The sequence below is a fragment of the Callospermophilus lateralis genome, unplaced genomic scaffold, assembly GCF_048772815.1.
Source record: "Callospermophilus lateralis isolate mCalLat2 unplaced genomic scaffold, mCalLat2.hap1 Scaffold_592, whole genome shotgun sequence".
NCBI lineage: Eukaryota > Metazoa > Chordata > Mammalia > Rodentia > Sciuridae > Callospermophilus > Callospermophilus lateralis.
The window spans coordinates 606,559-678,647 of NW_027514558.1; the positions used below are offsets into that span (position 1 = coordinate 606,559).

General features: G+C 36.0%; 1 protein-coding gene and 1 non-coding gene across 2 annotated transcripts; one reads left to right on the forward strand and one right to left on the reverse strand.

Annotated features, from left to right (window-relative positions):
* Window positions 1–17,062: 17,062 nt before the first annotated feature.
* Window positions 17,063–57,221, reverse strand: LOC143388547 (transport and Golgi organization protein 1 homolog). Its single transcript, XM_077108350.1, has 29 exons — window positions 57,089–57,221; window positions 54,158–54,291; window positions 51,207–51,293; window positions 46,543–49,342; window positions 44,758–44,961; window positions 42,355–42,503; window positions 36,348–36,479; window positions 34,103–34,124; window positions 33,103–33,191; window positions 32,786–32,863; window positions 32,589–32,699; window positions 31,259–31,330; window positions 30,957–31,061; window positions 30,192–30,314; window positions 29,985–30,093; window positions 28,897–28,952; window positions 28,718–28,808; window positions 28,408–28,546; window positions 23,587–23,688; window positions 22,670–22,730; window positions 22,520–22,555; window positions 22,377–22,444; window positions 22,165–22,265; window positions 21,844–21,981; window positions 21,006–21,074; window positions 20,826–20,902; window positions 20,629–20,700; window positions 19,070–19,232; window positions 17,063–18,059 (listed from the first exon to the last, which is right to left on the reverse strand). Exons 1-29 carry the CDS (start codon window positions 57,219–57,221, stop codon window positions 17,746–17,748), a joined length of 5,835 nt encoding a protein of 1,944 aa, XP_076964465.1. The 3' UTR covers window positions 17,063–17,745.
* On the forward strand, window positions 39,215–39,321 carry LOC143388554 (U6 spliceosomal RNA). Its single transcript, XR_013090023.1, has one exon. It is a non-coding gene; the product is annotated as a U6 spliceosomal RNA (small nuclear RNA).
* Window positions 57,222–72,089: the final 14,868 nt, after the last annotated feature.

A 72,089-nucleotide genomic window follows, 5' to 3' on the forward strand; every position in this document is an offset into this window, starting at 1 on the left:
ATGATTTTACTCTTTATTTTGAAAGGTTGGAGCAGTTTCTCAACTACTAATCAGTTACCACCCAAAAGAAATTGTGCATGTGTTTTTATATTTTCACACAATTTTTATGTGTGTACAAATTGCAGATGTGCAGTACAAATTGCAAAATTTTTCTCTTGCTAGATTTTTAAGACCCATTTCATGTTTTGTGCCATCTACAAAATGTTATGACCAAATAATGATTTGACAATACCATTATTTTAAATTATGTTAAAATTATCCCAAAATATTAGAAAATATTATTTTATATATATCCTTTTTATTGCATTTTAAAATTACAAAGAAATGTGCACTTAAAAAAAGTGTGTGACAGACTTTGAATTGGTAGTATCAGACATCTGAATTTAATTACAAGTATGATAAATCTAAAACAAAGAAGACATATTAATCATATACATATGATAATGCTTAGTTTACATTTTAGATATCAGGTACATCTCTGTCCTAAAAGTATGGATAAAAATTTTGTACTTCTTATTCATGACATTTAATTCACCAAGCACCAAGGCAAAATGAACACTGACTCACCTCTTATTGAAGTAAATGCCTGTGACAAACATTTGTACAATATTATGTAAAAAGCCAAGCAAATGAAATTACTCAATAAGCAAACTCAAATCAGTGTTTTAAAAAAATATAATCTTTGGTAATTTTCCTCTTTTAATGTTCTGACCTAGACAATAATGTACTATTTTGGACAAAGACTGTCATGCCATTTTTAATTTTGGACTAGAAATTGTCCTTATGGTATGATATGAGATATAAACAATAGCAATTTTTAAAAAGCAAAAATAAAAAGTTGAAAGAAAAAAATGACTTCCCCTTCTGCTTGTGAGGACAGGGTCTTAAGAATCCCACTGACCTTCATATCCATGTCACTCCAGATTCATCTTCAGGCTGGTGGTTCTTTCATTGTCTGATTCTCCATGATCTCTATGGCTACAGAGAGACTATTGAATGTGAGGCCATCCTACTTGATACTCAGACCTTCATGTTTCTCAGCATTCTCTTGGAACAAAGAAGTTGCGGTCGGGGGGTGGGGGGCTTCAGATGCTCTCCCATTGTTTTTCTGTACCTGTTGCAGGTAGAGTGGTGCTTCATTGCTTGGTCTGTGTCAGTGCTGTGGGGTGCCCAGCAGAGGCAGAGGCCTTACTTGCACAATTCCCTTTCCTCTCCACAGTGGAAGTGGCTGTAACATTCTTGGCTAGGTCAGACGCTTTTACCCAGTTTTTAAAACATTCTTGAGTGAACTCGTCTGTGTTTAACAAACAGCCATTTGGGGGATCCATAGCTACCTTCATAAATTGTTTTCCACAGATGAAGCACAATGAAATAGAGCAACTTGAGTTTTTACCCAAGTACTACCTGTTAATAAATAGTTTCCATCAACAAAATGAACTTTTTGGTGTCCCCTATTACAGTAATGTGGTGAAATGATTCCAAACCTTCTAATTCATTGTCATTACTTTATCAGAGTTGTCTTTAGGTTTAGGCTTAGAATCTTCCTCTCACAGAAACTCCCACTGAATTGAGTAATTCCTTACAACTCTTTTTGACACCAGTGAGAGCATGCTTGCTCTGGTTGGTGCATAAGAGGTGGTTGGGGCAGATAAGTCAGAAAAAGACGTGCTTTCTGTGTTCAGTACAACTTGGGGCTCACCAGCTACCAATGGCTTCCTTTGTCTTGCAGTAAAAACTGAAAGTGGAATTAACCAAATGAACACAGTCCTGCTTCTCACTGCTATTTGAGTGTTAAAGACCTATCATATTGCTATCTGGGCTACTCAGTCTCTGTCCATTCCTGTGAATGTGCATTGCCCAGTGTACAAAGTTCAAATGTTACTCTTTTTTAATCACTCCCTTACTTGGAGTTCTTAGTGACAGCTCAATGACATTCCTGGGATGTTATTGAAAACTTGGTTTGGACAGCTGTAGCCATTTAGAGTTTTCCATATTTAAAAGTATAAGGCATAAATAGTGGCCTAACAAAAATGTCTATATTCTAATCCTGGGAACCTGTGACTGTTATGTTACATGGCAAAAGGAACTTTGCAGAAGCTTGAGATGGGGAGGTTCTCCTGCAGTTCCTTTTAAGGCTTTAGGGACAATTAAAATAAAGATGTTAAAATGGGACATGATGGTTAAAAGCATGGACTCTGTAGCCAAACTACTGTGTGATTATGGATAATTTGTTTTTCTATGCCTCACTTTTCACCTCTGAAAAATAGAACTAAACTATTGTTGTGAGGATTAGATGAGAGGATTAGGACAGTACGTGGCACATCACAAATACTCACAAGTGTTAGCTATTTCTTATTTACATAGCAATTCCATGTGGAAGAACATTTCTTCTGATCTCTGTTCTAGATCTGAGAGCAGATGATTTAGCTGGAATAGCACAGTTTACACTGGATTGTGTGTAGTGATTTCTTTCTTATCCTTGTTAGTCTTCAGATTTTATGAATGTACTTGACTTGTTCTCATATTACACTATGAAATTGGATATGTTAATTCTTAACTTATAAATCTTCCTTTTAATGCATTGGCTCAATTTACAACTATCATGGTTTTATCTTTGATGCAAAAACATGCAACCTTTTTCATCTTACCTGGGAGCTATAGATGGTATGGTATTATTTTAGTATTTGATCTTCTTTTATGTTTATTATTTCTTCACTCATTGATATAGATTCTCTAGCCATTTGTTTACTAAAGCATGATAACCTCTAGAACTGGAAATTCAGTCATTCATTCAATAAAATATTTCTTCAATAAAGATCTGTTTATTCCTTGTGCATACTACAAAAGGAAAAGTTCCCACACCTTTCAGGATGCTTATTGTGTAGTCAGCAAGACAGAGCCAAAAGCACATGATTATAATTAGAGATGTGCACCAATGTCATAGGTTGGCAAAAAGAAGGGCTGAGGGAGTTCAATAAATCTAGCCAGATTTAGGACTCACTGAGTATGTAGGAGTTGACCATGCAGAGAGAGAGCACATCATAGACCATTCTGAAACACCTTAAATAGGCACCTTTCTATGTAATCTATGATCTTAATTACAGTCAGCTTCCTTCATCATGGAGCACAATGTTTGACATTCTACCTTGAATTAAACAAGAAATTCAGACTTGCAATCACTGCCTCCATATTAAATTATTTGAAGCATAATGATTACATTAAACTTACTGTGTAATCTCAGGCAAAAAGATTGTTGGTAAGGAATGTAGCATCAGCCCTACCATTTCAACTGAAAGATCTAGATAATGACAGGTTATAAAATTGACTCACCCCAAAGTAACAACAAGTTTAATATCAACTTGGAAAAAAATAAACTTAACATCAAATAGACTTTGAAAGTTGTAAAGCAATCGTCTTTTGACTGTCAAAAAAAGGGTAGTAAAGAGGTAAGACATAAAAGAGGTAACATTCTTGGGGGTTTTGGGGGGTGGGGTAGGGTGGGTTCTTTTTTTTGTCTTTTTTGGAACTAGGCATCGAATCCAGGATTTTGCAAATGCAAGGCAGACACTTTGCCACTGAGCTACATCCCAACCCAACATCCAACATTCATAATATATAAAGAAAAATTTTAATTGTAATAACCAAAGCAGAATACATGAGAGGAACAGACAACATGAGCAAGTGTGCGCACGTGCGAACACACACACACACACACACACACACACACACACACATTTAAAAATACCCGTTAAACATATAAAAAGATACTCAACTTTATTTTTAATAAAAAACCTAAATTAAAGCTACTGTTGGTGAGTCTTAGGGGAAATAGGTACTTATTAATCACTGGTGGGAATAGAAAAATGGCAGAGTTCCTTTGGAGGGAAATTGAGCATTCTCTAACAACATATAAGTACATATTTTTGCCTTAGCAATCCCATTCCTGAGAATTTACTCTGAAGGTGCACCCGCAAAATGCGGGAAAAAGAGGGGGAAACACTTGCATATATACCAGATTCTCTGTTGAGGTGTTTTTTATAATGATAAAAAGTTAGAAATAATGTAGGCATATGAAGATTGACTGAATAAACTATGATACATAGGATGGTGTAGAAAATAATTCAGAAAATCTCCATGAACTAATGAGTGATATACAGAAATGCCTTTGATTTATGGGTGTTGATTTATATCCTGCTTCTTTGCTGAATTCATTTACTATTTCTGGAAAGATCTACCTCGCTCTTGGGATAGGCAGAATTAATATTATCAAAATGATCATACTACCAAAAGCACTATATAGATTTAATGCAATTCCAAACAAAATCTCAATGGCATTCCTCATAAAAATAGAAAAAGCAATCATGAAATTCATCTGGAAAAATAAGAGATCAAGAATAGCTAAAGAAATCCTTAGCAAGAAGAGTGAAGCAGGGAGTATTGCTATATGAGACCTTAAACTATACTACAGAGCAATAGTAACAAAAACAGCATGGTATTGGCACTAAAACAGACTGGTAGATCAATGGTACAGAATAGAGGACACAGAGACTAACCCACAAAATTACAATCAGCTTATTTTAGAAAAAGGTGCCAAAAACATGCACTGGAGAAAAGGTAGCATTTTCAACAAATGGTGCTGGGAAAACTGGAAATCCATATGCAACAAAATGAAATTAAACTCATAACTCTCACCATGCACAAAACTTAACTTAAAATGGATCAAGGACCTAGGAATTAAGCCAGAGACTCTGTGTCTAACAGAAGAAAAAGGTAGGCCCTAATCTTCATCATATGGGTTAGGCCCCAACTTCCTTAATAAGACTCCTATGGCACAAGAATTAAAACCAGGAATCAATAAATGGGATGGATTCAAACTAAAAAGATTTTTCTCAGCAAAAGAAACAATCTGTGAGGTGAACAGAGAGCCTACATCCTGGGACAAAATCTTTACCCCTCACACATCAGATAGAGCACTAATCTCTAGGGTATATAAAGAACTCAAAAAGCTAAGCACTGAAAAAACAAGTAACCCAATCAAAAAATGGGCCAAGGACTTGAACAAACACTTCTCAGAAGAGGATATACAATCAATCAACAAATATATGAAAAAATTTTCAACATCTCTAGCAATCAGAGAAATGCAAATCAAAACTAAGATACAACTCTAATCGGAATGGCAGCTATTATGAAGACAAACAACAATAAGTGTTGGCAAGAATGTGGGGAAAAAGGTACACTCATACATTGCTGGTGGGACTGCAAATTGGTGTAGCCAATCTGGAAAGCAGTATGGAGATTCTTTGGAAATCTGGGAATGGAACCACCATTTGACCGAGCTTTTGCTCTCCTTGGACTATACTCAAAGGACTTAAAAACAACATACTACAGGGACACAGCCACATCAATGTTTATAGCAGCACTATTCACAATAGCTAAACTGTGGAGCCAACCTACATGCCCTTAAGTGGATGAATGGATTTTTAAAAATGTGGCATTTATACACAATGAACTTTTTAAAAAGAGAATAAAATCATGGCATTTGCAGGTAAATGGATGGCATTGGAGAAGATAATGCTAAGTGAAGTTAGCCAATCCCCAAAAAACAAATGCCAAATGTTTTCTCTGATATAAGGAGGCTGACTCATAATAGGGTAGGGAGGAGGAACATGGGATGAATAGATGGATTCTAGATAGGGAAGAGGGGAGTGAGGGAAAGGGAGGAGGCAGGGGATTAGCCTCCTAATGAATGTGGAATGAATGTGATGGACATCATTATCCAAAGTACATGTCTGAAGACACAAATTGGCTGTCAACCTACTTTATATACAAACAGAGATATGAAAAATTGTGGTATATATGTGTAATAAAAATTGTAATGCAAAAAAAAAAAACAAGTACATGTATAACGTGAATTGGCGTGAATATGCTTTATACAAAGATATAAAAAATTGTGCTCTATATGTGTAATAAGAATTGTAATAGACTCCATTGTCCTGTATTTTAAAAAAATAAAATCAATAAAAGAAAAAGAAGGGAATGGGGAGTGGGTAGGGAAAAACTGTGGAATGAACCCAAACTAACTTTCCAATGCACATATGTGAATATACTATAATGAAACTCATCACTTTGAATATCTATAAGATACTAATTTTAAAAAATGTATATCAGTGACAAAGCCTCTGAGAAGGAAATGAGGAAAACTGCCCCATTTACAGTAACCTCAAAAAAAAAAATAAGATACTTGAGAATCAACGAAAGAAGTCAAAGATCTATACAATGAAAACTACAGAACCCTAAACAGAGAAATCAAAGAAGATCTTAGAATATGGAAAGATCTACACATTCCTTTCTTAAAAGGAGAAAGGGAGGAAGAGGGAGGGAGAGGGGAAAGGTGGGCAGGGTCACATCAGAATATGATAGCCCAAAGGGTGGGGGTTTGGCCTGCTGAGAACTTCTAACTGAAGGAGATTGGAATCCCGAAAGCAACCTAGGCAGCAAAGCCTCTGCCCTCCTCCTGCCCTCCTGTCCTTCATCCTTCTCTCCCAAAGCCTTCTCTCATAAAACCTAGAAAGCTCTCTCTCTCTCTCTCTCTCTCCCTCTCTCTCTCTCTCTCCTCTACCCTCTCTGCTATTCCCTTCCTGTCCCCTTACCCTCCCTTACCCCCTCCCTTAAAAACCCTCATTTCAGACAGGACCTGCCTTAGGTCCAGAAGGAAAGAAGGCTATACAGAGAGGCCAAGAAGAATCTGACCAGACAGGGCTTGCTAGGATCCTGGCAGCCTTTTACCATTAGCTCACACCCCCTTTCCAGTCATTTCTACATGGCCGTCCATTCTTCATGGAACATAAACATAAAAACAGGAGTTTTCCCTGGATCTGTAGGTCTTTATTTCTGAAGGCTTTTAGGTCAAATAAAGTTCTATTAAATAAATGTTATGATTTTTAAAATGTAAAGATATATACTAGTTCATAAATTAGAAGAAGCAATTTATATAGATAGACTCTTTCTGAAACTCATCTGAATTTTTATTGCAGTTCCTGGACCTTTTATACAGCTATAGAATTAAGATACTGTATTAGTGATAAGAGGATAAACAGTTTGGTAAGACAGAAAACTCAGAAAGTGATTGCCACATGATTTATGATTGAGGTGGGACTGCAGATCAGTGGTGGAAAATGTCAGTCTTTTTAATAAGTAGTGCTGAGACAATTGAGTATTTATGTGAAATTGAATGAAATTAAAGCTCCTACTATACACCATAGACAATAATTCTGTGTGACATATAGAATTAAGTGTGTGGGGCTGGGAATGTGGCTCAAGCATTAGCATGCTCGCCTGGCATGCGTGTGGCCCGGGTTCGATCCTCAGCGCCACATACAGACAAAGATGTTGTGTCCGCCAAATACTAAAAAATAAATATTAAAACTCTCTCTCTCTCTCCCAATCTCTCACTCTCTCTCACTCTTTCTTAAAAAAAAAAAAATTAAGTGTGAATGGCAAAACAATAAAATGCTTTCAAGATAATACCTTTATGATTTTGGAGTGGGGTAAGTTTTCTTAAATATAACATAAAAAGCACTGATTGTAAAGGAAGATATTAAGAAATTTGATATTACTAGCAGTAAGTATTTATCATAATCAGAAGACACCATGGCAGACAAAAGTCATTCTTAATATTCAAAACTAATACTTGGTGTTAGAAGTTAGCAACGGTTGCTATCTTTTGGAAGAGTGCATTGGATAGGGTGTGGGGAAGGACACTCCCAGGAGGCTGATCATATCTTTCCTAGATCTGATGCTAGTTATACAGGTGTATTCACTTTGTGAAAGTTCAGCAAACTGTGCTAACAATTTGTACATTTTAAAATGTATATGCTCTACTTCAACAAAAAGTCTTTATAAAAGAAAACTAAGAAGCTATTTGTAAAACATTTGTCCAGCAAAATAATGGAGACCTCCTACAGCTCAATAAGATAGACATCTCAATAAAAAATCGAGCAAAATATTTGAACACACTTCAGAAAGAGGAAATCATTTATTTGATTTATTTGAAAAGGTGCTCAACCTTATTAATCTTCAGAGGAATGCAAATTAAAATGATTGATCTCTTTATACCAAAATTGGCTAACATGAAGAATCTGAGAAAACAGTACCTAATGAGGAAGTGGAGCAATGAGAACACTACTGCACTTGGGCTAGGAATAAAAATTGGCACAACCACCTTGGGAAATGGATTGTCATTACATAGTAGGTATGGAGGTTGCTGCAGTCTCTGGCTGGGCACAAAATCACGAGCCACCACACAGCTTGTAGATTCAAACAGCAATTCTTTATTCCCGAACTCACACCGGCCGTCTACAAACACGTTCTGGGGGAATCCAGGTTCTCTGCCCAAATCCACCACTCCACTGGGCTTCTGTCTCCCAAATATACTGTCTGACCCTAAGAACTCAAGAGGAACTCAGGCAGCAGGATATGCCCTATTCTAAAGGGGGAACACTCTAATCTCCTATTATGCTAAACCGGGGACACCCTAAACACGGATCCACCCTGGTCCTTGAGCAAGGTCACCTTTCAGGAGTCCTTCCACTAGACAGCATGGGAGTAGCTGGCAAGGAAATTGTCATACCTACTTGGCTGATGGCTCCCAGCAGAGGTAACATGCCAGGTGACTTAGTGATTCCTCTGTTTCAGAAATGGGTGCTTATGGGCACCAGAAGATGTTCAGAAGAGTATTTATAATAGCCTTGTTAACTATATCCAAACACTTGGAGTAATTCAAATATCTATCAACACAAGAATTTGTACATAAACTGTAGCATATTTATACAGCCATGTACTACATAATAGAATGAACTTTTCTGCAGAAAAATTCATATATGATATACATACATGTGAATATGTATGTATATAAATATCAATGTATACATATTCACATTTTTCATAAAATTTCAGAGGTGTTTCTTAGCTCTCTGAAGTTCATCCCAGATGTCCAGGTACAAGCCCCCTCTTCTAAAAGTACCCTCATTTGTCAATCAAAGAAGATGCATAAAAAAGGTATTATGTATATATTTAATGATATCAGCCTGAGCCCATTTAGGTTTGTTAATGCAACAGTGGAATGCAGCCTCCAGGCCTTCCCATTCTTGCATTTGTCTGTATTGTCTTCATATTTGTTTAAATTAGAAAGTAATACATTTTTAACAGCATTGTTGAGGTATAATTTGTATATCATAACATTTCCCTTCTGTAAGAATAAAATTCATTGATTTTTGACACCTCTATAGAGTTTTGCATCTGTCACCACTATACAAGTTCAGAACATTCCCATCACCTCCCAAAATTTCCTCAAGCCACATTTGCCATCAATCAAATGTGTATTTTCAAATATAGTGTGTTGATTGCTTCATGTATTTCAAATAACTCATCATTAAAAATAGCATAACACATTGATGAATAGAAACTTGAAAAACATCAACCAAAATCTTTTGTTAAATGTATTTTGAGGTTCTGTATACATACTTGATTAAAATCAGCTTATTTGCATCTGTTCTCTACTGGTAGTTTCAAAAAAGGGAACATACTGAACAGTTGATTTCTTCCTTCATATGTTCTTGGTGGGTGAATGTTGTCATGTTGTTCTGGGTGGGTTTTAGTTTCAAAAATTTTACTTGGTTTTGGGGAAAATGTTCAGTTATACAAATGGCCCTTTTATATGGCAGTCTGTATATTACTACTTTCTTAGAATAAATCATACAAAATAGAATGAAGAATAGAAGTTAGACTATATAGTTAAATTAAAATATAAATATCAAATTGTAAATTATTCTTTATTAGGAGTAACTAAAGGAAAGAATGTATTGATCAACTCTGATATTAAATGTCTCAGACTTTAGAACAGAATAACAAGTATTTTAAAAGCTTTTCTTGTCTTTGTTCTACCACTTCATATTAAGATGCTGAGTATAATATAGAAGTACATATGGAATATAAATATTATGTGAGAATATTATACTATTATGTATAATTGGGCTTCCTCAAGTGATGTTTTTAACAAACTTTTATTGTACATACTATACACTATTATTATAGAAATTATTATTTCTGCTTAAAGGTGATTGTATGGTTGGGAAATGCAGATATATTATGTGTAAAATTAAATATTTTTCTAAAAAAGTATAAATCAGATGTTCATGAATTTTGGACATAAAAATACATAATGCCTAGCTAGTTCTTAAGAGGTAGGCTATATCTTCTGTTTGTCAATGTATTTACTCTGAAATATTGGTGGAGCTATCTTTTATTGAGGTTTCTCTGTTGCCAGGTACTTTATTACCAAGGTTGCCATCAGAACCAGGAATGACATTACTCACTATCAGGATTGAGAAAATTGGTCTGAAAGACCCTGGACAGTGCATTGATCCCTATATTACAGTTAGTGTAAAGGGTAAATAACTGGCAAATTGCATTATGTTTTTTCTCATATGGGACAAAGTTTTTGACAGGGGATGGTCTTGTATATGTGACAACTTACTTTAATGCATTCTATAATGAGGCAAAATCCTAGAAGAGATCATAACAGAACATAGTTCTGAAAGACTTACAAAATATATTTCCTACTTGCTTTTGAGTTTGTATAGATTTTTGCTCTTCAGATTCCAGCTAACGTGCGGACTAAACATACACATTGTCCTTAACAGCAGCTACAGCCTTCAGGATGTAGATTAACAATAGCACTCCTCACCTTCCATGGGTGTGTAGTTTTCTACACAAAGCCCCATGTCCTGTTTTCCCATCTCTCCTGCTTCAGCCCCTCTTCTTCCTGTGCTACTGAGGTATCTACATAGGTGAGTCCTACAGAGGCAGATGAAAATCAGGGGACAGGGAAGTAGGGTGCGTCCATAACATCCATGCCCTGAGAGCAATCCCGTGGGATGAAGATGTGATTAAGGAATAAATGATACCATTTTACAGAAATAACTATAGTTAGTACAAATGGCTTATTTTAATCTGTGGTTTTGCACCAAAGGAACAGATCGGTGCTGAAATTAAATGGAGGAACTTTTATCAATTGCAGAAATAAAGTCAGATCCATGGGTTCATTAGTGCTAATTAAAAGAAAAATATGACCACAAAGAAAAAGATTTATTTAAAGAACCTAATCCACAGCACTAATACTGGTACACTTTTAAATTCCGATGTTACTAGTTATCAAATATATAGTATACTGGAAAATATTTACATTGTTTGATAGACCATTTGTAAAACTGCATACTCATTCAGAAAGTATACTTAAAACACAAAAATATTTAATGATGTTGTAAATGTTAAGTTACCTTTGCATATGTTAAACTGAAATATTTTTATGTAAATATTTTTTAATTATTAAATGTACTAAATTGTTTTTGAGCTTTTTGAGACACATAAATGAATAACACATAAACACTGAGGAGTTATTAAATGAGTCCATGTTGAATTTGATTAAACTGAGATTTTAAAACCCAGAAAATTAAAACTATATATAATGTACCATCTGGTTGTTGTAAATTCAGGGTATGTTGTAAACAATATAACCAGAATTTAGATAATATATATGAAAAATTATTCATTAACCAAAGGGTTTTTGTTGGCTGTTCTCATCCATTTTTGGTTCTTAACAGGGAAATTATGATAAGGTTAGGTTTAAAGGCTTTTCTAAATAAGCCATATACTTGATCAAAGTTAGAAATTGGTGGTAGAGCTCCATTGTGGCAAATTATATACTCCAGATTTTTTTTTTTTTTTTGCATAGAAAAATATAGTGGACTATTCCCTAAGGAAAACATGTTTGTTCTTTTTACCACTTCACTATGAAGATCAAGTTTTGTCCACTTGGCCATGTAAAGGCTTCCTTGTCCCCTTCATGAGGTCTCCTATCCAGTCTATATTCATTTCTCTCCACATACCCTATGAACTTCAACAACTCTCACATACTTGCTCACACCAAATAGGAATCTCTTAGCCTGAGAATCTCCTCTCAGCTCTTTCCATGCCTCTTTAGGAACTGTAACCTTTGCAGTTTCTAGATTTTCCGTCTGTATATGTGAATGCTCATAAGCAGAAACTTATTTGTTTCTCCAGATCTGAATGGCATAGATTTAACTCCTGTGCAAGATACTCCTGTGGCTTCAAGAAAAGAAGATACACATGTTCATTTTAATGTGGACATTGAGCTCCAGAAGCATATTGAAAAATTAACCAAAGTTTTGTAATTATCAGTTACTGACTTCTTAAGGACTTCTTAAGGACAGTACTTATCTGGGTTTGTGTTGATAGTGTACTTAAAACAAGATCTTATGTCACATAGTTATGAATATTGACTTAAAGAAAGTCAAATCAACATTTTTTTTAATTATGAGAATTAGCAGTTGCATTATCTAGTTGTGTAATAATGTGGTTAAATATTATTTGACAGGGAAGTATTTCTCATAATACAGAGTTAAGGAAGCAGGTTCTCTAATAATTACCTTAAGTCCTTTTAGGAACCTAATGATTACTTTCTAACAGTTAAGGAATTATTATTTTTCTTTCAATAAGATGCTTTGGGTAAAAAGATACTATAACTGGCAGTTAGTTTGTAAGAATATGGAAAGGACAATCTGGGCATGGTGGTTTCAGGAGGGAGAGAAATAAAATATCAAAGGAACTCTTTTAAATTTCTATTCTAATATAGGTGCTTATTGAAACCATTTTTATAGGTACTGCTGATACTTAAGTAACTTCTGTTTTTCTTGTGGTATTTAATATTTTATATTCTTTGGTAGTTTATGATTCTACCTGTGTACATAACTTACATTCTTGCTATACAATTTTGTTGTACTTTGTAGAATTAAATGATATGGAGAAATGTCACTCAGACATGGTAGATGAGCTTGGAGTGACAGCCACAGTGAGTTATCAACAGTTGTGTCATCAGACTGTTTGACACATGTTACTTTGTAAAATCATAGGCTTCTGGTGACACATAAGAAATGTGTGGTCTCTGGCTTATGTGGTTTGTTTTAATTCCTTAGGTGCAGCTATCTTCTTTGAATTCAAACACTACAAGCCTAAAAAAAGGTTTACCAGCACCAAGTGTTTTGCTTTCATGGAGATGGATGAGATTAAACCTGGGCCAATTGTAATAGAACTGTAAGTGATATACATTTAGGATTCACACTGTACTAATGGTTACTAGTTCATGTTTCTTCTTAGTCCCTCTTATCTAGAATGTAACATTGGAGTAAATCAATCATCAAAGTATTTTAAACAATCATCTTTCTATTGTGGTTACAGATACAAGAAACCCACTGACTTTAAAAGAAAGAAATTGCAGTTATTGACCAAGAAACCACTTTATCTTCATCTACATCAAACTTTGCACAAGGAATGATTCTGACATGAGTAATGTGGAATTTCTGTGAATTTTACCACTCAGTACAAACCATCATAGCTCTGGGTAGCATATTCATCCTTCAGGAGGCAGGAAGTGAGCCGTACCTATAGGCCAGTGAGTCCTTTGCAAAGCTGTACCACAGAACTAAAGTCCAGCACCTCATTGTTATGACTCCTTTGGATACAAGGTTTATTGTAGATTTTGAAACATGTTTTTACTTTTCTATTAATTGTGCAATTAATAGTCTTTTTCCTAATTTACCACTGTTCCTACCCTGCTTCCTGGAACAATACTGCTGTGGTACGTATGCTCATCTTCAAACTTTAAAATACAGCAATAAGAATGTGCTAGAGTTTACACATTTGCTCACTTTTGCTCCAATATGGTCTTTTGATTTGAATTAACTTCAAACTTTTGAATTGAAGTGGATAGGATAGTACCAGATTGCTTTGAAAGGAAATTGGATCACTTATGGTCTGTCTTATAGGCTGTTCCTTAGAGCTGGCCTAAATTCACCCTCATCTGATAGTTCTACTTAGAAATAGTGTGCCTTGACCAGATCAATATCTTATATGGGAGTGCCCCCCCAGATTGTAGCTGTGATTTTTTTCCAGATGACCAGATTGTTTTTCTGAAAGTGAGCATATTTTTAGTCATGTTGATTAGTTGTTCTACATCACATTGCTATTGATTCTAGGGTTAACATTAATGATTCTAGGGTTAACATTAAAACCATCTCTCTCAGAATAATTACAAATTTTTGGGTGGGTTTAAATCATGTCATCTAAAAATAATTGAGTCAGATGCTAATGAGATACTGCAGGAACAACTGCTGTTTTTCTGACAACTGACTGTGAAACCTTAAAACCTGCATACCTTGTCTTTATAAAGTGATGAGTATGCAAAATCTGGAAAGATATTCTATTTTTTAATATAGGTAGATACAACTGCCATTTATTTCCTATTTAGATATATTGACATTCATATGAAAATATGCAGGTCATTAGCCTATTATAATTTCACCATTTACATTACTTTTAACTTAATGATGAGACATAAATAAAACTTTCATAGTACACAAGGTGGATATTTGATACACAGAACATAAAGATTTGTGAGGAGCTTTTTTGTGGGTTACATGTAGAACCCATGTATTTTAATATTCACTATTTTAAATGAACAATGCATGAAGGGAATGCAATACTTGGCCTATTTTTAAACTAGTGTAAACCCTAATCATACCATCTGTTTGCTTTTTAAAATGAATAACAGTAATTTTAGCCCTTGCACTTCAAGAGATCTAGTCTTTAATTTTTCAGTTGTCTGTTAGGTCAATTTTGTTTACTAGATGAATGTTAATAAAAGGATATGAGCCTGAAAGAATTCTCAACCAAATTTAGTCTTTTCTTTCATCTGGATTGGGTTAATTTCACAAGTGCAAAAATAGTTCAGTCTACAGTAGTTCTAGGAAATGAAGAATTTGCCTTAATAAAATGTTCACTCAACAGAAACTCTGAGTAGTCAAAATTTCCAGACTGTAAACTTCTCAAGAGAAGGGCCTCATCTTCTCCATGTCATGTAAACTTTCCAAGGTGCTTGGCAGCACTCTGTACCCTGTGGAGTACTCAGTACCTTTTTGTTTGATGTTACTGATGTTGAAGTTGCTCCCTTAAAATCTACTATTAAAATGTAGCAAAACTGATACATTGTTCTTTCTGTTTTTTCATAGACTATAAAACATGTATATCAAAGTGATAATTTAAAAAAAAACAAACCTTTTTTTTGGGGTTGTAGATGGACACAGTACCTTTATATTTATATGTGGTGCTGAGGATCAAACCCAGTGCCTCACACGCAACCCCAGCCCCTCAAAGTGATAATTTATATAAAGAAACATTTAGCATCCTTCACATAAGAATGCTTTTTTTTTTAACCTCTATTTATTTATGTGATGCTGAGGATTAAACCCAGGGCCTTGCCTGTGCTAGGCAAGTACTCTACCACTGAGCCACAACCCCAGCTGCCACCAAAGAATGGGGTTATATGAAAAAAAAGAGGATGCTTTGTATGAATGTCTTTCATCAGCATTAAACAAACTTAAATTGAACATTGTCATTAGCTTAGCTTTAATTCAGACCTGAATGACCAAACCTCCCCTGCCAAAAAAGGTGGTTTTATCTTGAAGCAATTAACACAAAACAATCTGTATCTCACAAATTAGTTGTTTAAATTTACTTTCTAGTGTGGGAGGGGATGAGTCACTGGACAATAATTACAACTATAGCAGTAATACTTTCAGGTTGAAACACTACTGCTTCACAAATGAAATGATTTTAGTAACTAAACTCAAACACAATTTGCTGGAGAGGACTTCTAAAACTTTTGAGATACAAAAGTATAATTGAATCAAGGGACAATATTCTCTCACAACCGGTATATGGGCAGCTACCTTGGGCTTTGCTACAGAAGTGGTACAATCAGATGGATATAAGGAGAGGAAATTATGGGTGGGCTCAGAACTGCTCAGATAAACTACGTAGAACACATTATAGCTTACTAATAGAATAAATACAAAAAAGGCTTTAGAGGGAAAACTACTGTTGCTTTGAATAAAAAAATAAATCTGCCTTTCCTTGAAAATCTATCTTCCTAGCTGACATCACCTTTATTTAAATGCTATTTTAAAATTAGAAGTTATAGTAACTTCAGCATTGCCATGTGTCCTGTAGAGGTTGAAAGATACATTCAAAATTGGTGTTTGTGACTTAAATTTTATTTTACATGGCTAAAAATGGCATAACGTATTATATGGTTTTTCTCTTACACACAGCTGCTGCTTCTGATATTAAATGGAAGCTATGTAGATTGAATTCTTCCTAACGGACTCAAATTCTTTTTGATTCTGAGTCATCTTCAGTAGTTTAGAGATTTTGTTTCACAGAGATTTTGTTTCACACTGAAGCTTTTGCCCCTATTTTGAGAATACTTAGGGGACATAAAAAGAACAATGATATGTTCTAGGTTCCAACAATCCTATTACTTTCTAGAACTTTAAAGAATGGAAGAATATGGTCTAGCAGTAAACAAAAGTACCAGGCTTTTATAATTTTATTTAAATCTTAAACCTCTTAAAATGTACTGTTAAAATTGCTGTAATTAAAATTACAGCTCTGGAGAGCTAGTTCTTAGGAACATTGTTTTAAAGACAGTAGTTACAGATTCAGGACTTGCTTTAATTGATTTTTAAATAAAATATATTTGAGTATCTAAAAAAAAAGAATTTAATTCAGCCCATAGTTGCTGATTAAGGACATTATAAGCCTTAGGGTTTCATTCATTCTTAGAGGATTATACTTTTCTAATTTTTTTATCATATTCCTTGAAAATCAGTGGCAAGGTATGGGAAAGAGAAGAGTGTGTGTGCACATTTTTTTTTAAAAGAAATTTCCTTATTTTTTATAGACACAACATACCACCCTATATTTTACTGTTTTAATGCAATACTGGCAAAAGCAGTAGAACTTCAGGTCAAACAACTCTTGCTACTAATGTAAACTCATTCTCAGAAAACCATTCTCACATGGACAGTGGTTAGAAAAAAGTACATGAATGTGCTACAAAAATAGAGCCACAAGACTTCTCACAAGTAAAAGAAATTCCTCTGTATAAGTCCACAGTTGACCAAGGTCCAGCCTCCTTAACAGTGAGCAACAGGAAATATGCTGCCAAGTCACCATCTTCAGTTCTGAGAGTGAGTTTACATGCTTCCCCAATGGCACAAAGTCTCATGACGATCCAATGAATCAACAGACACTTGGGAAATATTAATAAACAATTTTTTATGAACTATTACAACAAAGAACTTCAGCAAGAAGGAAAATGAAGTTTATGATCTTTGAGTAAACATTTTTAGCGTAACAGTCTCTGCGACCAGATATTTAAAGAGAAAAATCAAGCTTATAAAACACCATTTCTCTGTTATCAACTGGAATACACTAAAAATAGGATACTGGAAATACATGTTCTTAAAGCATTTCCACAGGAAATGTCCATAATTATGACATTCTAAACCATTTAGCAATTGTATATGCTACATTAACTAAAACAAAGGTATTCCTTATTGCATATTTTAAAGTTGGAAGGATACTCTAGTTTAAGTGGGGGATATTTAGGGGGAAAATATTTTGGCTCCAAATGTATACTGCACCAAGGCAGCTTCATTCTAAAAACATAAACCATTTAAAATAAACTTTTATATTTTGAAGCCAATAATCCTTCAACACAATGAATAGTTCATAGTCCACTTTCTGACTAAGTGTCAGAGGTTAATTTTATGGGCCCTGTTTTAAGGCCTGTGAACAGCCCTCACTACTCTGAGAATCGGGTGTAGGTGGAGGTTCATCTTTAAAGCCTGAAGACATTAAGTCTTTTGCAGCAGGTGGTGGCCCATAGTCTTGGGGACGATGAGTTGGAGGTGGTAATGGGGCACCAGGAATGAAGTACTCTCTTGGGCCAAATGAGCCTAAAGGTCTAAATGGTGCAGGTCCTGGAAAAAAATCACGAGGGTCAAAAGGCAAATCCCATTGTCCAGGTGGAACACCTGGTGCATATTCTCTGAAGCCTATTGGTGGACGGATACTAGGACCTGGAAAATAAAAAGGAAGTTATGTAAATACCCAGAAATTTCTGAACTTGGGTGATTTCAAGTATGTTAATATAGTCTTTAATTTCTCCCAAGCCTAGAACATCAACTGGTGAACATCCTGACTTGCCAGATGAGGCAAACTGAAATGGAACAAGTTTAGGTTATAGCCTGGCCAACCAGCCATGAAGCAACATATTAAGGATTTAAACATGGCTCTACCTAGCTCCAGGCTTATCTTTTATCTTTCCCTACTATATAATTGCAGAATTATTTCTATCTCACAAGAGCTCCATTTATATTTGGAAGTACTATATTACCATGACAAGATGATAGATTATGAAATAAGAACTTTACTACATCAAAGAAATTTTGATAAAAGGAAATCCCACTATTTATTACTGTATCCATTAAAAATTCATGAAGTATTTCAGCATGGACTTTACACATGCCATCAGAATCAAGGTGCATGCCCTCCTGGAAAAGGCCTTCCACAGCCACCTAATTAAATCAGCAACATTTATTAGGTCACTGTTAAATCCTCCTCTTTAACACTTCCCTCTGACTTTTCTCAAGGTAAGGAGGGTTTGACTTTTCCTTTTCTATATTCTATAACCTACTGCCTATGATTCCAGTATGGGTGATTACAAACTTTATGTTATAGGATTTTCATATCTGTGACAAAATTTTAAGTTATGGCATGTGTCTCATCCACCTTTTCATCTATTGCAGTGCATATCAACATATTTTCAACAAACATCTGCAGAAGTAATATTTCTGGCTTTTCTCTATATAGCCCCTTATCCTTGTCTATGAGATAGCTATTGCCTATCTCAGTATAAGATTATGTAGTGTCCCATATGTCCCAAAAAACTGGAGGAAAAGTTAAAATGTACTCAGCTGTATCCTTTCATTGTTAAGACCTGAGATAGCAACCAACTGTTTTAGCAAGCAATAGAAATGAAAGATGAATGTGATTTATAAGTCAATCACTACTGTTCAGATCATCATACCAAATGGTGGAGGAATTGGCCGAGGCCCAAAAGGCCCACCGAGCTGAAATGGCGGTCCATACCAAAAGGGAGGTGGTGGAGGCCGTCGCATCGGGGGTTCCATAGGGGGGCCCATGAAGGGTACCCCTGAGAAAGGAGGGGGCCCTTTCATAGCCATATTAACCTGCAATTTAAGATTTTAAAGAAGTTAAAAGTTTTAAAATTCCTATGTATTAAGACAAAGTACCAACACCGATAAAAGCTAAAACCAAAACAGGCACCTGTCCAGAGAACACCATCAGTGCAACAAAACTCTACCCACCCCTCCTGTGTATTCCCACTGACAGCTTACAGAAGTTAGAAGGATTCCACAAGAGGGAGCAGTTTGTTAGTGATTATATCTGCTCAGGAAAGGGAAAGGCAAGAGGACTGGCAGAGGTTATTAACAGAGGTGATTTCTGACCAGTATGTCATGCTGTATTCACTACAACCTATTTCAAAGGGAGTCCCCCTCCTCCCCATCACTTCCCTTTCATCACAATAGCTCATTACTTCCATATTAAGAATGAACAGAATAAAATGAAAAATACATTCTTTACCCATGTAATAATAGCTACTATTCAGAGTATCTTCAGTAAGTCTTTCATAATTATTCAACCTCTGAGATCTTTAAGTAGACTGTCTTGTAAGAGGGAACAAAAGCAAATGGATTATGATAATTTGTTGAAGGCCACACTGCATATTAAAGGGTCTCAATCCCAGGTTTGCCTGCAAGCCATGCTTTTCCCACCTCTACTCCTCTATAACAACGGGTCTTTGCTCTCTTTTAAATCTTCTACTACAAAGGGGTTTGGGGGTCTTATCTAAGCTGCCCTTAGATTGCTCCAGAGATGTATATTCCTGGAATATGTATACACTGGAACTTGAGAAGTATTTTCCAACACAATGCTATATACACAAATTAGGAAGACAAGGCTTTAATATTTACTTTCATTTACTGTACACCATTTGAGATATTGATTTATCATTTCCTATGAGTAGTGAGTTTGAAACTAAACAATTAAAAATTTATTTTATTATAGAGCTGCAGAAGACCTACCAGATATAATAGCAACACAGTTACAAGAAAATGCACTTATGTGAACAAATGAGACCATTGCTTGGGACTGGCTCAAGAGGTCATTTCAGATTATCATTGTTGCACTGAAACAGTATTTCACTTTCAGAAAATCTGATACCAATCTAATTCAAATCACTCAAAATAGGGTTTGCACAAATGGAGGAATTCTTAAATAGCATTCTTCCAAACAAAAATAAAAATGATGAATTATATAAATTATAATGAATTTACTTTGCCTTAGAACATTCAACACAAAACACCATATAAAGTTAGAGTGATAACTTTTCACCTTCTGTAGTTCATTATAGTTGTACACACTTAAGCCACATTTCCAAGGAGAAAAGTAAGCTCAATATTGCATGCAGTTTAAAGCAAACAAGATCAGTGTCATGCTCTGAATATCCTTCCCAGAAATGCACAGAATAAAACCCAATTCAGTTCTCAACCTCTAAGTACTTACTCCAACTGGATGCTCAGTTAAAGAAGTAATGGTAGAAACTGAGGGGGTCTCAGGTTCTTGGGGAACAGTTTGCTTTTTAAAAAACAAATGGGATGGTACAAATAGAACACAAAGAAGGATAAAGCAAAGAGCAAGTACTGTAGGAAAGCAACATGTTCCTGCACCACCACGTGATTCACAGTAACTACAGAACTTACCTTGCCCTCATCCGTCACCTTAGCTGGAGAAGAACTTTTGGAGCTGCTGTTCATGTGAGCTGGACCACATCCTGGGTCTGTTAGAGATCAAAGAATGGATTCAGACTTATTCTAACATGAAGAGAATAAAAATCCTGCATCCACAATTACAGATTCTTTGAAATTACTTGGTCTCTTTACCAGAGGCAACGGGTTTCCCAGATGCCTCAGAAGACCATTGAGTACGAGGTAAAGGTCCATCCATTGACCCTTGGGAAAAAAGATCAGAGCCCTTATATGTATTTTTCAGAAGAAATAAACCACTGGTGGACAGGTCAGGGTTCAACAATAACTAGAAAGCAACATTAAAATGGGTTGCTCAGGGGCTGGGGTTGTAGCTCAGTTGCAGAGTGTTTGCCTAGCATGTGTGAGGCACTGGGTTTGATTCTCAGCACCACACCATCTACAATTAAAAATATTTTAAAAAAATGGGTTGCCCAATACATAAATCACAATTTATGAAGAGACTTAAGTAAAATAAAGAACTGCCTTGGGTTGATAGAACAGCAAATTAATACGTACTGGTCCTAAACTTTAAGCTACAGACTTGAAGTATGTGTAAGTTGGCTTTTCTTTAGTCTGTATAACCTGACTTCCAATCTTACCAAGACTACAGTCCTATTTAGAATTGGAAATAAGACTAAGTATTTCATATTGGAAATATGTATGCTACATAAAGTTTAAGGCTACTTTTATAATATGTGGAAAAGGAACACCATAGAGATTTAATTTAAAGATAAAGGTTTACACTTCACAGTGTAAAATTTAAAAGAAAAAACAATACAGGGACCTCCAGGGAAAAAAAAAATGTTTTCTATTCTAGAACAGATTTTACAGAAAACATTCACTAAGATAAAGTAAGAAATTATCTTCTATATATTGTACAGGCCCAAATTCTATGTTTTCATTAGAATATTCAAAAGGGAAAAAAATCAAAACCTTGAAGCAGTTTACTATAAAGCAACATGTGAATGCTCACCAAATCCATTTCTAGGCATATCTCTTTGATTAAGAGTAGCAGAAGGAGGTCTCCCAGCTGGCTCTGCTGTCAGTGAAGGGGAACAGTCTCCACCACTCACGGGGGATGGACCAAAAGAGCCATTATGGCTCAGTGGACCTAAAGACAACAATGCCGTGTTACTACTTTAAGGCAGCCTTCTCCCTGACACCAACCCCCACACCTCCCGCTTTAGCAAATCATTCAGATTATTTCATAACCATTACACACAGAAATAAAAAGTAATTTACATACATTCTGCACCAAGAAATAAAATAGCTCCTTTTACAAAGTGCCCCCTACCTCTCCGAGGAGGATTTTGTAAATTTGGTCTCTCCGGCATTGGTTTTACAATCACAGGTTCATCTTGCCGCATTGCCATCTTTTGGGTCATTTCCAGTAGTCTTGAATATTGAGAAAGAATGGGCTGAATTATGAAACAGCAATCATAGATAATATCTAGCATAACCTTAAAACACTATAAAACATACAGTAAGATACCAAAAATCACATACTTCTGTCTCAAATTAGCAGCTTCCCTTTTCTCTTCAGCTATAGCTCTTTCTGCAGAACGAGCTTTGAGCTATTAAAGAGAAAATATTCAAATTCAGTTGCGGTAGGCTATGCAAAAATAAAGAAAAGGGGAAAAAAATCTTACCCAATTATCATGAGCTTTCTTCTCATGCATAGCAATCTGAAAAAGGCAACACATTAAAAAAATGTTTTTAGGGATTCATTATTATAGCCTATAATTGTCTGTATTAGATATCAAAGAATTCTGCAACTACAGGACAGTATTAATTACTACCTGGTTTTTAAATGAGCGCTCGGTTTTCTGTAATTCTTCTTCCATCTCTTCAATTCTCCGCCTAAGAATTACAACAATTGAATAAAATTTGAAACATTCTGATCATTTTCTCTTTATTCCATCAGCTATACTTTTAAAGACTTTTATCATACATAAGAAAAACATTTCTAAAGTTATATGAATCCAGTGTGTTCAAAACTAATACTACAGACCAGGTGCAATGCCACATGCCAGTAATCCCAATGATTGGGAAGCTGAGGCTGGAGGATCACAAGTTCGAGGTCAGTCTCAGCAATTAAGTGGGAACCTATGCAACTGAGACGCTGTCTCAAAGTGAAAAAAAGGTCTAAGGATGTAGCTTAGTAGTAAAGCACCAAAAATAAATAAATAAATAAATAAATAAAATAAAAACCTAATACTAATAACTTCTTTATCATTTAATTGCTAGAGATTCTGAATTGATAAATTATAATTTCCTTAACTGTTCATCAGTGTGTTCTCAAGTAATTCTGCTAGAAATATCTTCCTCCTTAAAACTTTTTCTTTTTTTCAAATTATATCCATAGAAGATTTCCAAGGTCTATCAAATGCCACACTTTTGTGGGTCTTGATATAACACACAGCAAACTGATTTCTTAAAGAATTACTACAACATACAAAACCCCCAGAACTGTTTGCATTGACCAAGTTCCCTATGGTCTTGCCCATTGGGTACAAGTAAATTTTTGTTAACATTTTTCATTTGTTAAGTTGAAATTTATCTTTTCTCCTGTGTGAATTGAATGTGTTCATATCCTCTCGTTATTTATACTTCCATGCTATTTTCTTCTATCTACATAATGTAAAAAAAAAAATTAAAAAGAAAGCTAACACTAATTCATGAGACATTAACACCCTCCTTTAGAAACTGAACTCACTTGTAATTTTTAACTTCCTGTACAGCGGAAACCACCTTTTCATCTGCAGCTGACAGCTGCTGCTCTTTTTCTAGTCTCTCACATTCTTCTTGACTCTGTTTCCTAAAAGAAAACCAGTTATCAAATCAAAAGTTTCTCTTTGTGAATATCACTTCCCACAATTCTATAAAATGCTTAGGCACATAAAATAGGAATTCAAACCTGCAATTTCATAAATCAAACTCTGGCAAATCACTTACATTTTCTAACTTATCCTCTTAATTCTCTACTTACCAGTAAATAAAATAAATGTGAAAACAACATGTGCCCCAAGGGCAAGTCTCCTGTGTGTAAGATAATAAAAACTCACTTTACTTCAATGTGGAAGATCAGGACTGATCAACCTAACATAATTAAACATATTAGGATAAAGCAGGGGATAATTCTTTTCTCGTTTCTGCCATGGGTAGGACACTAAGTATATCTTTGTCATGGAGGAACTCTTTTCTCAATCCAAGACTGGTACCATATAGTCAGTCAAAGAAAAAATCTTCTAGAATATATCTTTTAGCTATGCAATTAACCACAGAACATTTTTCACACTTTAGATATTTATTTCAAAAGAATTGTAAATTAAGCAAAAAGACAAATCTGAGTTTTGATAATGTCTATCAACCAGAAAAAGAAGCCAAAGTGACCCACTATCAGAGTATTATCTACTGACAAGTTTTAACTCTGATCATGAAACTCAAGATGTTCATCTACTGACACAAAGGTAGCCACATTTAATGATTTAAAAAATACTATTTTCTGCTATCTTTGTACTACTTTAGCCATATTTCCAATTCAAAAGATAATTAACTTGAAACTTAATTTTCCATAAATCAGAAGAACTACAGTAAAAAAGGATTACTGGTACCAAATAGAAAAAGGGGATAATATATTCTTATATAGCTTCTCATTTAATTCTTCAGCAAGTATTTTATGAGTGGCTATAATATACTAGTTACCTTGTAAGATGCTAAAGAATAAAAGAGCTCACTGTTTCAGGTATAAATGATGCCTAAAGGAATATAATAATTTTCCCCACTGGCTTAAGAAAGAATATGGAGAAAACTGAATCTTGAAGGACAGAGAGAATTTTGATTCCAATTATCAAAGAGTTAGTCTGAGAGCACTAAGAACAATCAAAACATCTAAGAATATAAAATTGTGTTTGAAGGGATCCAAGCTAAAAAGTCAGTGAAGATATATGTATGTGGCCAAGATCCATTAGAAAAAGGAATCTCAGAATTACAAGTAAGGCTGGCACTTTAAGATACTTTTCTCCTATTGAAGATAACACAAAGATATGAGTCTGAACCAAGCCTTCATTAAATTCCTGGGCTTAGAGAAAAAATGAGGCTACCAATAAAGGGACCCTTAATAAAAGCCCTAGCCTTTGAGTTTAGATTAGAAAGTACTGCACACTTAAGTGATGAACAGGCAAAAAAATCCAAAAGGAACAATACTGAAAAACATTGAAAAGACAAGTCATTTTTTAATTATCTTAATTGCTGACTAAGTTTAAAGTGACAATCTTACTCAAGTAACCTCAACACTTTTCTATAAGAAGATAACTTCGTCTTAGTCCTCAAATTTCATCTATAATTATCACAACAATGTTGGCCAATCAAAACTGACCAGGCACTCCATAAGACAAAATTCTGTGAGAAAAAATCCCACAGAAAAGGAAACCAGCTAATGGGGTTATCCGCACATGTTTTAAAATCACTGTGCTTTATATAGTCAAAAAAGTAAAGTCAAGATTATGAATTTCAGGGCTGGGAATATAGTTTAGTTGGTAGAGTGCTGCCTTGCATGCACAAGGCTCTGGGGTTCAAACCCCAGCACCACAAAAGAGGAAAAAAAAGATTATGAATTTTGTCAAAGGATTAGAAACTATAAAACAAAGAAATAGTTGGGTGTGGTGACCTACCTACAGTCGAAGATACTCAGGAGGCAGAGGCAGAATTATGAGATTAAAGACAGCTTGGAAAGCAGTAAGACCCTAGTCCCTTATGAGAAAGAGCAAGGAGTCTGGGGAGGTAGCTCAATAGTAGAGCACATGGCTCAAGGTCCTGGGTTTGAGCTGTAGTACTGAAATAGGACTGGGGTTGTGGCTCAGTGGTGAAGCACAGGCCCCACATGTGTGGGGCACTGGGATCAGTCCTCAACACCACATAAAATAAATAAAATATTGTGTCGGGCTGGGGATGTGGCTCAAGCGGTAGCGTGCTCGACTGGCATGCGTGCGGCCCCGGGTTCAATCCTCAGCACCCCATGCAAACAAAGATGTTGTGTCTGCCAAAAACTAAAAAATAAATATTAAAATTCTTTCTCTCTCTCTTAAAAAATCCTATAAACAATAAAATATTGTGTCCATCTACAACTAAAATAATATTTTAAACCCTGAATTTTTTAAAATCCTAAACTCAATGAATGATTTTAACAGCAGATTTGGGAAGTGAAATAAATCCTAGAGCTTTTAACATAGGTCAGAAGAAAATATCCAGAAGAAGTAAATCCAGAATGTAGGAGGCAGGGGAAATCAAATTCTAATATACATTATTATAATCAGAAGAGAGAATGAGGTAAAATCAACATTTAGAAAAAGACTCGAAAATTCAAGAAGTGTTTAATGGTCCCAAGCAACATAACTGCAAGAGGAAAAGTGGGTGGGGTGGGGAAAACTACACCTAGGCACTTCCCAATACAACTGTTAAAAAAAGAGAAAGGACTACAGAAACTAGAAGAGGGATAAGACCAAAAAACAATGATAATGGACTCCTTAAAAAAAAATTTAAAACAGATGGTAATTAATTGGATATTTTTAAATTGCTAAAACTAAGTAACAGTCAAAATTCAGTAGCCAAAAGAAAGATCCTTTAAAAATGGAAACTGGTTTTAACTCTAATCATGAAGTTCATGTCAACCTAATACAGATTATAAAGGTAGCAATATTTAGTGAATAAAATACTATTCTCTGTTTATCCTTGTATTACCTTTGATACACTAATCAAATCTATCATTAAAGGACAATGTTCAAATAGAATGAAAATAATTTCAAATAAGAAACCAACAGTGTAGAATGCAGAACTACAGAAACTTTAAATATGTGTATAAATTGAATGAATGTCTTGTGGAGTTCACAGTATATGAAGTACTAACATACAATGCCACAACAGTTATCTGATTCAGGAGCTACTTAAAGCCCATAAAAAAAAATAATAAACCTATTAATCTATGTCAGGTTTTTATTAAATCCAGAATATATACCATGGCCTTTAAATTATGAGAAGATGAATAAAATTATAATTATATAATTATAATTCCATTATAATTTATGATTACATCAAGCTTATACAGGGGATGAGGAAAATAATTAAAAATATTTAAACTATTAAAAAGATACAAGGAAGAAAAAAAGAACAGGTCATCAAATAGAAAGCAAATTCTTCATAAACCACACGCACATATTGACATGGACAGACTTATATTTTAGAAAGTCCACTCAAGCGGCTATAGAGAAAACTACTAAGAATTTGAAATAAGTTATATACAAATATAAAAAATGTAGAATGAAGACAGATGATCTAGGTTAGAAACAGAAAAGATGACACAGGCATGAACTAACATAGTACCTGGGGATCAGTAAAAAGAGTAAAAACCACAGATGATGACTGAATGAATTTTGGAGGAGTTGAGAAAAATAGTGCTACAATTTAACTGCATTACAAAAAAATTAATTGCCATTTAGGTCATTCAGATTACTAGTAGGGACAGAGAAAACAAGTGTTCTTTTAAAAAAAAAAAGTGATAAAATGAGAAATGTTTCTTTGAAACAGGCCAGGAATTTAGAACTGGCCTGAACAAAAATTTGAGATTCTAAAAAGGTCGATTGGAGATCACAGAATTTTAGAAAAGTTAATGGAAAGGTTTCAATATTTAATGCATTAATTAGGCAACAGAAGTCAAAATACCTAAAAATAGTTAGGTCTGTAAGAAGGTCTGTCTTTGCTTTACAAGATATATATATATATATATATATATATATATATATATATATATATATATATATATATGAGTAAAATCAGGTGCAAACAAATAAAATCTGACACAACCTATTTTTAGAGAATCCAAGTATTTTTGTGGATTAAAAACTTCAAATGAACTTTCAAAAAATAACTAGCTCCACACTAAGAAGATTAATATATAAATATATTCTACAAACAAGTACTTCTGTAATCATAACTCCTAAGGTCCTTGCCACTGTTCAATTTTGTGTGAACATCTGAGATATTCAAGTCCAAAACTTGTACCATCAATAAGTAAATATTATCCCTTTTTGAAGTTTTTATTCTACTAAAACATGTCATTCCAAATCACTCAGTATTTTTAAAGGTCCAGAGTTAGAGATACAAGTTCAAAACATTAGAATTACATAACTGATCACAATGAAAGGTAATTAAAATAAATAGGGAGATCATAGAAAGGGTCTAGAACTTTGAGAGGTATTTCCACATCAGTGACTGTTAATACCATTTTACCACTTCCTGCCTTCATATGAATTTGACAATTGATTACGATGTCCTCACAGCCTTAGTTTATGGTTCCAACTACCTCAGGACTCTTAAGACTGACAATGGAAAGAAAAATGCAACTTATAGGAAACAAACACAAAGGAAAAAAGACAAATCTCTACTTATTACAACTAGAAGAAATTGTAAATAATCTTAAGAAAACATAAAATTATCTATTAGTTCACACAGTGATAACAATAACAAACAATGAAAATCTTACTTTTGTAGTGCCATCTCATTTTTCTGGTAGAGTTCATTTAAAATCTCCACTTTCTGCCTTAGAGTTTTGCATTCCTCTTCCAGTCCAACTTTAGAAGACTGTAGTGAATTGCAGTCACCTTCTAATTTCTTTATTTGGTCTGTAAAGGATAAAACAGCTTATCTCTATATGTGTACAAGGACTTAAGAACTTGTTTGAGGGAGTAGTGCCAAGAAAAGTAAGAAGCATGAAAGCAAGAAGCCATTCTTTATCTTTCCAATAAAATTTTAAGTCTTTCCAACATGGCAATTTCTTCTCAAAAAGAACCCACCTTTTAGATTACATTTTGTGGGCATCGAGGCTCTTAGCATAAGTTGTAAAAGTTTTAGATCCTCTTCAACTACTGATATTGTAGTTTGTGTCTAAAAATTGCAGAAAAGAGAGGTATTCTTAAAAGTGAGGCACAGGAAGAATTCACAGGCACTATGGGACTCTTACAAAGAACTATACCCGAGAGACATCCATCATCTGCTTAATTTGATCTTTGATCTTCTCGTTCCGATCACCTAAAAAACAAAAGACTTTTGCTTTTTCTTTCCTTACTTTTAACTCTATATTCTCCTAACTTCCCCAAACTAAATAATGATTGTGTTCAAACACCAGAAGAAAAAAAAATCAATTAAATAACTAAACTGATTAGACTAATGACTTTTAAGAGAATTGCAAGCTTAGATTTAAAAAAAGAGAGAGAGAGAGGTGAATTTCAGGCTGGGGTTGTGGCTCAGTGGTAGAGTGCTCACCTAGCATGTGTGAGGCACTGAGTTTGATCCTCAGCATAAAAATAAATAAAAGTACTGTCTGTCTTAAAAACAAAACAAAAAAAGGTGAATTTCTAGTTTGCACAACTAAAATGTTATCTATGCTATTCTTGTAAGATAAAAGCTTTTCTTCTCTCTCAGATCTATCTTCACCTGGGCAAGTAAGTGTCTTATTTAGAAAGATTCAATCCTCTATTTTCTCCCTGAATCTACTACCAGGTGTGGTTTGAAATACTTGCTATGTAAGCAATATCCAACTTGGGAGAAAACATCTGGAAATATTTTCCTCATCAGTAAACACTGTTACACTCCCTCTCTCTAGCTTTCTGATAGTCTCTAGACTCTGTTCTCACAGCCTTAGTTTATGGTTCCAACTACCTCTGGACTCTTAAGACTGACTGTGGACCTTAAAACCACAGAGCCATAGAGATGATGAGTATCAAACTCAACTATCATCTGCATAAGAAATAAATTTCTCTTACTGTACAATGTTCAATACTCTAAGTATTGTACAGGATGTGACTATTGTAGCTGCAGTGTACTTACTAGTTTTCAATGGGATAGAAAAGGTCAGTGTTCTTCACATGCCTATTGCTACATTATACCCCAGCAACCCACCTCTGCCAATGCAACAGACATATCTATAGATCCAGTGATATGTGTCTACAACCCTGAAGCTTAAGAAGAAAATCAGCTAGCTGAAAAGTGGCATCTGTATAAATACTTAATTAAAGACAGGAAAGCAAAAAAAGGATTCAACCTCCCTGAGACTGATCTTACCTGCTACCTCTCCGTTGGTTAATTCATCTGACTCATCTTCTCTATTTTGATCCTCAGATTCAGATTCACATTGTAACCGATTCAACTGTGTGATATAATTAGTCAAAGTCTAGAAAAGAAGCAAAAGGTTGGAAGACTCTCGATTTTAATTCAGAAAATTTCAGGAGAAATCATGAGATGAAACATGTATTTGGAGTATAAACTTACATTAATAGTATCATCTTTGTGATTAAGAAATACAAGTAAATCTTTCTGGGACTTCTCAAATGATTTGATGTGTTCACTGAGCTCAGCGTGTGATGTACACCAGTCTTTGACTTCCTGCTGCAACTGAAAAGTCAAAACACATGAATTCCTGTGGGTTAGGGAGGGGTTTCTGCACTGGATACATCAGGACTACAAGACTTAGACAAAGAAATAGAGAACCATACTCCTCGGTGGCCTGCCTCAATTGAGGGGGTTGAGACCTTGGTTAAGGAAGAGGGCAGAGTGGCCCCAACTCTCACAGCTGCAGTAAGAACATCAGAGTTCTCAGGAAGTTGACCCTGTTTATTGCATTCCCCAGAAAATTGCTGCCAATTCAAATAATTTACCTCCAGCAGGAATGGCTGGGCACATATGACTGTCTCCTAAATTTAGACTCCTTATCATGTAATCTTCCCTTGGCCAGTGAATCAGTAACTACTCAAAAGAGGATCATAAAATACTTAATTTTCTGGTTTAAAAAGTTTCTTTGAGGCTATGCAAGTTAATAACTGATTGACATTTGATAAGAAAAGCAATAATCCAAAAATCCAAAACAGATGGAGAACATATATATGCACTCAATTTAGGGAGCATGTTTAAACTTTGCATATCTAGAAAAGGTCCTACATGAATATTCCTTACCTCAGAAACAGATCCAAGAAAGATACAAGATAATGATATTCACTTCTCTAGTTTACATTATGTATGACATCAAATTTTCTTTACCTGCTCTTTCGTCGTCTTAAGTATGGTATTTTCTTTCTGAAGCTGACAGCATTCCAACTTCACCTTCTCTTCACGAAGCTTAGCTTCATTAAAGACATTTTGAAGCTAATGCAAAACACTAGAGTTAGTGAATTAATTCCAAAGAAAAAACAAAGTTATACTTTCCCAAACCAGACATCATATAGTTCTCATTTTTTGCACATTTTAGCACACTTCAAATTTTTGGTCCGCAACAAAACTAAGATGTAGTATTAACATCCCATTATGCCAACTATCCCATTAGCAAGAGTTGGCAGCTTTACCTCTGAAAATTCAGAAGTATTCACTGAAATGACATCTTCAAGCTTCTCTATAGATTTCTTATTTTCAATTATCTGCCAGGAGAAAACAGAACACAAAATATGCATTAGGATTTCAGTAGAAATAGTGATATGTGTGTGTGTGTGTGTGTGTGTGTGTGTGTGTGTGTGCATGTGTGCGTGTGTGTGTATGTGTGTGTGTGTGTACACACATATATATACTAAAAAAGATAAACACAACAAAATATTTGTCAAGCCATCCCATTACATTTCAGTAATGCAGGGGATCCAGCTTTGAACTAAGCAAAAAATCAAGAACTGAAAGAGATGAGGGAAAATGAAGTCATAAATATTTCATGGCATCCACAACCTTACTGTTTATGAGATAACCAGAAAAAAAGGTCAAAGTATAGAAAATCATAATGCAATAATAAAATGTTTTAAAGCATAGAAAATTAATTAATTACTGTTTCAAATAAACCAGTTCAAATTAGTAATTTTTTTTCTAGTGATAGAGAAAAAAATTTCCCAAGATCATTTTTAAAATTTTCTTATCTGAAGTAAAAAAATGATAAAATTTAAGAGAGAATAGACTAATCTCACATACAGAAGAATTCCCAAAAATTTATAAAGATATTCGCTCCTTAAGAAAGTGGACATAACTCCCCAATCTTTGTTTGCAATGCCTGGGATTGAATCCTGGGCCTCATGCATGCTAGGCAAGTGCTCTACCATGAGCTGCATCCTGAGCTCGTAACTCTTCATACTTTAACTGTGGGCTGTGCATGGTAACTTCCAAAGAATATAATATGAAAAGGATTGGAAAGAATTTTTACAGTGAAGAAATCTGATAAATACTACCTCAGCTAGGTGATCAAGCTTACTTGGGGGTAGGATATTTCAGAACACACTCTCTACTATCTTTTGCAACTTTTATGTAATTACAGAAACTTATAGAAATTGAAAATGAAATATGTAAGTAAAATTTTTTTAAAGTACAGAAAATTGATTAATTCATTACTCTTTCAAGTAAAAAGTAAACAAATACTGTTCAATTGGACAATAGTTTTTTAGTTGATCTGCATGTTTCCAAGGGCAGAGCAAAGCAATATGAAAATTATCCAAGATTGAGAATAAAAATATTTCCTAGGCCCATAAAAATAATTTGTTGTATCAGTAGTTAAAAGTTCCACAAAATGGGCACAGATGTGGGTTCAACTTCCTTGACTCCTAATCTTACTTTAGTTAACAGCTGGACTAAGTTCAACTTAACCAATTTTACAAAATATTTAAAAAGCCAAATTAAAGCAACACTTAGCAGCAAAACTCTTACCAAGTCGTGATTCTTAGCATTCTGTTCTCTTTCAGATTCTAACATAACATGAAGACTTTTAGCTCTCTCATCCAGAAATTCTTTAGCTTTTTCAAGAAGCTTTATTTTATCCTGGGAAAAAAGGTGTCAAGATTACTCACTCATTACACTTACTTTTGAGTTTAGAATGTAATTCCCCCCAAAGAAGGGATTTTTACCTTATATTTAGTTGCTTCATCAGAAAGAATCATATTTTGTTTCATGGTTTCTTGGATCTGTGTCTCTGATTCCTTTATCTATGTAAATAAAGCATTCAGAATTAAGATACACAAATTATAGTGCTCTATACAAGTTACTTCCAGACAAGTGACCCTTTCCAGAAGAAAGCAGTACTTAATACATATGACTGCTTAGAATTTGGATGATTTGTAGGAAATAATGAAGTAAAAACTTTAAAATATGATTTTTAAATTAAAACAGGTAGAAATGATTCAAGCTAGAACCAAGGGAGAAAGAAACAAAAAAATAATTATACCTTCTCTTCATACTTTGAAAATTTCTGTATCAGTTCTTCATCCTCTTTCATGAAATTGATTATCTTTTGGGCAATTTGCTGTTCAGTGACTAAAAGGGGGAAATACACAAGATTATTACAATCACTAAATGAAATCCAATTACTCAATCTACTAAAAGCAAAGACATGTTATATGGTACTATGAGGAAATACTTCTTAGCATAACTATTATGCTTTTAAAGAGCAATCTATGCTTATTAGCAATTAGAGTATAAAATTATTAAAATTTAAGAAAAATATAAAAACAATGATATTTTGCTGGGCGCGGTGGTGCACACCTGTAATCCCAGTGGCTCAGGAGGCTGAGCTAGAAGGATCCCAAGTTCAAAGCCAGCCTCAGCAAGAGCGAAACACTAAGCAACTAAGTGAGACTTGGTCTCTAAATATAGGGGGTTTGGGATGTGGCTCAGTAGAGTGCCCCAGAGTTCAATCCCAGGTACCCTTCCCATCCAAAATGATATTTCAATTTAAGCTTATTTCACAGATGGGAAATACAGTAAAGTGTTGTAGCTTGATATTCCTCCCTTCTCAAAACACTTTCTTTTCAGAAAATGGAATCATTTAATTCTTTGCAAAGAAAAACAGAAATGAAAGCATACTGATTCACATTACCATTCTTTAAATTATCTATTCAATTACTTAATGCATGATTAAATCATTAGCATAGAAATACTCTTCAAATGTAATACATCTGCATTACATCAATATTCAAAGTTAATCTGCCCCAAATTAAAACTTATCATCTCCCTATCCACAATTTGTTCCTCCTCTTTATCTCCTATCTCAGTGTTGGAACCATCATCATCTACTCAGTTATCCATGCTAGCAACCTAGGAATAGTAAAATTTTCAGGAGGTAAAAAAAGTAATAGACATTAAAAGTCACTGTATCTACTTCTAACATACATAAAACACACATCAAACACCAATACAATACAAGTTTAAGAAACCTAAAAATTTACCTTGATATACTCTATCTTTTACCTAGAAGAGAGAAAAAAGATTAAATTTGATGTCAAACATCTGCTCAATAGAAACAGCATTCCTAAAACAACAGTCAGAATCATAACCAAGTGAGAATTTAATAACATTCTGGTTCAGAATAATAAATTTATAGGATTAAAAATAAGTAAAGGTTAACAAGCATTTTAAATTTAATTGGTAGTTATATTTCATAAATAGGCTCTGACATAAAAACACTAAGATATGTACCTTATTTCACAGTAAATATGTGTGTGTGTATGTGTGTGTGTGTGTGTGTACTCAAAATCATTTACTTGAGAATTCTAAATAACCAGGATAAAGTCTAGAAACAATGACTATTCAAAAGTAATTTGAGGAAACAATATTAAAGGCATAATCTTTGTACTAAGATATGCCACCTTCACTCACCAGAAAACATCTTAGAACTCCAATTTAAATTTGGCTATTGGCTGAATTTAGAAACTAATAGGCTACATCATCTTGTTTCTACAAACCACTAAATATATAGCAAGAAATCTGAAAGGGAAGACTGCTAGAAGAAAATGCACAAGCAACAAGAGAAATGACAATTAACATATTCTGGAAAGGACAAAAACAATCATTTCCTAAAGACAGCAAAAAACTGCCTGATAATAAAACCTAAGCAGAAATTTTTTTAAAAACATCACTAAATTTCTTTGTAACTTAGCATATACTTGTCCTTTCAAATGTTATAAATGGTGATGGAATACTCAGATGTGTCCATGGATCATCCATGGGATCTTCGTAATAGGAAATTGCATTCAGAAAACTCCAACACAGAAAGAAATGGCATTTCTTTAATGTCATAGCCTTGCTAACCTTTTACTCAAAATGACAACAGAAGAAAATGGGAAGTAGCATAAAAGTGGTCATCTAAGGAAGAGACTAAAGCTCCAAAGTCAAATGCTGAAACTGAGGAGCAACAGCTAGGAACCAGATCCCACATAACCTAGTGAAAAGAGAAACAGGTATTGTTTCTTTCTTGAAATGAAAGAAACAAGAGAGAAATATAAAGGGTTTTCATGTTTTTCCCTTCTCTTTACCCTTCTATTTCCTTTTTCCTTTTAGCTGAGAAAAAGTTCAATGAGATTGAACTGTGAAAATTCCTCACAGGAATCCAGGCAAACGATTCTTCTATTTAAGAAGGGAATGCTTTTTAAGAGATCTTACACTCAATTGTACAAGGAGAGGAAACTTATCTTAACAATGATATGTCTGATATAATTAAGAAATCAAAAAAAGAACACTCAGATTTGAAAAGATTTGTATCCAATGCTTTTGGCCTCTTTAACTGTTAGGCTTTTCATATGCAAAGTCCATTTACCTAAAATAATTTTCTTCCAATTATGTTAAATAACTATGAAACAGAATGACCTACAGTACAAACATATGTATGTATAAGCTTATATATATACGCTTATACATGTATGTACACACATACACAGAGATAGACTAATTCTGCTCAGAAAAAAAAGACTTAATGAACAAAACATTTAATGGATTTTTGTACAACACATAATCTATACTTCCAAATAAAAAGGTATTTTCTGAACATATGATCAAATCATAAAATCTGGGAAAAATATATATAAAAGACTGGAAAAATTATCTTATCTCCTTTTTCCCATATTACTGTATTTCTTTGTAGCATTTCCCCCTGTTTATATGTGTTTATATTAACATACAGTTCATCAACATTTAAATCTTAGTTTCTGCTTTTTTTTCCACTTCACATTTAATTGTGAGCATTTTCTGTACCTCAAAGTTTGAAATAGATAAATCTGCCTACTATTCCATTAAGCGAACATACAATATCCCCTAAATGAATTATGTTGTGCTAAGTCTTCAATCTAATACACTGTTCCACTGAAAAACATTACCAAAATCTTCAAAGCATAGTTATTTCTTTAATATAGATTACTAGACATATATGCTACATAAAAGGATATTTATCTAACCTATCCCATCTTTTATCCCACTTTTAAGACTTATGATACGTATGAAACTACTGGTCAGGATGGCTGTAAGAATTACCAGTTCTACCAACTGCACCCACACTAAATTATTTTATAAGGTTAGTTTGACTTAAACCACTAATTTGTGTTTTAGCAACTGAAAAGGAAAAAAAAGTGGGGGGGCAGTGACTATATAAGATAATCCTTGTGCTTATGTGCTAAGGTATAAGTAAGTTAATTTACTCACAACAAGAACAGTTCTCCAAAAGAAAATGACAAAGGATACCAATCCAAAGAAAACAGTGAAAACTACAGGCTCCCATGGTAGTCCATAAAAATCAGGCCCAGGTTGATACTCATCAGGCAATGTAGTAAACAGCTGAAACAGACAAATTAGAAGAAATGGGAAACCTTAAATTTATAACAAAACAGTCACAAAGAATCATGGCAATTCTAAACCAACCTCCTCGTCAGAAATCCACCTCCTCAATATTTTCCAATAGTTTCTTCAAGAGAAAGGATACTGACAGTCTCATATTTTTTGTTCACTTGCAGTGTTTTCAAGTATAATGAATCTAAATACTTTTTAAAAAAATTTATTTATGTATCTTTAGTTTCAGGTGGACACATTATTTTGTTTTTATATGGTGCTAAGGATCGAACCCCTAACCCTAACCATCTAACCCTAACCCTAACCCTAACCCTAACCCTGTGCCTCATGCATGCTAGGCAAGCGCTCTACCACTGAACCACAACCCCAGCCTGAATCTAAATACTTTAAATTGAGCATACTTTAAATTTTCCAGTTTGTAACAGGCCCTATATCATCACATTGTCTAACACCTGGCTAGAATCCCTCTGGATCATTCTTTTCTTTTAGATAACCTGGTTTTTATAATTTAAAAAATTTATTTAACACAAAAACTTAAATATATGAAAGAACTAATTAATTTTATGGCAACAAATAAAAACAATGAAACAATAAAAAGATTTCAAGCCCCTTTGGGTATCATTTGATAAGCTAGAATACCTTACTATTCTGAAAAGTGTTTAAATAAAGAAAAGGAATCAAATATTTATCTCCTGCCTTAACTATACAAACCAAATAACTGTGTAAAGAATAATCAATCATAGCCAGGTGCCGTGGCATACACTTGTAATCCCAGTAGCTAGGGAGGCTGAGGAGGGAGGATAGCAAGTTCAAAGTCAGCCTCAGCAAAAGTGAATTGCTAAGCAACTCAGTGAAACACTGTATATAAATAAAATACAAAATAGGGCTGGGGATATGGCTCACTAGCCAAATGCCTCTGAGTTTAATTCCCAATACCCCCCCCCCCAAAAAAAAAGAATAATCAAATTTTTATTTGTGTAGGCATCCCATCCTTTAAATGAAGAAAGAAAAATCCAGCAACTCAGACCATTGCTATTTTGCAACCTATAATATATTAGCAAATCTCACCAACGTCACTGTTGACTAGTAGTCAACATCAAAGGAGAGGATATGCATATGTCAATGCAATATTTCCTATTAAGTTTTCATAAGAAAAAGAATTGAACCTAAACCTGACTATGAATTTCCAAGAAATATAAAGCAACAGAGAGAAGCTGAGGTTGTTAGCTCTGCACTTGCCTAGAATGCATGGAGCCCGAGGTTCAATCCCAGCACCACCAAAAAAAAAAAAAAAAAAAAAGGCAATAGAGAAAACAGGTTAAATTGTTGTACCAGGGGGATGTCATTTATTCACCAAAACTACAATATATCCTAGAAGTCCCACAAACATATTTTTTTCAATTATTGCAAAAAGTTACAACAAAAGGAGAAATCAATTAACTTATATGAGACTTGTTCTCCCACTGAAAGCAACCAGAAAGTTGGAGAATATATATATATATATATATATATATATATTGGTACCAGGGATTGAACTCAGGAGCACTTGATCACTGAGCCACATCCCCATTCTCAGCCCCATTTTGTATTTTATTTAGAGACAGGGTCTCACTGAGTTACTTAGAACCTCACTTTTGCTAAGGCTGGCTTTGAACTCATGATTCTCTCTCAGCTTCCTGAGCCACTAGGATATTAAGGCATGTGCCACCATGCACAGTCAAAATATATTTTTAAAGAGCTATTTTTCAGATAGAAAGCCACAAGGGACATGCAACTGTCACCCCTAAGAGAAGGAGAACAAATAGGTGAGCATTCTACCTTGAGGCAGGCTCTAGACCTCAGTTTGGGAAGGGGAACCCAAATGGGGCCTAACAGTCTCACTGAGGAGAAAGAGACCAGAGTTCCAGGAGATTAAGCAGCCAAAAACATGTAGAGAAAACTACCAGAAAGATGGGAGCCACAAAGAAAGAGAGTTCCAGAAATCTGCATGGAGGTGGTCTTCAGTTTGGGGCTACATTCTAAGCAGTACCTGCGAGGGCCAAGAACAACTATAAGCTAACCAATCCCACAGTTGGCACTGAGCTGGGAGAAGTCTGGATTCCAGCTAGTCAGAGAGAGTTGACATACAAAAACAGTATGGTCAACAAGCTCATGAAGAAGTATTTGATCCAGGCATGATGGCACATGTCTGTAATCCCAGCAGCTCAGAAGGTTGAGGTAGGAGGATCCCAAGTTTGAGGCTGGCAACTTATCAAGAGCCTAAGCAAGTTAGTGAGACCCTATCTCAAAAAAAAAGTTCACTCAATATCATTAATTATCAGGAAATAAACTCACAAAGACATACCCACTAGAATGGCCCAAGTGCTAGTGAAGATGAAGTCAAGTGGAAGTCTCCTGAATTGCTGGTGGAAGTATAAAATGATTGTGGTCATTTATTAGCATGGCTTGACAGTATCACATAAGATAAAAACATACATTAGACGTAGGAGGCAATTGCACTCCTAGATATGAGTCCACTTATAGGGGCATACATATGAAATAGTACTGTAGGAAAAATGAATCTATTATTTAAAAAAAAAGTTATCAGTGGTTGCCTGGAACAGGTGGTGAAGGAACTCACTGGGAAGGATCCCAAGGAAACCCCTTTTCTAGTGAAAAAACTGTTCTATATCTTGATTATGGTAGTTTTTACATAGGTATCTACATTTGTTAAAACTCAGAGTGTGATTGCTTTGGCAGCACATATACTAAAATTGGGACAATACAGAAAAAAATAGCATGGTCCCTGAGCAAGGATGACACCCACATTTGTGAAGCATTCCATAGTTTTGTGGAAACAACTCTTCAACAGATGAATGGATAAAGAAACTGTGGTACATATACAAAATGAAATGTTACTTATAGCATTAAAAGAGAAAAAAATTATGGCATCTGCGGGTGAATGGGAATATCAGGCTAAGGGAAGTAAGCCAATCCCAAAAACCAAAAACTGTATGTTCTCTCTGAAAGTGGATGCTGACCCATAATGGGGGTGAGGTGGGTGGCAAGGGGCATGGAAAGAATGGAGGAACTTTGATTGGGCAAAGGGGAGGTAGGACAGGCGAGAGGGCATAGGGATAGGAAAGATGGTGGAATGAGATGAACTTCATTACCCGAGGTACATGTAGGACTACTACACGTGTTGTGTACAACTAGGAAAAGTTTTGTTCCATTTATGTACAATGAATCGAAATGCATTCTGCTATCATGTATAACCAATTAGAACAAATTAAAAAAAAACTCACTGATATTGGCTATCAAGGAATTACTGTTAAGTTGGGTGATGGCCCGTGGGTTCATTATACTATTCTCTATGCTTTTCTTTAAAGCTTTTCTAATTACATTTATTTTTTAATTAGTACATAGAAATAAACATTATAATTATTGAAGTAGGTAACATGACATTTTGATGCATGTATACACTATGTAAAGTTTAAATCAGGTTAAATATATCTACCTCCTCAAACATCATTTATGGTAAAACTTTCACAATCTTTTCTTCTAGTATTCTGAAATGTACAGTATGTTATGGTTACCTATAGTCCCCTACTATTCTCTCTGCTCTTATTTGAAAGTTTCCATGATAAAAATACTAAAAATAATTTTTAAATTAAGATATAACTTCAAATATTTAAAGGATTTCTATGTAGAAAAGAATTCAATTTTATAGAGGAAATCATGTGGAGGAAAATTTGGAGTCAATACAAGGATGAACTAGACAACAGAAGAACATATAGCCTTGTAAGAGAGTGACTCATGCTAGGAAATACTGGTGTAGAGGCCTCATAACTACTCGTCAGGGCCACAGTAAAGAAAATTACACCAATGAGTGAGAAACTAGACTAACAGCCTTCCAAGGTTTCTTCTAACACTAAGATTCCACTAAGATTCCATTGATCAATGAATCTGATTGGTGCACATCTCCCAAACACATCAGAGCCTATTACTCTCCAGTCCTATCAGATATCATACTACTTGTTTAAGATTTTTCATTGACTTGTTCATAATTTTTGCATATATTTGTTAAGTCCTTTTCTTAAGACTTTCAAAAATCACAATCATGCCTTACACCTGTTAGACTCTTTTAGTCCTCGCACAATGTCCTGTACATACTGGGACATCAAAATGCCTTTTTGAAGGCTCCTTTCAAATCAGTCTCATAACATTGTGCCTCTTCTTTGCCACTCACGTCAATGTCTTACCTCAGTGATTTTGCAATGTCACTGCAAAATCACTGAGCATACCTGCACCACATTCGTGTACCCCGACCTAGACCTAGAGGAGGGCTCTGTGCATACCTAAAAATATGAATAAAGAAATCCTTCCCATATCGTGAGGCTGTAAACTTTCCAAGTGATGTTGATTCATTCTGATAATCAAATTATGACTGTGGAAGACTGGGCTTTAATCACTGGAAATATCATTATTCTAACTGCCTGGCTTGTACATACTCCTTACCCAGGTGGCTGCCACCACCATGAACAAACATGGAGCCAACTGAAAAATGATTCATTTCTCCCCATCACATCTTTTCCACCCTGGTGGTCTTTCCTCCCCAGGTATTCATTGTCTTTATACCACATCTGACTGCCTACATGAGAATTAGGGGGTGTGTGGGGGTAAAACCCTACAAAATGCCAGACACCTCACCAGACACTTTACCTTGTCAAATCATTTAATTCTTATGATTGGAGTAAGCATTATCTACATTTTTCAGATGGGGAATCTGATATTCAAAAGTTTAGTTATTTGCCCAAACTTCTAAATGATAACCTTGGGATTTGAAACCAGATCTACCTGGCTACAAAATCTATACATTTTACAAGGAAAACAACAACATCACTTTTCTTACACAAGTCTTGAAATAACACAACCTACAGGGAACAACTTCAGTTGAGAAGGATTACTGTCACAATGGCCCTAGGACCATCTTCACCTCCAAGCTCTAAAAGCTTTCTCATTCCTATAATTAAACTCTAAAAGTCCAACATCAACAAATATCATGAGGGGGAGGTAAGTCCTAAAATGCTTAGATAAGCTTCTAGGCAGATTAAATGTCTTGTTTGGATCATGATTTTCTTTAGAAAGGTCAGCCTTAAGTGACTCTTTCTAAGAAACAGATCTAACCTAATTCCTTTCATTCTTAAAACTTTCTAAGGATCGCCACTATTAATGGTCTAATGCTACTTTGGCTCATGACTTCGTTTAAGATTTGCTGGCCTCTCCAACAGACCATTCCCCTCCAACTTCACACTTTATACAAAACCAACTATTCACCTTCTCCTGGCCTCCCCAAATATGCTTTTCTTCATGTTTCCATTTCTCTGAACACATTTCTTCTGACTGCCAGCTTCCCCCACCATCCTCCACCCCAGCCTGACTAATCAACAACAAACCACATGTCACACTCCTGTTTGCCCTTTGCCTGTGCTTCAAACACATCTCAACTACTTTCTGACCTTATTGATCACCCTTCCAACCATAATAAATGCATTTATGGACAATAATGTTCTAGCATCAAATAAATACCTCTCTTTCTGCCATTATCTTACTGTGTTTCAAGAACGAAAGGTTCTGAGGGGAAGAACCAAGTTTTTACAGGTGTACAAATGTCCAGCCTTGGTAGACAGCAAATCTTCCTCATATGCTAAACTAAGTAGCCATTAAGTCACACCCCTATGGCTTTTGTTTTAGGAGCTATCTACTCAAAGGGTCAGGAATCTTTTTCATAAAGACATTTTAAGTTCTTCACTTCATGACCAGAAGCCACTTAAAAACTAATAAATAATCAACATTCTAATTGAAGAAACTATGCCAAACTTACCATCTTAGTGAAATAAAGCAAGTATGAATATAACAAGGAAAGCATGTTGTCCAAAAGGGTGGCATCTGGTGGCTCTTCCACCTTTATCTCCTTTAGTTTTTCTTCTGTATCAGCATCATCAACAGGAGTACCTTCTGTTATAAGTAGCTCTAAAATTGAAAGGGGAAATGGCTATTTTATTTTATGCTATAGAATAAGAATTGTCTCTCTTCAGTTTCAATATTCATCGAGTGTTTCACTAAATATATAAGTCACAGTGCCTGGAATATGTGGCTCTCCTAAAGACAATTAACACAGAGAAAAAAACTTCAAAATCCTAATTAGAGCTGTCAGACCCTTCAATTATAAAATGAACAATCTCCAGTCTACTCTCCACTACTTCCATGGCCATACAACTGCTACCAGAACAATATTTACTAAAGGAAAATTTTTAAAAACAGAGATATATAGACAGGGTCACATTCAACAAACATGGATTTAGTGCTGGTGAAACTTTGTGTTAAAAATTTTAGGAAAGCTGAAAGAGAGGGAGTCTTGGTTTGCAGATTTACAGGTCGAATGAGCCAAGGCTTAACACAGCATCTGGCACCTGGCAGAGATACTCAACAACTATTTATTGAGTGGACAGATGACAGCTATTTAAAAAGAACACAGTAATACCAAGAGAGACTAAAGAGAATTGGGTACAGACCTGCATTGAGGCTCTGTGAATGAGGTAGAATTCCAGTTAGACCTGAGAGCTTGTAGGGGTGGAATTTCAATATGAGTTACATGAGCCTGGAGTATGTTTGATTAAACAGCTAGGAGTCCAACATGCAGTTATTAAGAAGTTGGACCAGTTGGGCTGGGGATGTGGCTCAAGCGGTAATGCGCTCGTCTGGCCGTGCGGCCAGAGTTCGATCCTCAGCACCACATACAAAAAAAAAAAAAAAAAAAAAAAGATGTTGTGTCCGCCGATTCCATTCACCACTATTTTTTTAAGCTTTTGCCTACTTTTTAAAATTTTTTTTTAGTTTTTGATGGACCTTTATTTTATTTATTTGTATGCAGTGCTGAGAATCAAACCCAGTGCCTCACATGTTAGACAAGCACTCTACTACTGAGCTACAACCCCAGGTCCTCCATTCACTATTGGTCTATGAATTTGACTGCTGGTGAAGTCTGCCCATTGGCTCAGCATCTCAGCACCTGAGACACATTAAATGACATTTGGGAAGATTTTACCTATAAAGGTGATTGACATCATTTTGTGATGGAACCTAAAAGGCCAGGGAAATAATTCATGCTTAATTTTGTAAGCCAAGTTTTCCCTAATCTTGAAAGTTTTGGAGCATGAAAATAACAAATCTTAATGATGCGTTATTCATTTTCAGAACCTTATGGAGTTAAACACAGTTTATAAGTCAGTAGTGTTCATATATGGATGCAATGTCTTCTGGAAAATGGGAGAACTGATATGTTATTCCTTCTCAAATTAACTGAATCCCCCCTGCTATGAGTTCTCCTACACTCTGTGTGTGCAGATGGGGGCGGGGTCAGGATCAGTGCTGCTAAGCCCTGCACTGGTGCAGGATAATGCTATAGCTATGCTTACAGACCAGAACCTTTAAAAACACAAAATACAGTAATTATGGCTTCATAGCACCATACTGGATGGATAAAACAAAACAATTAGTCATCATCTAATTTACTGATAAAATGAGAGTGAGCAACACAAAAGTAGAATGCTGTTGATGCCATTATTGGGGATTTTTTAAAAAAATTGTTTCTCATCTCCCACTGGATACTGTGCACTATGATGAAGTATTCATAAGTGTCAGTCTAAAATGGATTGCAGTTCTGTACTGTTTCCTGTAAGTATATAGTATAAAGATCTGGACCGTTGACTGCATTTGAAAAAGTTTAATTACCATGTCCAGGAAGCAAGTCAAAACAGGACTTGAGGTATATTACATTCCATTTAGAAGAAAAGGGAAAAAACACAGAATTTATGAGACTATGAACAGTGATTCTCAAGCTAACTTGTACCAGGCCAGACTTTCCTGGAAGGCCTGCTAAACACAGATTGTGGGTCCCACCCCCAGAGTTTCTGGTGCTGTTGGTCTGGTTGAAAATTAGTTTTAGAGCATAAGGCCTTTGAAGAATAATATTTTAGTTGTAAATGGTTTACACAAGCTAGTCATAGCTAAACATTTGCTTTTAGGTGAGTTACAGTCTCTGGCCTATTTTTGATTTCTAGTCATCTTTATTCTTTATTTTCTCTCACTTAAGAGATTTTTTTTTTGAACTCACATGTACCTATATCACTCTCTGCTCTATTTTGTACCTTTGGCAACAAATATCCTTGAAAGCCTTCATTATGATAATGCCTCTACTTTGTAGAGAAAAATTGACAAGCTTTACCTGGGTCTACTTTCTCAGTATTTGGGATCTGAGACACTTCTAAGACACCCATGTCCTCAGTCACAGGTTGACTCAAGAGGCTGGGCTCTTCAGGATGGTTCATATTTAAATGATGACTCAGGAGGCGAGGCTCTTCATGAAGATTTCTATTAAGATTATTTGTGTTCTCTTTAGGAAAATCATCTTCATGGGGTGGCTGCATCTCTACAGGGGAGAAGAATGCATTGAGCCAGCTGTATGACACTATCTACCCCCACTTAAGCCCAATGATCAGCACTCCCCCTCAGCGCACAGCTCCAGAAACCTCAACACTGCCCTCCATGTCCTGGCATGCGCTCATGAGAACAACTGGGCAAGGATATGGGAGGGTTAATTGTTTTCATCCCATTTAAAGGATGACTAAACTATACAGTCAAATTTATAAAGAAGCCTTTAATCCAAAGTATTTTATAAACAAATACATTTATGATAGAGGCTTCAATAACTTACCTTCCCTTGGCAAACCAACATACACCCACATGAATAAATGTGCAGAAGAGAATTCTGGTCCAGAACAAAAATGTGAAATGTCTATTCTGCTCAGAAATAACAGGAACTCTTTCATCTACAAGTGTGCTGGTCTCACCGAGCCAGTATAGAGAAGGGAATTCCGTAAGTCTAGCTTGCTAATGTGCCTTTCAAATATGTTCAAAGTAACCTAGGAGCCAAATGGTGAACCTATCTCCTTCCTGAGCTCAGGACATAGACCAATAGGATCCAGAGCAAAGATGATCTCTTTACAGCTTCATATTCTACCCTGAACATTCACTTGTACTTTGCATTCTTATCCAAAATATATCTGCTTTGATTAAATGTACAACTGTTTTCTTCCCCAAATTATCAGGTAAAAATAGCATTCTTGGGAAGTAAATTTTTCCAATGGCTTTATGTCCTTCTGAAATTCTTATCATATACTCTCAGTTGAAATATTTCATTTTGAAAAACAATAGATAGAGATGATCAAATATGAAACCAGGAAACAGAAAGCTTTCATCAGGATATTGGCTCATTGTCAGTTTGACGAATATTTAATTGAAAGGCTTCTATGTGTCAAGCACTACATTATAAGGCTTGTCATCCTGGTTCCATCCTTGATTAATATGCATGCAAGGACCTTAGAACCCAGTGGAGTAAAACCAGAATAAGTGACCTCTCCCCCAAGAGACTGGAAATAGCATGGTATCCACAAAAAATAAATGCTGGGGAGGGGAATTCAGGCAAGCTATCCATTAAAAGTTATTCTAGGGCTAGGGTTGAGTGACAGAGCACTTGCCTAGTGCAGGTGAGGCACTGGGTTCGATCCTCAGCACCACATAAAAAGAGATTAAATTCTAAAAAAAAAAAGTTATGCTAGTCACTCCACACCCACATGATCTAGTACAGATATTTTATGATTAAGAAATTATGTTTAATAAAGCCCTTTTATAATTTTAACATAAAATCTGTACTGTTAACAGGTCTACTTTTGTGCATTAGTTTCTCATTTATATCTTTCTCTTTAGCTTTTTATAAAATTTCTCTTTGAACATGCTAACCAATCCCAACTGTCCTAAAGGAAAAAAAGAATAAGCAATGTCCTTTCATGCTCTAGCCCCAAAGAATGAATAAAGGAACATATGGGGCTCCTGAGTCAGCCTTCTTTCTCCTTTAGCACATGGAAACTGAACAGAGCTTTACAATAATACACAAAAACACCTGGATGGAACAACTCCTTTTCTCCAGCTCAAGCCGCAGGCAGTTATTTACCTTCAGCTTTAGCCCAGATTTCCTCTAGAGGAGGCGCTGTTATCAATGAAGCAGTCTCCTCCACTGTGGAGTACTTGTACCTCACTAAATAGATCAAGTATTGGATATCATCCAGCACGGCAGCCTCTTCAAATATGTTACTTTCCTTTATTCCTATGTCTCTAATATCATTCACACGATTATCAAGCATTTGCTCTGCTACGCTCAAAATGTGTGACTCAGAGGCACGGAAGACCTTATCTAGAACTTTTTCCACATTATAGGGCAGGCTCTCCTGCTGTGCCGACTTCAGCTTTAATGACATTTCCTGCAACATGGCTTCCAGTTCTTGGCCATCAAAGTACTTCAGGAAGCGTTGCAAGGACTTTTGTTCTGTAAAGAAGCTGCGGATTATGGGCAAGTCTTCCTCCTGATCGCTAAGCTCTGGCTTTAGGGCTATATGTGGACTCTGTGGAAGTATATCATCTTCAAGGTCTGCAGAAGCAGGACCCTGGCTTTCTGTGTCTGTGATATGCCCTATGTCCTCAAGGTCCTCTTTTGAGATTTCTTTTCCAGTAGCCTTTTCTGTAGACCCTGAAGGGTTCAGATGTTCCTTAGGGTTGTCTTTTTCAAGATCGTCAGAATCTTTATCCTGAAATACTTCACTTATCCCTGAAGTCTGAGTGTTTTCCTCATCACTTCCATTAAAGAGTCCCTGGGCTTCCTCATCTGCCAGAGGACTTTCCTCCTTTCCCATTTCCATATCACCTCGTTCCTTGTCCATCATGTCTACCCTTTTGGCTGTGGTTTCACTTTTCTTAACAATCTCCCAAATTATACTCATTTCTTGTTTGTTTTCTTTGGTTTCTAGATCAGGATTGATAGTCTCTAAAATTGCTTTCTCAAGAACGTGCTGGTTAACATTCTGAATCCCAGAATGTTTTTCTTTTGACTGTTTTGCACTTACAGCATTTTCATCCTCCAGTAGCTCTTCAGGGGGATAATAATCCTCCTCTACTGCTGCTGGCCTTTTGGTATGAAGACCCGGTACTTCTACCTCGTCAGTTTGCACTGTTTTTTTAATTTCCTGTGTCCCCTGTGTTGCCTTATGCTGAATCAATTCTTCAGCCGAGGACTGCTCTTTACCCTCGTCCTTGGAAAGCCCTATCTTCTCATTTACATGACTAACTGTAACAATCACATCTCTTTCTTGTTGCCAAGAAAGATTTTTTCCGGGACTGGGGACCTCTTCTTCCGGTTCTCTTAACAAACCAATTCCATCTGGAGAGGAGAATCCAGATTGATTTTCAGTTTTCAGAACTAGTCCCTCTTTAATTTCCTGAGGTTGATGCTCCACTGAGTCTATGTGCAGGGTTGGTGTACTTACTGAACCTTGCTCCTCCATTCCATCTTTGGATGCATCATTTTGATTATCTCCCAGGAATGTTGCAATACCCAAGGATTCTGGTGGTTTACTCTGTTCTTGGGTCATCAGACTCCCTACAGCTTTATGTAGAGATTTATTCTCTAAGATATCTTCCAAAATCTTCTCTCCAGGTGAAGAGAGTTCTTCATTCACTTCTTTTGAGATATGGATAACTGCTTCTTTTAGGTCATTCTCGTTGTTTTCAAAGGCTGATTTTAATGTGTCCTTGCCCTTTTCAACAGCTGGCAATGAGCTGAGCTTATTGCTTTGGGGAGAAGTATATGCAATCATCCCTTCTATCTTCTCATCCTCTAATTCTGAAACATCTTGCATCAGGTGCTTCTTAGGCTCCTGAACATCTGTCTCTTTTCCTTTAATATGAAGTTCGATGTCCACTTTTGGCTCTTCATCATTATCTGTCTTAGAGGTTTCCACAAAAAGACCATATTTTGCACTTTCAGGATAAATATAATCTGTTGCTGCTTGTGGTTTCTTCTGTTTTCTGTCTGGAACTAAAGCTTCCTCATCTTCTTTTTCTTCTTCTGAATAAGAATTCCGCAAATCCATCATATCTGTTTTCTCATCACCACCTGTGCCAATATATAAAGTATCCTCCAAGGTTGTCAGTATATTTTTATCATCCTTGATGCCTGGGGGCAGAGTTACCTCAACCTTATCTTCTTCATTTGAATTCTGCTCTTCACCTATTGAATATTTCTCCACTCCAAACTCTACTGGGAATTTCATGCCTTCTTCACTTATAAAGGTTAGTAATGGGAGCTCCCCAAAGCTTTCCTCATTCTCCTCTTCTTCCTTATCAAATGCATAATAATCAGCATCCAATTCCTCATCATCAAAATCTTCGTCTAATGAAGTCACCAGTCTGGTCGTCTCATAATCAGACACAAGTGCATCAGCAGTATAACCAAATTTGGTTTTCAAGTCTAATGTCATTTCTTTTTTCAAAAGTGTATAAGCATTAGTCTTCTGTTCATTTGAGACCTGAGAACTGTTGCTGGTTTTGTTGTTTTCACTTTCTGGCACTTTCAATTCATCTTGTAGTATTTCTTCAAAGGGTTCAAATGAAGTTTGTTCACCTTGAGCATTATCTGTTTGACTATCTGCATGAGGATGGTTCTTCTGAGCCAGAAATTGTTCCTCAAGATCCATAGTGTTTTCTGAGAATGCACTTTCAATTTGCTCTGAGTTTGCTAGTACTGGTTTAGGTTCAGGTTCAACATCCTGGGAGACTTCAGGAAATTGTTCCACTTTTTCTATAGCTTTCTCAGAATCTTCATTTGCAGAATCATACAATTCCAAAAATCCTAGAAGTTCTTCTACACTATAATTATCAAAATCATCTCTTCCACCATCAAAACAGACAAAATCTGTCTCCTGTAAGGAAAAGGAAAACATTAGTGTGTCAATAACAAAGTGTCACAAAAGCAAACTCATCCATGCTCCCAAATTCAGGATTGGTTCTAAAGAATCTTTGGGGTCAACCAGATTACCCTCCTCCAACCCCCATTGGCTAACTCCTTCTATGGCTGAGTAAATCTGTCTTTTTCTAGACTACAGTGTTAGAAAGTCTATTCTTTCTTTCTTTTTTTTTAACATGGGTCATATTCTTTAAAAAGCATAATGAGTAAAAATGGTGACAATTTGGTCTCCAACAGCCTGACTCTTGGGTCTCTCTCAATTTGCTCTGAGCATAAGTAGGGAAAGGCAAGGTATCACTTGTAGGATCCTCAATCTCTAAAATCTACACCTATGTTTCAGGAATTTAATTCTTAATCATTTGCTCAGGAGAAGCTGGAAGATCCTGCAGCATTGAGAAAGATGAATCAGTTTTAAAGTATCTTACTGAGATACAAGTACATTTGATGGAATAAAGAATGATATTAAGGAGGCTCCTCACATTATTATTACCACAAGAACAAACTGAAAACAAGATTCAACAAGTTATACACCTTCCTCTTCATCAGGGTTTCACAGTCACTAAGACCTCTCTCAGGACTATCTATATATTTATTTAGTCTTCCTTCTTGCCACTAGTAAGCAAATTGACATATAAAAGGAGCCATAGTATGAATGGAAATTTTTTTAAAAATTTTTTTAAAAATTTCCATCTCCTAATTAAATCTTCATAATATTCTGTGGGGGTTCTGGGGGTGGGGGAGGCAGTTCAATGTAGTAGGGATGAGTGATTTCCTCTCCCCATCACATGCATTTCTAAGCCATGAGGGATGCATGTAATGGGAAACATAATGAAAAGGCAGAGTTCAAAACAAATGAGTTCTCTGTAATCAGTGAACTGCTGTCACAGCTTAAATCCCAAGAACTAACTCTCTTTACCAACAATGAAGTCCAACAAGCAACAGAAGTGATTTTATGGCCCCTGAGATTATGAAGAAATTTTAGGAACAGCAACAATAAACAGGATGACTTTATCCATTCACCCCATCTAATCTAAGAACTATCCTAGCCTAGCAGCTTGCATATTCTACAGCCACTACAAAGAGCTGCCCAAAGATGTTTCAATGTTGGTGGGCATCAATTACTACACAATTTAAAACTCTAGAAAATAATCAGCTGAAGTGAGAATTCTAGAACACGAAATCCTTTCAGTCACAAAATCAATTTAAGTCAGAGCACAATACAGGAATGCTGTATAAAGGAAGCAGTTGGGGCCTTAAAAGATCTGAGACTGAACATCACCTGAAACACTCAGGTCCCCTTTTCCAAATCTATAACATGACTACGATCCCATATATGACTAAGAATAAGAAAACCTTTGTAAGTACGTATTTCTAGCCTAGTATAAAAGTTAGAGTTTATTAATTTAACCTAAATATACTTAAAATGTCTAATAACTATCCAATGAGTAGTTTTCAAGTTGGAATACCTCCTTTTGCCTGTAAAATGAAATTATTTACCTCTTAAATTTAATAGCCAAGTACAAATATATTACATTATTTATTTTTCACATATAAAACAGAAGAGAAAAGCCCTATAGTTGAGTAAACAGCCTTCTATAAGAATATCTGTTTCAATATATTAGAAAACTCTCAGATTATAATATAATCACCCTTGAATGCCTTTCAAACTTTTTTTTATAGGTAGTCTGATTTCAAATGAAAATCTGATACACAAATGTTATAAACACATTATAAAACTTTCAGAAGCAGTTAACTGAATATAATGGGTGGATTTATAAGCCAGTTTACAATTGAGAACAAAAAAGAAATCCATAACTTACATCTGTTGAAATTTGTAGCTCTTCTTTAGTATATTCACGAACTACTTTGATGAAATCTTTCGGAAAATAACCAAAAATATGGCCAACCTATAGTGCAAAGGAGACAAATATAAAATAAATTCTGTACAAGAAATATAAATAAGAGATTCTCAGAAGTGGCAGGAAATATACACATAATAGATAGGTATATGGTATAACCAAGAAAGAAAGTTGCTATAACAATTACACTGAGATTATTATTCCAAATACAGAACTGTTAAAACAACATTTCCAACCACTGAAGTTTTCTTTTTTACATTTAGCTTAATTCTCAACACAGAGCATATAAAGTTAAGACTTCTGAAGTAAATAAAAGATTTGCATAGGAGATTATTGTATATTATATGGTTAAAACTATATAAATCAAAGCTGGTTATAAATGCAATTCCAAATAACCTCTAGCAAGAATTTACCTGTACATTTTGTAGCATTGCTCATAAACCAATATTTATGTCTTTCTTAACCAATATATAACAGTCATGAAAATTAATAAGTAAAAACAATACAAAATCTCTAAAATGTATTACCACTATAGCAAATGTATTGATAGTATATGCTTTCCTAGCTTTTTCCAAATCTACTTTTACAAGTACTTGGGGAGAAAATAAAATTACAATATAATGCATACTAAACCACATATCAAGCTTCAGTTTCACCCAAAATAAATCCTCTGCAGAAAAGAACCCCATTTATTTTCAGCACCAACAGCTAAATTATATGAAGTTACATAAAGTGTACAAAAGGTATATAAAGTTCCCCTTGAGAAAGACACTCTTATTACTAACTACTGACTAAAAGGAACAGAAGATTCTTGCCAATAATTAAAGGAAACTGATAGGCAAATCAAACGCCCAAAAAAGAAAATTAAAAAAGGCATCTTATCACTAACTCTAAAATATCCCCATTCATGAATGTTCTTGTTATATCTAGAAACCATCTGAGAGCCAGTATTAGTGGTAGAATACTGCCATGAAGATTAGATAAGACGGAGCAATTAAAAGTTTCATCACTGGCAGATAAAGTCTGAGACTCTAGAAAATCAACAACATTGCAGAATGAAAACTAAAAACTCAAAAGGAGAATCATTTTGAAAACTAAAGAGTTTTTAATTTCCTAAGTATAACATTCATGACATGAGAGGCGAGTCTGAGGGGAAATACACTTTTCCCTTCTGATGAAAATTCTATTAAGGTTAAATTTGGAAAAGGAAAAAAAAACAGAGATGTATGGAGAAAGGAAACACATTTATCTCTTATTAATCTGTGTCAATTGAGACCATAGATTATATAAAGCTCCATAATTACACACTGGGTGGTATCCCATTTCTTGTGATATGAAAAAAAAATGATGCAGAATCATGGAGGCTCATGACTGGAAATAATTTTTATACCTAATTTTGCTTCCATACATCATCCCTGCTGAGGTGCTGCTGATTTGATTTGTGGGTGGGGAGCAAAGAACTGCCACAAGAGAACAAATTCTGCATAAGCTACTATCAGAACAAATGTACTTAAGTGCCACTGCCCTGAATGGAAATATTCAAAAGGAAGATGGATTAGACAGGGGTCCTTTCCTAACTAAGTTTTTCACTTTATAGGGAGCTAAGATAAAACACAACCTGACTGAAGGCAAAGAAGACAAATGAATGCCACAGGAGCAATGCAAACAAAGTGCCACCCAAACACTCATCAGTCGGCAAAGATCCTTTCTGGTCAGGTGCTGAAAGCAGGGCTCCTCAGGAAGACAGGATGAGTGCTGCCACCCAGAATGGCAAGAGTCCTAGGGATGAACATAGTTAACAGGCTACAATGTGACAGGAGAAAATGTAAATCAAGCCCATTTATCCAAAAGTTCAAAGAAGGGGAGAAAGACGACTACTGTATGAAAAATGCCACTTGGGTACATGGAAAAACAGTTCCAAGTTTAAAGATTACGAATCCTATTTGGTATACTTGAAAGAAACAATAGATGGTTCTTTATATGGAGTACTGCAACTGGGACTCTGTCTAAATATAAAGTTTGTACCTAAAGGCACCAAGTTTCAAGATCATTCCCTAAGAATCAGAAATGGCAACAAAATGAAACTAGTTTTCCCATAGGGATTACTCTTATTTTCTGCTGTGTGGTATTTTATTTAGGGTGAGAACTTTCAGGGATGCAACCCGGAATGTCTCTAAACTGGAACATTCCTACAGTCATCAAAGACCCTTGCTACTATTTTAAGTAAACAATCCACATATCACATTTAAATGAAAAGGACAATACTCATAAGTATCTCAATGAGGTCACTCCTTGTGAATCTCCCCATTTAAAATATCAAAGCATGATATAAACAATGTCATGTCTTTCATCAGAAGATCCATACAACTGGCTAGAAGTAGAACCCCTGGGGGAACCTTCAGGCATAGATTATAGGAAAAGCAGGAAATGGATGACCCAGAAGTTGCAAAAAAGAAAAAAAAAAAGCACATAATGAACATAATATTCTGCTTTTTTAGAGTAAAAACAGCACAAATGATTAGGTAAAATACACAAAAAATCAACTTTAAATATGCATGCCTGAGTTACTATCTCAGACTTAATTTACAGGATTAACTCTAATGTCCTTGAATCCTTCCCTTTTGAAGCAGCAAAGCTAAGAATTGTCAGGTTTTCACCATGACAACCTTTATGATGTGTAGAGCCTTCTGGAACTTGATGTGAGGGGTAGCAACCACAACCAGTTCAGTTCTGTTTCAGAAAGTCTACTGACTTTCTATGCTGTGCCAGGCCTAAGGCATGTTAGGAGCACAGGGCCTGGCAGAGAGGTTAGGTTAACTCTACAAAGACCCCAAGAAATCAGTCATTTAAATCTACACTGCTGAAAAACCCATCAAAAGTAAGAATATAACACCTGTCAAACTTTTACTTACACTTCTGGCCCAAAGTTCTGGTGATACCTCTGCCAGTTTATAGTAGACATATACAGGGTCACCTTTTTTAAAATTCACAAAACGACAATCTGGGCCTCTGAAATCTTCAAGAGCTTCACCTCGGTACATTAACACTGTATATGAACATTGAAAAAAGAAAAACAAACATTAGAATTTGATTTTTCATGATCCACATTGACCCATCAGGAAATATGAATCCCACTATGAACAAAAATCAAGTTTTTCCAGTACTCTCTGGAATCACTTTTAATTCACCTGCTCAAAGTATCTAAAATTCTTCGAGATTTTATTGCTATAAAATACAATATTCCCTGCAATTAGACAAGGGAAAAGGAAGCTTCTCTATTTTTCTCTGTGCTGAGAAATAAAAAGCAATGTGGCTACCACCAATCATGGCTGGTTTCAGTGAAACTCTTGGTTCTTGCAGGCCTCAATTTTTTTCTGTTTCATAATCATAAAAAGCTTCATTTTGCAAATATGTAAATCCAAGTGTAGACATGGACAGGCTTAAGTATGGCTTCATGCAGAGGTAATAGGGAGGGAAGAGGGAAGAATATCCAGGAACCTCCAAGGGGTTAATTAACTTGAACTAACCGCTAAAAGACATTACCTTTAAGTGGCTGCAAGTGCTACCATGCAGCCATAAACACTGTCAATTTCATTTGCAGAAGAGTTGCTGTCTCTGTGTTCAGGATCTGGGTAAATTACCAGGAAATGTATTTTCTCTGAGCAAATATTGTTGACTATATCCAACATTAAGATTGTTTCAAAACATCCTCATTAATATCAAAAATCAAAAGTGGGTATCCTATCTGACAAGGAACAAGTTTAACCATGAGAAAAGGTCAGGCAATACCTTCATGCTTAAAATGCAGGACTAGAATCACAATTGATCTAGAAACTGGTAGAAGCAACATTTTTCTTTTGGTTGACCAAATACACAGTTTCTGATTTAAGATGAAATGGACAATAGATGTATGTAAAAAGCACAAAGAAGAAATGGAAATAACACTTTTTCTAAAGGCCAATTAGCAGTAAAATACACAAGAATGTGTGTTTTATAAAAATATATGTCTGAGGAACAAACACAGATTTGGAGAGGGTAACTTGTTATTTTGAAGCTAAAATAGGACTATTTTCAAAACTGTCAGCATCCTAATTCATAGATAATTAAGAGGCCAAGTTGAAGGTGAGAGAAACTTTAAGGTGGGGAATTCTCATCACAAGTGGAAATGGCAATGTTTCTCTTGCTCCCCCTTAGGTCATAGAGGATTTACAAATAAGTAATATATTAGGTGACAACATAATGCATACTATGGAGCACCTATTTAGTTATTTTTTTTTTGGAGCACTTATTTGGAAGGCACACAAGGACACCTGACATACACACCTCACTACTTCCTACAACACAACACAGACCCACCTGTTGTGTTTGGTCACATCTGTTTGGACACAGGCCATTTCTCAAGCTATGTTACCCCACTGAACCTTACCAACACCATGTCTTAGTACTGAGGAAGCATCAGTGATGAGATTGTCCAGGTAGCCCACATAGGATAGCGCTTGACAGCAAAGACTAGCAAACATTCTACCATGCCGGAAGCCTGATTTTGTTCACCCAAAACTGAAAGGAAATATCATGGCAGCTGCTTTGCTTTTCTGAGTGTTTATTTACTCCAGCCTTAGGGTTACCTCTAGGAACAGCTTAACATATATTGGAAACATCTTTTTTCTTTATGGGAGTGGAACAAACAATTCAAATTATAAAATTTGTTTTTGGTAACACCAATTTAGGCATAAAGAGCTCAATGGTAAACTTCTTGGCCTTTTCAGCATGAATATTTTAAAATATGTACTGCTTACAATTTATGGACAACATGGTCATCAAGTTACAAGGTTACTAGAAACCAAGCAGGAGGCCAAAAGAAGAATTCTGGGCCAGTAAATATATAGAGGAAAGAGGTTCCAACAACACTAGCAACTGAGTCTAAAACTGAATTGGCTTATAAAAATCTTGGAGTATTATTGTTATTGCAACAAACCTCTTCATCTGAATCTGAATGGCTACATCCTCCCCACCGCCCACCTCCAATCCAGGTGTGCAGGAAGCAATTCTGTCCGCTTCCTGCACACAGAAGAGGCTGCAGTTCCCAGGTGGCCAGTGCAGATCCTTGGCCTCTTTCAAAAGCAAAAGATTACTGGCCCACCTGCTACCCTACCTCAAATATGAAGGGAGGCTTCTATGCACAGAAATGACAGGTTGAAGCAGAGTCGGGGCCGAGACCTGGGAACACATTGCGTGCCTGGACTTGGTGCTCTTCCCAAGTCTAAACTCTAGTCCCTGTTAAAAGGCAAAACCAGCCCAATCCCCAGTGCAGCAAAAAAAAACGAAGGGGCCAGTGAGCCTTTCCCAAGGAGCCCCACCATCAACCTGCCACTGGGATTAAGGCCACCTAGCCCTGGAGAGCATCTGCCCTGATACCGCACCGGCCCAGGTCCCTGTGGCGGGGGCAGAAAAGCGCTCTGCTACAGTGTGGGGAGCCCCGGGCGCGTGGCGCGCAACCCCATCACCCATTGAGATCCTAGGCAAATCCTGGAAGGGAATAAACTGAGAGCTGTCCCTGGGGAATCCTGTTTCCCAACCCCCGCCTCAGTCAGTAGAGAAAAATAAAACGCTGGCAACAAGTGGGAGTCCAAACCCCCGCAACCCGAGCGGGCTGGCGGGGGCGCAGGCAGAGCCGGAGTGGGCACACGCAGGGTCCCGAGGCTCTTGTCACTCCTGCACCCCACCCGTCGTCCTTCGACCCCCTAGCCCAGCCCGCGGGGCTGGGGACTGGGAGATCAGAGCCCCATGCAGCCCTGAAGAGCCACCGCAGAGACCCCGGGCCGCCCACCCGCCTGCGCACTCACTGCTGCATTCGTCGTCTGCACAGAGTTTGTGCTTCCAGAAGCGCTGGCCAGTGCTCGGGTCCGGTTGGCCCAGTACTCGCCAGGTCGGACAGAGCACGAACAGCCAGAAGAGCAGCCCCGGCGCCGCAGCCATGTTGTGGTCACCTCGGGGAGTAGGCTGCGGCGGGCATGGGGCTCAGGGGGCAGGGTGGGTAGCAAGGCGCGGAGGGGCGGCACCCGGGAAGGCTTCAGCCTTTCCCGGTTGACACGTCAGCAGGGATATATGGGGGTCGATGCACTGGCTCTACTGGGGAATGCAGGGAGCCGGAGCTCCCCGTCCTTCTCTAGTGGAGACCTGCTCCTCAACTGAAGACCTTCTCCTCTAGTAGCTGCCGTGGCAACTAGGACTCTCTTTCTCGTCCAATCACCTGCCTTTGCTTCGGTGCCCTCACAAGCGACCCTCCGCATGATTCCATTCGCCACCCACCATCCCCCGCCACTCCGCCAACCGGTCTTTTCTGGCTTTCATCAACTTCTCATTTGTGGTCCATCCTGAACTAGCCTACTCCACTTCACCATCACTCCCATCCCCCATTCCTGGTCTGGTACCACCTTTTCTGAACTACCAAATCCCACCCATGACTTGTCACAGCTAGTCTATGGTTCCAAGCTCCCTCCCCTTCAAACTCCTAGAGGTTCCTTGAAGCCCCACCCCAATCCCTCTGATTAGGAAAGGGGAAAGTGGGAAAGTGAATGGAACTGTGAGTGAGGGTGTAAACTGGAGACTATGGCCTGCTTTTTTTTAAGGCGGGGACAAGTGAGGGCAGAGAGATGGACAGTAGTCTTCGGGCTAAGATCTTGAGATTCTTATCTTTATCCATAAGGGAAGAAATCATTTAATTCAACAGCATATTTTTAACTTTCATTTTGTGCTACCATTCATGCCAGATGCTGGACAAAGCCCTAGCACGGTGTGGGAGTGGATGAAAATCAAAAGACAAGATATCTGGTCCTGGTCTGAAAAAGTCCACAACTTCGTGGGAACCAACTGTCAAAATCGGTTGTCAGAGAAGAAAGCAATTAGCTAACATTTCTTGAACACTTTCTTTATGTCCAGTTGTTATTCTGAAGGTTTTATACATATCAATTCATTTAATCTTCATAACAATAGTACCTTACAGTAGTAGTAGGTCCTATTCCAATCCTTATTTTAGAGTAAATTGAGGCAGTCACACATCCAGTTGAAAGGTTAATAAAACAGGTACTTGTTACTCTGTTTTTCTGTATGCTCAACAAAACACCGTTGAAATCTTAAAAAACTGTCTGCTAATCTTGTTCCCAGAATGTGCTGTCCCCAACTGCCGAACTGTTTGCTAATCTTGCTCCCAGAATGTGCTGTCCCCAACTGCCAAACTGCAGAATGTAACTTCCCTCCCTGCCCTCTTCAAGGAAAGTATATAAGCTCTGCTTAAGCTGTTGTCAGGGCTCTTTGCTCTCTCTTTGCTCTGTTCAAGTGAGCTCTGAGTCCCAGCATGCTGGTCAATAAACCCTTTGCCATTGCATGAGATAGTCTCTTGGTGGTCTCTTCCTCCGACGCTCGCCTGACCTTTACACAGTGAGTAATGGAGCTAAGTTTCAAACCCAAGGAGTAGACTCCTTTTCATCACAACCCATCAACTAACAAGCAAATGTTGTACTTTCTGACAAGAGGAGCAAAATATGATTTAAATCATAATATAGCTGAATTACTGATATGTACAGTTAAGGGGGGGAAAGGCACAAGCTAGCCAGCCCAAGGAAGAGTGTCTGCAATGCTCTCATCCTTGGTGGAGCCATTCTCATTTGTCTGTGACCAAGGGCTTGTTACTATAGTCTCTGCTAAAGTTATTCATCAACCTCCAACACTGAACCCATCAGTTGTTTCCCCAAATTAACTGAATCTTTAAAATTTAGAGAAAAGAATGTAGTCCACCATGTTCATAATGTTAAATAAAGAAAACAATGGAAAAAAGGTGTGCACAAACATTTGTCTACAGGGGCCATGAGAGGTCCCCGTTGGTCCAGTGTACTTCTGCGCTTTCTGGAGAACCAGTGGATCATAGAGAGAAACTGTCTGAGTCATTCTTCATTTCTTTTCTACCATGTATTTACTATGTTATAAAATGTATCTACTAGGCATCTCTAACAACATGTTGAAAACTGAACTCATTTTTCTCTCAAAATCTGCTCCTTTCAGTCTTCCCTAACTCAGAAATAAGAATGACAATTTAATTCCCATTATCCAGGTGCTCAAAGCCCAAAACTTACAAACCATCTTTGATCTCTTTTCTCTCACATTCCAACTCCAGTCCATTAGACAATATTATGACTTTATTTTTATAATTTTATTGAGATATAGTTGACCTACAATAAATTGCAAATGTTTAAGGTGTAAAATTTGATAAGTTTTGACATGAATATACCCATGAGACTATCACCAAAATCAAAAGAGTCTTTCATCCTTCTTTGTAATCCCTCCCCTCTTCTTTTCTGGCTGTCTCCAAACATCTCCTGTCATTATAGATTGTTTTGCATTTTCTAGAATTTGATATAAATTATACAGCATTTTATTTATTTATTTTTCTGACATCCTTCTTTCCAAGTAAGCATTTGAAACATGCCCAGAATCTGACCACTCCTCTGCATCTGCTAAGCCAATATACAGGCCAAACCCACATCATAAGTCACCTGAATGATTTCCATAGCCTTCTTCTGTCTTTGCTTCTGCCCTCATTTTCCCCAATATCTACTGTCCTGATGGCAACTAGACTGATATTTTTAAATATAAATTTGATTGTGTCTCTCTGTTCAAAATCTTCCTATAGCTTCCCATTTCCAAATAAAAGGCAATGACTTTAGCCAGGCCTGGTCGTACTCATCTGTAATCCCAGAAGCTCAGGAGGCTGCCAGGAGGATCCTGAGTTCAAAGCCAGCCTCAGAAATGTAGTGAGTCCCTAAGCAACTCAGTGAGACCCTACCTCTAAATAAAATATTTTAAAAAGGACTGTGGGTGTTGCTCAGTGTTTAAGTGCCCCTGGAGGTTCAATCTCTGGTATCAGGAAAAAAAAGGAAAAAAAGCCATGACTTTATTATGGACTGCCCTGCCTTATTATGGACTGCTCTTAATCAATGTGACTCCCCTCATCCTTTTCTCCCCATTTCCTAGCATTCTTCTCTTGCTCTGTTAGTTCCATTTAAATACACCAAGCCCACCCCTGCTTCAGAGCATTTACACTTGCAACTTTGCCTCAACCTTAACTCCCCAAATCATCTGACTAGCTAACTACCCCCCTCACTTTATCATGTCTTTGCAACAGTGGCATTTCATGTGATAAAGGCCTTCCCTGGCCACCCTACGCAAAATAGAGCCTCTTGCCATGACTATCAAGCCCATCACCCTGCCTTTCTTTCTCTTCAGACTTGCCTTACCACTTTAGACTTCTCTTACTACTTGCCTTACATTTGTTTATCTATTTGAGTGCTCCAACCCAACCTCAAACACAATTTCCAACACGAGCAGGAAATTAGTTGTTTTGATCACTACTGTTACATCAGTGACTAGGGAAATGCCTAGAATGTATGAGAGAGTTAACAAATGATTTGTTGAATAAACTCATGGTTCCAATGATCTCAACTCCAGGAATGGACCCCTGAATGTTTGTGTTGAATAAAAACATAGTTGTTGTGGAGAGTAGTTGTTCGGTTAAATGATACTGGAATATTTAAGCAGTTCTTTAAAAACTAGATTTAATTTTTTCCTATTTTTCTTATTATATAATATGGTATGTTGTAGAATTTTTCTTATTATAGAATAGAGATTAATGATAATTCATTGGTGGAAAAATCAGAATAGCAAAATGATCTAATTGCATATTATCTTCTTGATATTTACTTTGACTCATAATCAGATATAATTTTATATGCATAGTTAGTGCTTCCAGTTACTGAAGAACTAGCTGCTTAGTTTGTAGAGTTTTCAATATTTTGATTTATCAGTATTATTTTTTAAAATTATTGCCTTAAAGACATATTAGCTAGTCTGGTGGATAATGAGAAGAAAATTTCTCAACTGGCCACAATAAGGTAGTGGTAGTTCTTTCTACCAGGATACATACAATTAGTGGATGAATCAGCATTCACTTTTACTCATAGCATTTAAATATGTGGCATTGATGTTTAATATAAGGTTATGTTAAAAACCTTCAGAAAAGTAACAGGATAGAATGTGGTGGTGATTGTTGGCATGGAGATAAATAATCTCAAGTGCATTATTCTTTAATACCTCAAAGGGAATTCTTACAGGGTAAGGGTTGAGTAATTGTTAAAGGTAAATGTATCCAGTTTGGGTGGAGGGGACATAAAATTCTAAGTATGAGGGTTCCTAATGTCAGAGTACAATCTAAATGAGACAAGAAAAACATATCTGAAACAAATAATTGGCAGCATAATAACATATACCATTGGAAACTTGTGAAGGCACTTGCCTAGGAGCATTCAGAAGGCCTAACGCTGCCGTTACCAGGAAGAACCTCATCTATTGTAAATGATGTGCCAGAGAATAGTGTTAAACATTATGGAGGACTAAATCTCTCCAAGAGGGGCAACAGATTTACCCTCGCATATGAAACATTGGAAAAAAGTGGACAAAATACAAACAACAACAGTTTTCAGATATTAGATAGTAAGCAGCATAAGAGTGACCTCTAAGATAAAGTTAAGCATGAGAGATGAGTGCTAGGATTATCCCAATTTACTCCCTGGAAAGAATTTTTCAGGCCACATTCAGAGAAGGGAAACTCAAATAGAAAATCTCCTGAGTTGAAGAGATGGATTTTAAAGTCTGAAGACACCGATGCAGCTAGAAGTCACAGATCAGAGTAAAGGAGAGAGTAGAGAACTGCAGAGGGAGAGAGAGTGTGTACATGTACTAGCTCTCTAGACATCTATGGAGGGTTCCCCTGAAGTCTGTGGTTAAGTAACAATGGGCACACATGTAAGGCCAGAGAAAGAATCTTCAGAAAGGAACAGGATGGAAGGTGGTGGTGATTGTTGGCATGGAGATCAATTTTTGTAATCACCAGCTGGAATGGAAAATCTATAATAAAAAGGCATCAAGTAACATAGTCAGTAAAGGGCAAAAATCAGCCCAAAATTGAAGGTAACTCCTGTCTAGCAGAATCTTAAAAAGATAAAAATGTTTCCAAGATAGTTCAGAAAAAAGCTGTACACAGCTCAAGAATATTTAAAAGAATACAAAATATCCAATACTCAACAAGGTAAATTCACAATGTTTGGAATCCAATAAAAATGTATGAGGCATGCAAAGAGGTAGCGAAATATAACCCATGTTGAAAAGAAAATTAATAGAAATGATCATTAATTACACTGTGATAGAGTTATTATACAAGGACATTAATACAGTTGTATACCATATGTTCAAGATGCTATGGAAAAGCATAAGCATGTAAAGGAGAAAAAAGAAGATATAAAAATGATCTAATTCAAACTCAGATAAAACAATGGCTAAGGTGAAAATTACACTGAATGAGATTAACAGCAAATTCTACATTGAAGAAGTCAATATCAGCAAACTGAATATGCAGTGATAAAGACTCTCCAAAATGAAACACGGAGAAAGAGACTGAACTGAACAGAGCATCAGTATGCACAGCTTCAACCAGTCCAATATATGTGTTATGGTAGTTCCTAAAAGAGGTGAGAAAAACACATTTGAAGAAATAATAAATAAAAATGTTCCATATCTGATGAACACTCAGATTCAAAAAGCTCAATGAACAAGAAAAATGATAAAGATGACACAAATATACACTAAATGCTTAAAACCAGTGCTAAGAAAAAATTGAAAAGCATCTACAGAAAACAGATACCATTATGTACAAAGGAGTGAGAGTAAAATGTCAAAATTCATTCAAGAACCATGCAAACCAGAAAACAGTACATCAATATTTTCAAGTTCTGAAAGAAAAAAACACTGACATCCTAGAATTGCATTCCAAATGAAAATATATTTCAAAATGATGTAGTCTTTAATGCAAAAGATTTTTTTTTGAATTTTTTTAATTTTTATTTTTTAGTTCTCGGCGGACACAACATGTTTGTTTGTATGTGGTACTGAGGATCGAACCCGAGCCGCACGCATGCCAGGCGAGCGCACTACCGCTTCAGCCACATCCCCAGCCCCAATGCAAAAGAATTAAGTTAAACCCTACCCCACATAAAAATTACCTCAAAATGGACCACAGACATAAATGTAAGAACTCAAAATGGACAACACATATATATGTAAGAACCAAAACCAAATGTAAGAAAACATAAGTAAAACTTGGAGAAGAACTTAACTACGAAGTCATTACTTCGTAGTTAAGACACCAAAGGCCCAAGCACCAAAAGAAAAAATAATAAAGTAATAAACTTCATCAAATTTAAAACTTTTAAAGGCTACCATCGAAGAAAGTGAAAATACAATTATAGAAGAAAATATTTACAATTCATGTAGTTAGAATATAACTACCGAGAATACATAAGCAATTCTTATTGTTCAATATGAAAAGACAAATGGCAAGAAATTAGAATAGACATTTCTCCGAAGAAAATAAGCAAAAGCCAATAAGCAAATGAAAGGATACCCAGCACCATTAGGGAAATGTACAACCTCAGTGAGATACTACTTCACATCTATTAAGATGGTTATAATCAAAAAGATAATAATAAGTTGGAAAGGATGTGGATCAATGGGAACCCTCACACACTACTGGTAGGGATAGACTACAGACCTAAATGTAGCAGCTAAACCTATACAACTTCTGGAAGAAAATATAAAAAGCTGCTTGGCAGAGACTCTCTCTGCCTCATGCTCTCTTTTTTCTCTCTCTCCTCTCAGAAATAGATCAGACTTAAAAACTTTGTCTCATGCTGGGCGTGGTGGTACATACCTGTAATACCAGTGGCTCAAGAGGCTGAGGCAGGGGGATTGCAAATTCAAAGCCAGCCTCAGCAAAAGTGAGTCACTAAGCAACTCAGTGAGACCCTGTCTCTAAATAAAATACAAAATAGGACTGGGGATGTGGCTCAGTGGTGGTATGCCCCTGAGTTCAATCCCCAGTACTAAAAACAACAACAACAACAAACTGTCTATTCTATATTCATTGTTATGGAAATGGAAAGGTAAGCTGACAGACTAGGACAAAGTATTGGCAAAACATATATCTCTCAAGAGAATGATATCTAGGATATGCAAATGATTCTTGCAACTTATTAATATAAGAAAAATGAGCCAATTTGAAAGGATGGGCAGAAGATTTTTTTCTTCACCAAAGTAGATACAAATATGGTGAATGTGCACATGAAAGGATATCCAACATAATTTGAAATGTAAATCAAAACTGCAGTGTTATTACACATACAGTAGGATGGACAAAATTTAAGACTGATCATAACAAATGTTGACAAAGATGAAGACTATGGTATCTCTCTTAGAACTGCAGACTATACCATGTAGTACAAACAATGGCAAACTGTTAGAAAACTGTTTGGCAGTTGCTTTAAAAATTAAATCACATCTGTCGAGATATTTACTCCAGAGAAATAAAAGCATACATCCACACTGAGACTTGTGCACAACTATTCATGGTGGTTTTATTTGTAATAGTCAAAAAATCCCCAATGTTGGACTGTGGGAACATGTCATGCCTCAGAATCCTTATACTCATATTAACCATATAGTAGGCATTTGATTACTAACTATTCCATGAATGTAGAGATTGATTTTTTTACTGTTAATAGAACTTCTCTTTTATTAAATATAACAGCCAAAAGAAAATCACGTATAGCACAATGAATTATCACAAAGTAAACATATCCATTAAACCTAACCCAGGTCAAGAGATTGGACATCAAATGCACCTTCATGAGCCCTCTCTCATTGCTCCCCTAATTATTCCCTCCGCTCCCCCAGAGTTAGGCACTATTTTAACTTCTAATAACAAGAATTAGTTTTGCCTGTTTTGTTACTTTATTCAGTGTAATCATACACATGTGTTCTTTGGTGTGTGGCTTTTTTAGCTCCATATGTATTTTTATAAGATTTATCCAAGTTGTTGAATATGAATGTACTTCTTATTTTCATTGCTTAATAATTTTCCACTGTATAAATATAACCTGGTTTTCTTAAAAAAAATCCCCAATGTATATCAATAGGAAAATAGATAATAAATTTTGGAAACATACTTAGCAAGAATAAAGAACTATTGATAATAGCAAAAACAGGGAGATTCTGAATGAAATAAACTAGACAAAAAGTAATATGCACTGAAAAATTCTTTTTTTTTTGTACTCCCTAGTACAAATATCCAAGGGTGCTCTACTGCTGAGCTACATCCCCAGCCCTTTTTATTTTATTTATTCTTTTATTATTATTATTATTTATTTTTTATTTATTTATTTATTTTTTTTTTTTTTGCTATCAGAGATGGAACTCTTGGGAACTCAAGCACTGAGCCACATCCCCAGCCCTCTTTTGTATTTTATTTAGAGATAGGTCCCACTGAGTTACTCAGGGCCTCATTAAGTTGCTAAGGTTGGCTTTGAACTCCCAATTCTCCTGTTTCACCATTCTGAGCCGCTGGGATTACAGGTGTGTGCCACCATGCCCAGTTTAGTTTTTATTTTGAAACAGAGTCTGGCTCAGTTCCCCAAGTTTACCTCAAACTTTCGATCCTCCAGCCTCAGCCTCCTAAATATCTCGGATTACAGACTCTGCCACCACCTCCCAGCAGATTCAGTTATATTTAAAGGTAGAAAGTTATAAACCAGGTGAATCCTAGTAAAGGTCTTAGTAAAAACTTAATAAAAATAAGAGCACGATGCTTGGTCACAATATGGTAAGTCATAAAATGACAACAAATATCCATTTTCTCTCAGGTTGACCAGAACAATATCATTTCTCAATGGATTTCAAAGGGTCTCCTTCCTTCTTTCCTTGCCCTCCCTCCCTCCCTTCCTTCCTTCCTTCCTGAGTTTTGGCGTGCGTGTGTGTGTGTGTGTGTGTGTGTGTGTATGTACTTCATCTTCTGTGCCAGTGTAAGAGGTTTAGGCAATGGATCAACCTTTACACCTGTGCCTAAGGACCCCAATCTTGGATCTATCTCCAAGGGTGGAGGTGACTCTAGATCCTCATTATAATCTCGAAAGTGGGAACTCCTAAAAAATAAACAGGTCTTTATTGGTAACACCAGTTTCCTCTTTGGTAAAAGTTAGTGCAGTGGGAGGGTGGCAAGGGCCCTACCCTGCCACAAAATAAATGCTAAAATGCATTTTGATACAAATCATAAACACTAAAGAGTTAAAAGTAAGAGATGAGTCTTGGGATTTGAGTTAGACCTGGATAAGTACATAAGATTCAGATTCTAAAAAGAGAATAAAAAGCAAGTGAATTAAACAGCATAAGAAAGACTCAGCAGAAAGAAATATGTTTAAAGGACAGTAAAGACACCTCATTTTGCTAAGAGGAAAGGATTCTATAAAGGATGACATATTTGTGTGCTTAGGTCAGATTATGAAATTCCTTGAAAATCAAGCATAAGGATTTAGACTTAATAGAATAAAAATGCAGAAAATATTAGACTTTAAGTAAAGGGATCATATAACTTCAGTGGAATTTAAACAAGTATCTTGTCCTTAAATCCAGGGAAGATGGAGGTTTAGGCTGGGCATGACCACTAGGGCTGAGGCATTCCCCACAATTAAAAAGTCATGTCGAAGTGTACTGTACTAATGGGAGTGAGTCATATACAAGGCAAGGTCTTCTGCCAGCATCTACTGTTTGTCTAGCCCTGACAAATATTATTCCACTTTCAATTGTACAAAGAAAGAAACTCAAACATCTGAAATTACCACTAATATATGGCATGTATATGAGTTCCTGTTTCTGGTTCTCCCTAATTTACCTTGGCATTCTTTTCATGGAGGTCAAATATTTGGTGTGTTGAAATAAATGCAGAACAGATATTGGGGACATGTGGCCTATACATCTCAATTTCCACAGTGCACTGTTTGGCTTTTTTTAATATTTATTTTTTAGTTTTCAGCAGACACAACATCTTTGTATGTGGTGCTGAGGATCGAACCCGGGCTGCACATATGCCAGGCGAGCACGCTACCACTTGAGCCACATCCCCAGCCCCGCACTGTTTGGATTGATACATTTAGTTTTCAGAAATACAAGTTACTTCCTTACCAGAATAACAGCAGAAGTAAGGAATATAGCCAAAAGGATTGTAGTAAGAGTCAGAAGTCTAATTGTGTGACTATAGGCAAATCATTAACTTTTCTGAGTCTCAGATATTTCATCTATACAAATATGGGTCAAAGTTAAAATTGTATAGTTCATTTTTTAAGAAGAAAATGAGATAATATATGAAAGATTGCCCATTTATGTGATTTAAATAATTAAACAGCAAAATCCTGGCTGTTACAGCCAATATAGACAATTGACAAAGCAACAGAAGTCTTGGCAATAAATGCTTTCATCACTAAGGAGCCATTTTTAGATAGTGCCTACTCTGGAAACTGTTCTCTTCTCACTGAAAAAAAGTAAGGCTGATAACATCCTCCCAAAGTGTGCTTGGAAGATCACAAGCACCTCTTGGAGGAGACAGGGAGAGTGGAGGAGAAAATATGTTCTTTGGGATAACATATAGTCTACCAGAGCATACACTGAAGCAAAGCAAGCCCTCCTGAATCTTCAGCAGGAAAACAGGATCATAAACACTATTATGAAGACTATACTCAGCAGGGGACACTGATCAAACATATGGGAAAGTAAGTTCTCTGCCACAGTATGAAAGCTCAGTCTTACCCAAATCCACATGAAATTTGAAATGGTTTGGAATACATAAGAGGATCAGTGAATGACATCAAACCCAAATGATGACATAGAGAATCTGAACATGATCTTTCTCTTATTTCTCACTGATCCCTTAGAACCACCAATAGAAATATAATATTAACTCTACATGTAAATTAAATTTTCTAGAAGTCATATTTTAAAAAGTAAGAGAGATGAGCTTCATTTAATAATACATTTTACATAATTCAATATATTCAAAATGTCATCCTTTTAACTTGTAATCAAAATAAAAATATAACTGTTATTTTACACTCTTCATAATAAGTCTTTGATATCTGACTTATGGCACATCTCAGTTCAAACTGGGCACATTTAAAGATAGTCGCAGCATAAGAAAGTAGGGATTGTAAATTAACACTAGGCCATATCATATATTTGCACTTATTTTAAAGAAAAGCCAAGTTTAAAAGTATGTTTAAGGTTTTAAAATATTTTTGGCCAACCTCTCTTGGTACTTACGCAGAAGTGAGAAAAGATGATTGAAGGTATCTCAACATCCCTCTTTTTTTTTTTTCACTCAGAGGTTAAGATTTCTGTTGCAATAGCTAGGGATTGCATTGTCATTTCAGATGAATCTCAAGTCTGTAATCAAAAAGTGTAAGTCATCATTAGGTTCCTACACTTGTCATTCTTTTATTATTTTTCATTTTTATCTTAAATATATTTACTTCTTGACAAACATAAAGAAATAAAGAATTATATTTAAATGGATAATAAAACAATTTGACTGCATAAAATCCCTTTTCGTTTTAGGTAGACCTACTGGTACAAACAAGTCACCTGGGTGGTCTATTTTTCTTTGGTAACAGGGATTGAACTCAAGGGCTCTAGACCACTGAGCCACATCTCCAGCCCTATTTTGTATTTTATTTAGAGATAGGGTCTCACTGAATTGTTTAGGGCCTTACTTTTGCTGAGGCTGGCTTTGAACTCAGGATCCTCCTGCCTTAGCCTCCAGAGCCACTGGGATTACAGGCATGCAGCACTGCACCCAGTACCTGCTCTGTTCTCTTACTTAACTGCAACTGTGTTTTCCTTGCAGTTAAGTAAGAGACCTTGGTAGATTACTTCTTTGCACCAGGGTTTCTTGATAGAACTCTATTGGTACTTTGGTTTGAACTCTTCCTTCTATCTGAAGGTTATATACTATCTATGGGCCTGGCCAAAAAATGTTAGTAGTTTCCTCAGTCATGGTGAAACAACAACAAAATGCCCCCAGACATTTCTAAATTTCTCTTGATAAAATAGAATCACTCTCCCAGTTTGAGAGTCACTGCTTGAAACTTAAGTTAAACTCTGATCATTTAACAAAGCACCTTTAGTTGTAAGTATCCTATATTTTGTAGTTTGCAAGTATTCTGTATTTTGTAATTTCTCTTATCAGCTAAAAAGAAAGGATTCTAAAATCAACATTTAAGGCCGGGCTTCATGATGCACACTGTAATCCCAGTGGCTCTGGAGGCTGAGGCAAGAGGATCTTGAGTTCAAAGTCACCCTCAGCAATTTAGCAAGGCCTTTAGTAATTATGGATTCCCTATCTCAGAATTAAAAAATGTAAAAAAGGGCTGGTGATGTGGATCAGTGGTTAAGCACCTAGATTCAATCCCCTCTGCCCATCCTCCACAAATCAACATTTTAAAAACCAGAAGCACTAAAACAAAAAAGAAACCCAAAGGCCCTTGTAAACACAACTGACTTTGCTTCAAAGGTTTTTTGCTTTTTGTTTTCCACTTCAAGTTAACACTACCTTTAAAAAAATCACATTTTTGAATTTAGTTTTTCTGACATCTAAGAGGGATCTTACATTTTTCTACTTCCCTTTCCAAGACTATTCCCTCTTTTGCACTGTGTAATCTTAAATCTAAATCTGAATTAGTTGCACTGATTTTCCTTTGTGTTAATAGTCAAATTATGATACAATTTGAATTATTGAAATGCATATGGAGGGGTTTATTTTCTTATTTTTAATGAAAACTCATGTTTTTAAAATTAGCACCTAGGGGACTACAGGTGGAGACTTAATATGTAGAGTCATCAGCATGATAATTGTAATTAAATAAACACAAATCAGTTCATGATAGCTGATTTCATTTACCATTATAATCAACTTTCTCCTCTATAAAACAGCACAATTAGTCCTAAATTGACATTCACTAATTGTATATTAGAATTTCAAGGAAAACACTGAAGAGTTAGTGACTATCATAATGATTGAGATGTGTTTTGACATCAGTAATTATTATTATTTTTAAGATGGGTGTTTTGCTATGTTGCCTAACCTGATCTCTAGCTCCTGGACTCAAGCAATCCTCCTGGCTTGGCCTTCTGAGTAGTTAGGACTACAAGTCACCAAACCAGCCCAGTAATTAATGTTTAGTAGATCTCTTTTTGGACACTAAAATCACTACTAATATGATTGTATATGTTTGAAATTGGTTTTATGAGCAACAGACAGATTTGATGCAATTCCCATCAAAATACCCACGAATTGGTGTGAACATACTTTGTATACAACCAGAGATATGAAAAACTGTGCTCTATATATGTAATATGAATTGTAATGCATTCTGTTGTCATACATATATTTAAAATAATAATAATAATAATAATAATAATAATAATAATAATAATAATAAATGTCATTTTTTCAGAACTAGAAAAAACAGTCCTGAAATCCATTTGGAAGAATAAAATATTCAGAATAGCCAAAACGATTCTAAGTCAATAAAGCAAGCTGGAGGCATCATCACAATACCTGACTTCAAATTATACTACAAAGCTATTGAAATAACCATTGCATGGCTCCGACATAAAACCAGATACACAGACCAATGGGAGAGAAGAGAAGACACAGAAAAAGATCCAACACAGTTCATAGTCATCTGATCCTTGACAAAGGTGCCAAAACATATTGGGAGAAAAGACAGGCTTTTAAACAAATGGTGCCAGAAAAATTGGTTATCCATATGTAGACAAATAAGACTAGACCCTGTACAAACTTGAAAGAGATCAAAAGCCCAAGAATTAGACCAGAAACTATGCAAATCCTTGGAAGAAAATATAGGTTTGAGACTCCAGCATATAGGTACAGGCAATGACTTTCTTATTAGAACTCCTAAAGCTCAGAAAATAATGACAAAAGTTAATAAACAGAATGGCATCAAATTAAAAAACTTCTGCACAGCAAAGGAAACAATTAGTAACATGAAGAAAGAACCTACGGAATGGGAGAAAATATTTGCTAACTACTCTTTTTTTTTTTAAAGAGAGAGAGAGAATTTTTTAATATTTATTTTTTAGTTTTTGGCAGACACAACATCTTTGTTTGTATGAGGTGCTGAGGATGGAACCTGGACTGCATGCATTCCAGGCAAGCGCGCTATCACTTGAGCCACATCCCCAGCCCTGCTAACTACTCTTTTGACACAGGATTAATATCCAGACTATATAAGAAACTTTAAAAAACTTAACATCAAAACCTCAAATAACCTAGCTTAATTGGGCAAATGAATTAAACAGATACTTCTCAAAAGAAGAAATAAAAATGGGCAACACATCTATGAAAATGTTCAGCATCATTAGCAATTAGGAAAATGCAAATCAAAACTACAGTGAGCCTTCATCTCACTCTAGTCAGAATAGCAGCCATCAAGAATGCGAAAGATATGGGGCTGGGGTTGTGGCTCAGCAGCAGATCGCTTGTCTAGCACGTGCGAGGCTCTGGGTTTGATCCTCAGCACCATATTAAAAATAAATAAATAAAGGTATTGTGTCCAACTACTTAAAAAAAAGAATATGAACAATAATAAATGCTAGAGAGAATGTGGAGAAGAAGGGACAGTTTTTTTTCTGTTGATAGGATTGTAAATGGATATAACCACTATTGAAATCAGTATGGAGGTTCCTCAAAAGACTAGGCAGGAAACCACCATATAACCCAGCTATACAACTACTCAATGTTTATCCTAAAGTATTAAAGTCATAATACTAGAGTAGTACATGCATACCCATGTTTATAGCAGCACAGTTCACAGTTGCCAAACTATGGAACAAACT

What these genes read in the sequence shown, in the direction of transcription:
- LOC143388547 (XM_077108350.1), bottom strand. Translation starts at nt 57,221, where the DNA reads ATGGCTGCGGCGCCGGGGCTGCTCTTCTGGCTGTTCGTGCTCTGTCCG. An exon ending in AATCTGGGCTAAAGCTGAAG is followed by an intron (nt 44,962 to 46,542) that starts GTAAATAACTGC and finishes TCTCCCCTGTAG; the next exon opens with AGATGCAGCCACCCCATGAA. An exon ending in CACAAAATGTAATCTAAAAG is followed by an intron (nt 28,547 to 28,717) that starts GTGGGTTCTTTT and finishes TATCCTTTACAG; the next exon opens with ACCAAATAAAGAAATTAGAA.